Source organism: Triturus cristatus, chromosome 10 (genome assembly GCF_964204655.1).
Source record: "Triturus cristatus chromosome 10, aTriCri1.1, whole genome shotgun sequence".
Taxonomy (NCBI): Eukaryota; Metazoa; Chordata; class Amphibia; order Caudata; family Salamandridae; genus Triturus; species Triturus cristatus.
In genome coordinates, this window is record NC_140593.1 from 290,617,234 (window position 1) to 290,689,322 (window position 72,089).

The 72,089-nt window shown below is 44.5% G+C and overlaps 1 pseudogene; it reads left to right on the forward strand.

Annotated features, from left to right (window-relative positions):
* The first annotated feature begins 29,744 nt into the window (after positions 1-29,744).
* Positions 29,745-32,899, forward strand: LOC146789340 (disintegrin and metalloproteinase domain-containing protein 9 pseudogene; annotated as a pseudogene).
* The last annotated feature ends 39,190 nt before the right edge of the window (positions 32,900-72,089 follow it).

Below are 72,089 nucleotides of genomic sequence, written 5' to 3' on the forward strand. Positions count from 1 at the left end.
GCTTCCAGTACGCAACTTGCCTATTAAATGGATTTGTAATGTTGTTCACAAAGGTCTGCTCAAAATCGTCCATGTACAGGATCGCCAGGTCCGGTGCAAAGCTGGCCCCCATCGCAACACCTTTAGTCTGCATAAAATACTCATTCTGGAAGAGGAAAAAGTTTTGTGTCATCGCTATAGTGAGCAACTGAATTATGAACTCGGATGGAACATATGTGGGTTGTGTTCTTGTGTCCAAATATTTTGACATCACATCTAGAGCATGTTGTTGTGGTATGCTGGTATACAGTGACACAATATCCAGCGTGACAAGAATCTGGGTATCTGGATTGAAAGACATACCATCAATTAAATTGATGACCTGCATCGTGTCTCGCACATATGACCTGGTTTGTTCAGCCAAAGGTTTTAGAAAGAAGTCCACGTATTTACACAATGGTTCAAGAATAGACCCACATCCAGAAACTATGGGGCGCCCAGGCGGTCGTTGTTGATTCTTATGAACTTTAGGTACAGGGTCAGACTGATTTGAATATGGCTATATCTGAACAAGGGGGGGTGGAGTGAGCTAAAGAATGATGATGGATTAAACCCAGATAAGTTGACTGGGGGTGAGTGCATGCAATGTTCAACACTCCGTCCATCATCCCCTTTGGTTTTGCTTTGTTCGCCCTAAGTTGGTAGGGTATGCCCAGACGTGGGTCCCTTGCTCACGTTGCCACTGGATTTAAGCTAGCCTGGCTGATGATGGCGGATTAGCCAGAAACCGGTCCCAGAATGCTTGTTTCCGGTCCAGGGAAGACATGCCTTAGCAGATCGGGCTGGACTGTTCCCATGAGGCACAGGGTCGGACTGATTTGCACATGGCCATGTCTGAACTGGGGTGACGGAGTGAGCTAAAGAATGATGATGGATTAAACCCAGATCAGTTGACTGGGGGTGAGTGCTTGCAATATTCAACACTCCGTCCATCATCCCCTTTGGTTTTGCTTTGTTTGCCGTAAGTTGGCAGGGTATGCCCAGACGTGGGTACCTTGCTCACTTTGCCACTGGATTCAAGCCAGCCTGGCTGATGACGGCTGATTAGCCAGAAACCGGTCCCAGGATGCATGTTTCCGGTCCAGGGAAGACATGGCTTAGCAGTTCGGGCTGGACTGTTCCCATGAGGCACAGGGTCAGACTGATTTGCATATGGCCATGTCTGAACTAGGGTGGTCGGAGTGAGCTAAAGAATGATGATGGATTAATCCCAGATCAGTTGACTGGGGGCAAGTGCTTGTAATGTTCAACACTCAGTCCATCCTCCCCTTTGGTTTTGCTTTGTTCGCCCTAAGTTGGCAGGTTATGCCCAGCCGTGGGTCCCTTGCTCACTTTGCCACTGCATTCAAGCTAGCCTGGCTGATGATGGGTGATTAGCCAGAAACTGGTCCCAGGATGCTTGTTTCCGGTCCAGGGAAGACATGGCTTGGCAGTCCGGACTGGACTGTCCCCATGATGCACAGGGTCTGACTGATTTGCATATGGGCATGTCTGAACTGGGATGGCGGTGTGAGCTGGTTTAAACCCAGATCAGTTGACTGGGGGTGAGTGCTTACAATGTTCAACACTCTGTCCATCATCCCCTTTGGTTTTGCAAAAATTGAATTTTGTACATGGCTCCACCAAGCCCAGGTTATACTATAATGCAATAAGTAAGAAAAAACTTCCCTTTGGGTTGTTTAAGAGCATACCATCATTCATACAAAATAAAAACATATATATCCATCCGCAAAAACAACAGTTGATGGACAGAATGTAGAACAATGTCACACATACACCCCAGTACAGAGATCTGGGCCTAAATCCATTGTTTTTTTGCTGACCATGCCATTCCAGTTTGGACCCAGCCATATGCAAATCAGTCTTTTGACCCTATGCCTCATGGGAACAGTCCAGCCCGAACTGCCAAGCCGGGTCCTCCCTGGACTGGAAACAAGCATCCTAGGACCGGTTTCGGGGTTTCACCCCTCTTCAGCCAGGATAGCTTGATTCCAGTGGCATGGAGAGGACGGGACTCATGTCTGAGCATACCCGTCCAACTCGGGGTGGGCGTTTATGAAAATTCACAACCCCACAGCTTAGGCCCAGATTGTGTGTGGCTCCAAAAAACTACCCGTACATGCTATCCCACCTGCCACATCACCGTGGGATAACGCTGGGCAGTAATCACCTAGAGTCGCAACATGCAACTATACTAAAGTGTCAGGACGAAAGCTAAAGGGAACCTCCCCGTCAGGGTAACGATCCAAAATGGGGGATACGCTTTGTGTATTGAAGGTAGTAAGAGTCATCCCATTAGTCGTTGTAGGTAACACCACAGTGATTAGATGGTTTTTAGAGAGTTACATTCTTTTTCTCGCTCTTTTTTATCATTTATTTTAGGGACTAGTGAGTTTCTCGCCTTTATTTTATATCCACTGTAGAATAGACAAGAAAGAAGATTTACTAAGTTGGAGGAACCATATCCCCGTACTAGTAACTTCTCACTAGTACTACATCACCTTGTTGGTGGGTAATCCTCCATAGTCGTAATATAACTTTCTTTGTGTGAATCTCATAATATTTGAAGTGATAAGGCGGTATGTGTGCATCAGAGCACTTTGTCAATCACCAAGGGTGTAGTCAGAACCTACGTTTAATATAGTGTTTTTGAACAAGTATTTTAATTGTGCATTGTGAATAGACAATATAGTCTTTTTTTTTAAATTCTTTAAAATAAAATCTTTAATGTGATGTATACAACATGTATTGAAATGACAACTTCTGAATCTATGTAATGTTTTAACAATAGATGATTAGTTGGGAGATTTCGAATCATTAAACCTGAAGAAGGTGGTTTGATCAGCTCATACCACCGAAACACGTCGCTACTTATAAACACCCAAATCGATTGGGTTATTTTCTACAAAAACAATAACAGCTTACACTGATGTGTTGAACCTGTAATGATTGTCGGTTTGGTGCTCTTGGTGTGTTTTTTACTAAACAAAATTGAAATTTGAATTGCATTCTCCCATGTTTTGAATGTTATATATCACACATGAACTATTGATTATTGTGACAAATATTGATTTATTGTTTATATTGCATTTTTAATGGTTTTATATTAAACAAAGGATCCATTTAATAAAACACATATATATAAATATTAGCTTTTTGTTTCTGTCACACTTGTTGGTGATACTGGATGGATATATATGGTTGTGTTTTGTATGAATGATGGTATGCTCTTAAACAACCCAAGTTTTTTCTGACTTATTGTCATTTTGGTGTCCTCTCCCTTTGGTGAGGAGGACCCCGCTCTTATTTTCACATACCACAATGCAGCCATCTTGGTAGTCATTAGACTCCAACCCCAAACATGTTCATGTATAACTAGCACAACGTGTCTTACTCAGCTGCACAGCAGAAGACCTTGTTTTAAAATGTGGGCACCGGAGGTTAGGACTCTAGTCAATTTTAAAGATGCTACCAATGAGTAAGACTCAGCTAGTAAAACTAATTTGGCACAGATTCACAAACAGGTGCTTTGAGGGGTTTAAGTGGAACCCACTATTTCATAAAAGGCCTTTAGATCAAGATCAACTGTAAGACATACCCTGGAAGATAAAGATATTTTGAGCAAAGGTATCCAATACATTCACTCTGGAGCCCCCTCGAACCCCTGCCCGCACCACATCTTCAACAATACATCCCCACCACCACCCCCGAACTCTGCTGCACCATTACCTGCTCCCTCAACTCCGCCACCTTCCCAAAAGACTGGAAACACGCAGAGATCAATCCCTTGCTGAAGAAACCCTCTGCCGACCCGACACACCTCAAGAACGTCAGACCCCTCTGTCTTCTCCCCTTCGCAGCCAAGGTCATCGAGAAGGCTATCAATTCCCAACTTTCCAAGTTCATCAAAGTGAACCACATCCTGGACTTCTCCCAATCTGGCTTCTGAAGCAACCACAGCAATGAGACTGCCCTTCTCTCCACCACAGACGACGTCCAGAGCCTCGTCGGCTGAGGCAAAACTGCAGTCCTCACCTTACTGGACCTATCAGCCGCCTTTGATACTCTCTCTCACCACACACTATGCACAAGACTCCACGACGCCTGCATCCATGGCAAAGCCCTGAAAGGGATCCACTCCTTCCTCATTGACCGAACACAGAGAGTCAGACTACCACCGTTCCACTCTGAACCCACAGAGATCAACTGCGGTGTGCCCCAGGGCTCTTCCCTGAGCCCCACTCTCTTCAACATCTACATGGTCCCGCTCACAGCCACCGTCAGGAACCACAGACTCAACATTGTCTCCTATCCCAATGACCCCCAGCTGATTCACTCCCTCACCAATGAACCCACAGTCCCCTAGACCAACTTCCATTGTGGGATGAAGGCTGTCACCACCTAGATGAAGAACAGCTGCCTCAATCTCAACTGTGAGAAGAGCCAAGTCCTCATCATGGGCCCTACCCCTCCACCTGGGACGTCTCCTATTGGCCAGCAGCACTTGGAACCTCCCCTCCAACACCCACACACCACACACAAAACCTAGGCATCATTCTGGACTCCTCACTCACCATGAACCGCCAGATCAATGTCATCTCATCATCCTTCTTCCACACGCTTTGCCTGCGCCAAAAGATATTCAAGTGGTTACCCACAAAGTTCTGAAAGACGGTCATCCACTCACTCATCAGCAGCAGAATCGACTATGACAACGTACTCTACGCCGGCATCACACAGAAACTCTTCCAGAAATTACAAAACATCCAGCACGCCTCTGCCAGACTCATCCTCAACCTCCCTCACTGCAGCCACATCACCAACCTCCACTGGCTCCCAGTCAACAAAAGAACCACTTTCAAGCTCTTCACACACGCCTGCAAAGCTCTACATGACGCGAGACATGCATACCTTAACCACCGCCTCACAATCCACGCACCCACCAGAGGCCTCCGCTCCGCCCAATTGGCCCTGGCTACCATGTCATGTATCTGCAAGACCATGGCCGGAGCGAGATGCTTCTCCTACCTCGCAGCAAAGACCTAGAAAACAATACCTCTCCACCTCAGGCAATCGCTGTCACTGCCTCATTTCAGAAAGGACCCAAAGATCTGGCTATTCAACAGAACCACAGCATCTTTGGTGGACCTTATGGGTGTGTAGTCACCTTTTTGATTGATTGATACATAGACTTCAAGATTTGACAATCACAATTTTTACAGGCCCATTAAAAATATGTTGACGGTGGAGAATCGCTTCAGAGGCAAGTCTAAGTGAGTGGAACAACCCAGCTCATAAACAAGAGCTGATTTGTGCAACAGACAGTGATGCAGAAGCAAAAGGCAGACCTGCGAGTGGCAGTAAATTCAAGATTCCTAACCACAAATTATGCAATTTTGGAATTTAGGCCTGTTGGAGATGGCCCTTTTTGCAGGGTTTTCCCTAAACTTTTTGCTTCTTCCTCCTATTTTTTCCTGACCTGCTGTTGTTGGTTTTAGGACTCTGGGCACTTTACCCCTGCCAATCAGTGCTAAAGCGGATATGCTCTCTATGTAAAATGTGTTATGGATAGGTGTTTCCATGATTGCCCTATTTGATTTATGTGTCAGTCCCTAGTAAAGTGCACTGCGAGTGCCAGGGCCCATAAATCAAATGCTGTTGATGGGTTGCAGCACTGGATTGTGCCACCCACGCAAACAGCACATATAGTGTAACTCTTGCCTGCCATTGCAGAGCCTGTGTGCAGCCTGGGGCTGCCATGTCGACTTGGCAAGTGCACACACTTGCCAGTCCCTAAACCTTTTTTTTTTCTCCATTTTAGTCACCCCTAAGGTAGGCCTAAGGTACCCCCATGGGCAGGGTGCATTGTATGTGAAAGGTAGGACATGCCCTGGTGTGTGTGGCATGTCCTGATAGTGAATTATCACCTATTTCGTTTTTCACTATTGCAAGGCTACCTGTCCCCATAGGCCAGAATGGGCAGTTTGATTATAATATCTTATAATTCTAACTTACCCAGGGAACATGAGAGAAATTCGAGTTTAGTATGCCTGAACTCGGAATGATAAAATACATCTTTTAGTGAAGTTGGTTTTAACATTCTGTGTTTGAAAATACCGCTTTTAGAAAGTAGGTATTTTCTTACCTGATCATCCAGCCTGCCTCTGCTAGCTTGTGTATTGTCTGTTTGGTTTGCGAGTGACAGGGGCTTGGGAGACTCCAGGAGACAGGGTGAGTCAGCACAGGGCTGAATAGACCTATCTACATGTAGAGTGGTGGGAGGAGTAGCACCTGAGCCTGAATAGGGATGTGCCTGCCTTCCACAATGCTGGCTCCACCTCCTGTGGTGCGTCTGATGACCCTGGCCCACTCTGACAAAGGAAGATGGTGCACACTGGCAGAATGCACCCAGAACTGGTTTGAGTTAGGTACAGGACCCTCTACCTTCAGAGGACAAAGGATTTGCTAGTATAAATATTGGGGCCCAGACCCCAAGATTTCAGAACTCTTTTGGATCAAGAAGACAGCCAAGAAGAAGAGCTGGAGAAGCTTGGAGGAGGAACTACTACTTTGCTGTGTGCTTTGCTGTGTTGGCCTGCAGTGGCTGCTTCTGTCTTGGGCAGTGAAAGGACTGGACTGAACTTTCTGCAATCTACTGTTGTGAGTTTCTCCAAGGGCTTGAGGTAGAGCTTGCCCCCTGTTCAAGAAGTCTCAGGTACAGCAAAGACTTCAAGCTCGACGTCGTCTACGACGCCGCTGCTGAATCTGTGTCTTGAAAGCACCGCAGAGGGCACCGCCGCAATGCCGCCACTGAGACCGCGACCTGTGGGTACCGCACTCTGCACCGCCTCGCTTCACGACGCCGCCTTGGTATCCCAGACGACGACGCTCCACGGCGGAATCGACGCCGCTGCCTGCTCTGTGGTTCGAGGGCACCGCTTGTAAAGTTATACAACGCACCACCCTCATCTCGCACAGCAGCCTTGAGCTACCGACGCCGGTGCCATCGACTCCAGTTCGTCAGCCGACGACAGCGCTCCAGCAACGACGATGCCGCTGCTTGCACCGTGACCTGCCAGCACCGTGACAAGCACCGCTTTCATCTCGCACTGCGACCCTGGTCTCACTGACGCCATCTGACTCCACCGCCGAGCCGCTGCTCGCATCGCGACCTGAGGGCACCGCATGTTGAAAATTGAAATAACGATGTGAGTAAGCATTCACTAAAGACATGAATTCCCCTTTTATGACCGAGTTTCTCCCGTTATGTTGACTAAAGTCTGGACTCCATTTTGTATTGTCATGCCTCCACGTGCGTAGCACGAGAAGAGTCCTATCTTCGTGTTAGTTGCTCTTGTAATCTGCCTAGTAACAGTCTATAAATAGCCCCTTTGTCCGTCTGGCGCATGCCCACACTTGACCACATCTGTTATTAGTTAGTCCTTGCTTGACCATGTTTTCGCGGGCTCAGGAAATTAGTTCCTCCGCCCACATATTGATTCTGTATCGAAAATGACCATAAAAGGTAATACTCTTTGCCTCATGTTGTATCCACCCACTTATGAGCCCCTCTGTTGTGTATAAAAGGGGACCGTGTACGCAAGTTCTTTGTGCTACCCTATGCAATACTGAAGAGTGTTGTATGGGTTGTAGGACCACCCTTAAGGGTTAATAAACTTTGTCTTTGTACTTTGCAGTTTCCGTGCCAACTTCCTTGTAGATTCCATTTGCAGGAGAGCGAACCCTTGTGTCCTGCTGGCCTAGCTGGGGCCTATACTCATCAATTGGCGCCCAACGTGGGGCTCATCGGCGACTCGGATGCTCGAAGGACTGGTCGTGACGAAGGTGAGGAATTTGGCCGGGGATGTGATCACTGCCAGAGGCACTTTAGTCCTGGCATCCTGAGGTTTTCTTCCTCCCCTTCCGAGCTGACCATCTGGGTGGCGCCGGTCCTCGACTGAGACCTCTTCTGTCGGTCCTGCCGTGACAGCCGTTTGGGCGAATTTTGGAGCTTGGCAGTTGGAATCTGGACACTCTTGATTGGTAAGAACCGCTGTACGGTACTTGCTCCGAGTTTTTGAAGCCGGGTTTGGCTATTTGCGTTTGATTTGTGATGACCGGTCATATCTTGTATTGATTATTGTGAGAATATATGCGTTGCAACACATATAGGCCGGTAATGTGGAGATATTTCTCCGAGGGTGTGTAAATTTGAACGGCACAACGTTTAAGTGCCATTTTTGATAATACTGCATATTTTGCATTATTTTTGAGCATGCCTGCTTTTAGCGCACTCCGTAAGTGGTGCTGCTGCTTTGGAAACCGGTTAAACCTCGAGGAATCTGCTCCAGCTCCCCCAGAGGGGACTCCTAATAGGGATATGTATGTGAAGCATGGTCTTTCCTCTATAATGTACAGCACAGTATGGAGGAAATACACCAAGAAGGATCCTGAGTTACGATGGCCTTTGTATGGATCATTTGATATGCGTAAGATTGAGTATGTGGAACAGTGTATGTGTAAACGGCGTGCTCGGCAAGACATGTTTGAATGTGTGCGATTATGGGTGAAGGAAGTGCGTGAGCGAGAGAAACGGGAGAAAGCGCTGTTTGATAAAGAGCAACGAAAGAATGATCATGTGCGAGCACAGGAAGCGAAGCGTCGGGAGGAAAGAGAACAGACGGAGAGACAAGAGAAAGAGCGTAGGCTGCAAGTCTCGGGTCAATATGCTGTCCGTCAGCCACTTTATCCTGTCCTTACTAATCTTGACGATGATTTTTATTTATTAGATCGCTCTCCGCCCCCTTATGTTGGCGCGTCTGCCCCGAGGTCACAGGATTCTGGATCGGCTTCGGGTAAGGTAGACACGCGGTCCATGTTATCGGTTGACCGAATGGGTGAGCTTCGGCAAGTTTCCTTTCGTGCACTTAAGGGCAAGTTATCCCTCGCTGAATTGTTGGACTCTTGGGAAAAGTGGCAGGATAGAGAGAAGTTGTATTTTTTGGGACACTTTTCTGATGAAGTGATTTCTGTCTTTCGGAAATATTCGGCAGTTTTTGAGCCTGATGATGTAGTATTAGTTGCTAAAGCATTGCGTAACGGTGTTTTTTCTCCCTCTAAGGCGCCTGATGCGGCTCGACGGCTGTTTGCATTGCGGGACGCGGCGAGTGACCTTAAAGAGAGGGCGCGCCTAAGAGCAGAGGAGGAAAAGCAGTCGGATTTACGTGTCGGTGATGACCAATCATCTACCTCCCACTCAGATAAGAGCGAACTAGTGCATGCTAAACCAATGCGAGAGGCGGCACCTTTGTATGTTCCTCCTAAAGGAGCGGGAACTAGTGCGGATATTACCTCCGCCGATGCTAAGGGATATTTTGTGTACAATTGGGTTTATACTCCCTGGCATAGGGCTGATGTTATGGCATTAAAGAATGCATTGCCTGATCCCCGCAAGAATCCAGCGGCCTTTTACGAAGAAGTCGAGGGGGCCTTGAATTCTTGTACTATGACCTTAGCAGATATAGATCTGTTCTTTGGGCTTATTTTACCACCGGATATGTGGCGATCCGTACGGAAGGTGGACGATGTTGCCACTTTTAAGGCTCGGTGGTCTGAGCTTGAGGATGAGGATAGGGAGAGGAAGCCCGTGCAGAAACCACCTCAGATTATCCTAGATCTCCCCGCTGCTATTTTGACCAAGTTAAAAACAATCATTCCCCCTAAAAAGATTGACTGGAATATGTTAGCTTCGTGTAAACAGAAAGTTGATGAATCAGTTGCAGATTTCTTTACGGGCTTAGAGGAGACATTTCATGATTTTAGTGGTCAGTCACTTACGGATGATACGGGTCGACACCTCTTTGCTGATAAATATGTGGCGAATTTATTACCGGCAATAGCAGCCCGCCTAAAAGTGAGTGAAAGTTCTTGGTCCACCGCGTCTCCGACAGCCCTCCTGACTATAGCTCAGTATTATGAGCGTCAGGAGCAAGAAGCGAAGGTGCAGGAGGAGAAGAAGTCGAAAGATTTAAAAACGAAGGTGATGTTAGCGCAAGTGTACGGTCCGCCTCGTCGGGGTGTCAATAGAGGTAGGGGAGGATTCTATGGTCCTCCTTCGGGCCGATCCGATTTGAATAGGAATCAATGTGCGTATTGTAAGCAATCGGGACACTGGGCCAGAGATTGCCCGGCGTTGTATGCATCGCGTCAGGGGCATAATCAGGGTGGCCCGAGAGGTAGAGGGGGTTCTTCGAATTTTAGAGGGAATTCTAATGATCACGCTCGTTTTGAACCTACCGGGCAGCAACGAGATAGACCTAATGTCTTTGATCGACAAAACCAGTACCAAGTGTCAGGGACTGACCGCTCTGGGTACCATGATTCACAGCATGCATAGGAATGCGTTGGATGGGGGTTGGAATCAGTTGAGGTGCCGGTTGATCAGAAGGGTCCTTATGTATCAGCGAAGGTTTTGGGTTCTACTGATCAGTTCCTAGTGGATACAGGAGCGACTCGTAGCGCGCTGTCTAAACAATTGGTTCCGAGGGCTCCCCCATCTGGCTTAATGGTTACATCGGTAGGGTTTGACGGTACGCTCTCCCGAAGCCCTCTTTCTCGACCCCTCACATTCCAGGTTGATTCCTTTTCTGCACCCTGTCCGTTTTTGCTTGCCCCGAACACGCCGGACAACATTATGGGTCTTGATATGCTCAAGCACTTCAGAGCTACGATCCGCTGCTCCCCCGCTGGAGTGCGTGTGATATTAAATGATAATCATCCTCTGTCTGAACGGATGTGTGTGGTTGCAGAGGATACTGTGTTAGCAACTCTCCCTCGTACTTTGTGGGCCATTTCGGATACCGATGTGGGACAAATGGTGATTCCGCCTGTCCATATTAGTGTCCAGGAGGGGGCGGTGTTACCACGCCTCCCGCAGTATCGTATTTCCCAGGAGGGGGAGGAGGCCCTTATACAGATTGTGCAGGATTTGATTAAGGTGGGAGTAGTGGAGGAAGTTCCCTACAACGTCTGTAACAGCCCAATTTTACCCATCTTGAAGAAGGATACGGATGCCAAAGTTTATCGGTTTATAATTGATTTGAGGGAGGTGAACAAGATCGTGATACCTCAGTATCCAGTGGTTTCTGATATCACGACATTGCTCACTTTGGTCCCGCCAACGGCGACCACGTTTTCGGTTATTGATTTGAAAAATGCTTTCTTTTCGATTCCTATTCATCCCGATAGCCGATACCTTTTTGGTTTCACTCTGAATAACAGGTCTTATCGATTTTGTAGAGTTCCCCAGGGCTACACAGAAAGCCCTAGCATTTACAGTCAAGCCTTGAAAAGACAATTGGACTCCTTTGTTTTGCCCGAGGGAGTCGCCCTCATACAATATGTCGATGACATCTTGTTGGCGGCTGACACTCCGGAGCTGTGTGAGAAAAGCACGTTATCCTTGCTTTTCTTTTTGGCATCTCACAATCACAAAGTGTCGAGGAAAAAATTGCAGTTCTGTAGACCAAAGGTGACTTATCTGGGTCACCTTTTGTCTAAGGAGGGGCGCGCACTCAAACCAGATCGTATTCAAGTAATTTTGGACACGCCAGTGCCTTCCACGCAGAAGGACGTGCGTGCATTTTTGGGTCTTGTTTCTTTTTGTAGGCAATGGATATTAGGGTTTTCACACATAGCCAAGCCATTGTTAGCCCTTTTGACAAAAGACACACCTATTCCCCTTCCTTGGTCAAATGAGTGTGACACTGCCTTCCAGCAATTGCGACAGGCCCTTTGTTCAGCACCAGTGTTAGGGACCCCTGATTATACAAAACCCTTTTCGCTGTATGTGCATGAGAAAGATGGATGTGCATTATCAGTTTTAGTGCAGATGCATGGCGACAAACAGCGCCCTTGTGCGTACTTTTCAGCTGTACTTGATCCTGTTGCCCGAGCATTGCCTGGTTGTTTTCGTTCGGTTGCGGCGACAGCTGTGTCAATACGCCAAAGCGAGGGAATTGTGTTATCTCATAAGCTGTTGGTATTAGTCCCCCATGCTGTTGATGCCCTGCTTAATCAGACAAAGACGCAGCATTTGACCAGTGCCCGTTTAACGGGATATGAGCTGACACTTTTGGCTCCTCATATTACGTTAAAGAGGTGTGTAACGTTAAATCCGGCTACATTGTTGCCGTTCCCGGAAGCTCAGTCTGAGGCACGGAAAGCACATGATTGTATTCTTGTGACTGAGGAACAGACAAAGGGTCATATTGATCTCCAAGATACGCCCTTTCCAGATGTAGATGGAGAATTGTGGGTGGATGGATCATGCCTGAAGCTACCAGATGGTACGACTTCAGCAGCGTATGCAATTACCACACTGCAAACAATAGTGGAGACAGCACGCATACCACAGAAATCAGCTCAAGCAGCGGAACTGATAGCATTAACACGAGCATGTGAGCTCAGCACAGGATTGTGTGTGAATGTTTATACAGATAGCCGCTATGCTTTCGGAGTAGCGCACGATTTCGGCCTACTTTGGAAGGAGAGAGGGTTTCTAACGTCGCATGGAGTACAAATAATGCATGGAGAGTTAGTTCACAACCTTTTGACTGCATTGACATATCCGAGGAAAATTGCTATCATTAAATGTAGTGCCCATAAGAAAGTGGTTGATAAAGTCAGAGAAGGGAATGCTTTGGCAGACCGGGTGGCGCGGGAGACTGCGATGCAGCCCGGTGCTACTGCCATGTATGTAGTAAAGTCGCAGGTAGAAAGATGGCACGATGCGAAAAGAGAGGTGCTGGAAATACAGAGGACCGCTTCTGACAAAGAGCGGGAGCAATGGTCCAATGATGGAGAATTGGATGATGAGGGTTGTTGGAGAAATAAGCAGATGGATAGATGGAAGTTACCCACAGCTTTTGTACAAAATGGCACATGGGCTAGCACATGTTGGAGCTTCCGCAATTGTAAAATTGCTTACTCAAGTCTGGGAGCATCCAGAGATTGCTAGCACGGCAAAGAGGGTAGTGCAGACCTGCATGATTTGCCTAAGGTACAACCCAGGAAAGGGTACTCGAACTCCAGCAGGAGGATTTGCGACACCTACTGCACCCTTTGAGGTTTTGCAGATGGATTACATCCAGCTTGAGCGCTGTAACAATTTGAAGTATGTTCTAGTAGTGGTATGTGCCTTTAGTAAATGGGTTGAGGCATACCCTACGAAAGATAATACTGCAATGACTACCGCCAAGATGCTATTGAAGGAGTTCTTCCCTCGATATGGCGTTTGTAGACTGCTGTGGAGTGATAACGGACCCCACTTTATAGCGGATGTTATAAAGTATGTTCTGAAGGGTCTGGGCATCACCCAGAAGTTCCACGCAGTGTTTCACCCTCAGTCTGCAGGACTGGTCGAGAAGTATAATGGTACACTGAAGCTCAAGATCGCTAACATCCAAGCTTCGACTTCTTTGACTTGGCCAGATGCTTTACCGCTGGCATTATTGTCAATTAGATCGATACCGCACTCTCGAACTGGTCTTACACCGTACGAGATTGTTTTTGGACGCCCAATGAATATTTGGGGTCCACCACGACCTAAGGCTGTGTATGATGTACCTTGTATAATGATGAATGATTATCTGGCACAGTTAACGGATAACTTGGTTTCTATTCATCAACAGGTCCGGGAGGCGCTCCCTGATCGGTCCACCGGCGAAGGTCATAGTCTCCGACCTGGATACTATGTTATGGTGAAGATTTTTGAAAGGACGAACAGCTTGGAGCCGAGATGGATTGGTCCTGAGCAAGTCCTACTTGCAACGAGGACGGCTGTGCGGGTTTCCAACCGAAAGAATTGGATCCATTCCCTGCACTGTCGCAAAGTGCCGCCCGGATTGGTGGAGCCTGCTGTATTGACCGACCATCGAGAAATTCTGACTGCAGAGAAAGGCCGTGCTGTGGAACCGAACGACACTGAGGAGCTCTTTCCGGACCACGTGATTCCTGGAGGAAGGCGATATCATCTCAGACCAAGGAAGTGAATTCTTCAGTATCAGGACACATTGTCAGAACGGCCCTTGGGTTAGTGAAACGGAGAGCCAATGTGGCAAGGGGGGGGGATCAGCCCTGCATTAGTGTAGCGACACCCGTCTTGGCCCGCTGGTGAAGAAATCAACCGCTGCCTAAGGGGAAGAGTTCTGACAACCTTTTAGTTTCAGGAAGATATTGATTTTTCATTCTGACATGGAGAAAAAGAAAATCCTTTGTGCAACAGGTTTTATGTTCACAGTAGCTATTGTTGGGATAACCACATGGTTTGTGGAGGATGTGACTCCTGCTCGAAAGTTACTTGTTTTGACTACTCCAGTGCCTGAGGAGCACTACTTTTATACACTACCGTATCAAGAGTTGAAGCATCGTCAGTCTTATTTGAATAACACTTTCATCCAGATGTTGCATCATACCCATGTTGCCACCAATGCTACGAACTGTTGGATATGTGGCATGATGCCAGCTCACCAGAAGAAAGGAGGAACTCCGTTTATACCCCTTCCTTTCTCTCATAATGGCTCCTGTAGAGCATGGTACACTTTACTTTTTGCCACCCGGAAACCTACAGTGGGACGGTTACTCTTCAGACTTAATAGGGAATGTCACCAAGATAAAGATGGATATCCGCAAGCGAATGGGACAATTTGGGAATGGGAAGAGTATCGACCGGACAATGAATCGATTCCCTAGATTTTCACGAACACCAGAGACACTGTGGGAAAAGACCGATTTGTGATTCAAGTGGCACAAGCTCAAGCGGACCTGTGTGTCCAGAGTGTGGGTTATATTCCTGTTGGTGTTAGTGATTGCATCACTATCTTAAATATCGACGGGTTGAATAATAGTACCTTCTTAGCATCCCATAATACATACTTCGTGTGTGGAAATAAAGGTTATTACCGCTTGCCAGCCGGTTGGTCCGGAGTATGTTATGTAGCATTTCTATTACCTCCTGTATTCCTGGCACCTGCATCTTATCATAAAGATTTGAAGTTGTTGAATAATGTGACTGTAAATAGGTATAAACGTACTCTATCAATTGATGACGTGGACCAAACTGACACTAGTCTGCAGCAGTATATTGATTTTAATTTAGGATTGTTTTTCTTTGTTGGAGCTGCCCTAAATAGTAGGAAAGTTCGAAGGTTAACAAGAGTTGTAGAGGCTGTGACAAATCAAACCGCTGCTGCTCTTGGGAATCTTACGGAAGAATTGCAAATTACTAGAATTGTTGCATTGCAGAATCGTATGGTGTTAGATGTTATGTTAGCTGACCGAGGTGGAGCTTGTAAAATTATCGGAAGTAGTTGTTGCGTGTTTATTCCTGACCACACGCCATCAGTTTATAATGCTATCAATAAACTGCATAAAATTGCAGCTGAAATCCATACAGAAAATGGCGCTTGGACCTTTTCTGGATGGTTTTGGGCATTGATCACCACATGGGGTTGGAAGGTTCTAACTGGTCTCTGTATCATTGTAGCAATTCTGTTCTCCTGTTGCATTTGTATCCAATGTGGTCCTTTACTCTGTTCCCTATGTGTGTCACTCTGCATTCCTGATAAGAAAGCTATTGCCAATATCACTTACCAGAAACATCTGACTAAAGAAATAGAGTAAATGATGAAGATTGATATATACGATGATTATTCTAATAAACCGGATGTCTTCAGTAAATGCTGAAAGGGTCGTCTGTTGAAAATTGAAATAACGATGTGAGTAAGCATTCACTAAAGACATGAATTCCCCTTTTATGACCGAGTTTCTCCCGTTATGTTGACTAAAGTCTGGACTCCATTTTGTATTGTCATGCCTCCACGTGCGTAGCACGAGAAGAGTCCTATCTTCGTGTTAGTTGCTCTTGTAATCTGCCTAGTAACAGTCTATAAATAGCCCCTTTGTCCGTCTGGCGCATGCCCACACTTGACCACATCTGTTATTAGTTAGTCCTTGCTTGACCATGTTTTCGCGGGCTCAGGAAATTAGTTCCTCCGCCCACATATTGATTCTGTATCGAAAATGACCATAAAAGGTAATACTCTTTGCCTCATGTTGTATCCACCCACTTATGAGCCCCTCTGTTGTGTATAAAAGGGGACCGTGTACGCATGTTCTTTGTGCTACCCTATGCAATACTGAAGAGTGTTGTATGGGTTGTAGGACCACCCTTAAGGGTTAATAAACTTTGTCTTTGTACTTTGCAGTTTCCGTGCCAACTTCCTTGTAGATTCCATTTGCAGGAGAGCGAACCCTTGTGTCCTGCTGGCCTAGCTGGGGCCTATACTCATCACGCATGCCGCACCGCTGCACTTTGCACCGCAGCACCCGACGCCTGCCAACGCCAGCGCTTCTGACTTCAACAAAGAGGAGTTCGATCTGCAACGCGTGTGACTTCAAGGGCCCCGACGATTCCTGCACCGACCTCTAGAACCGACGCCTGCGGACGCCGTGTGTTCAGAAGCTCAATGAGAGTTCATCAACGCCCTGCATTTCTGAAAGGTACTGTTTGCGGGTCTTCCTGATGCCGTAGCTGGCCCGCGACGCCGCCGTCAGCCAGAACTGTTTGGATTTGTTTGCTCACGATGCCGTGATAGCCCTTGACGGAGCTATTGACATCAAGGAACTTGTTTTACAAGGTTATTTTGATAACTGAAGATTTTTAAGTACTGTATCGTGGATTTTTATCGTTTTGGTCTTGTCTTAAGTATATAAAAATATTGGATATTTTTCAAAACTAGTGTGGTGTCCGTTTGTAGTGCTTACACTGTATTACGGTTGGTTATGTGCAAATGCTTTACACACTGCCTCTAAGATAAGCTTGACTGCTCGTGCCAAGCTACCAAGGGGGTGAGCAGGGGTTATTTTAGGAGTGTAACTCCCTTACCCTGACTGGGAAGAAGGGTCCCTATTTGGACAAAGGTTCAAGCCCTTGCCAACTAGAGATCCCCATTTCTAACAAGGCCACAGATCGATTCTTACATCCAGCATGCAGATCTAGATCAGGTCTCGAGAGAAAGGTCTAAGTTTATCAGATGCATTAGAGATTCAGTGCTAGTAACCTTCTACTTCTACCACCACAACCGAAGAATCTTCATATTTCAATGAATGGGGCCCCCCCCCTGCAGGAATAGCAAGGCTTTCCTGACAAAAATATGTTAATGTATTTTTAATGTTAAAAGAAAAATAATGTATGTGCAGCAGGTTCGCAGGAAAACAATGTGTGATGAGCGGGCTTACATTTGTGTTTTTTGAAACAGAGCGTTAATCTGAGGTAGGCCACTGTGTTCATATCCTGGCATGTGCCAACAGAACATTGTAATTGCCAAGAAAATGACTTGCAATACCCTTCTTTGATTTCTTTAATTGATAGTGACGTGCAGTAGAAGCCTTTCATAATGCGTTTATTCATGCTTAGTTTTCCTTGAGAATACTGACCTTGAGAATAGCGTATTTAAAGATCCTAGAAACCTTGATTCTTAGAACTATAGCTGGGAAGCATTCACAATAAATATTAACATTTGAGCAGGAAAACATGCATCCGCAGATAAGAGGCGGTTACGGCACATGGAAAAACTCACATATTTTTGGTTCACTGTGAGATTGGAAAGATCACCCCCTTTTTTTAAAAGTTTATTTTTTATTTGTCATTTCAAATTGATTAAATCCTTATGCCATTATGAGCCATATCCATAATCAGAAGAAATTCATAATAACTTTTCCTAAAACAATATTATTCCATATCCTACTAAATTCCCCTATATTTTCTTAGTTCCCCACCTCTTTGAGCATATAACTTTTCTTACCTATGAACCTGTTGCATCTTATGCAACCTTAATTCAAAATTAGGTGCTTTGGGGGATTTCCATAGCTGCAGAATTAGGCAGTGGCTGCTCCTCTGCTAAGGAGGAGGAGCGGCACCCCATTGCTGCTGTGAAGCAGTAAAAGAAAGGAAATTAAAATGATAATAATGCAATGTTATTATCATTTTATTCTTCCCTGCTGCAGCAGCATGAGGGCAGGGCTGCTTTGCTGACAGAGCAGGGGAGGAGTTGTGGGCACACTAAAGTGCACATGATGCTTTGACCGTCTCTCTCGGGCTGGCCAACAGTCATGTGCACTTTAGCATGTTCTCCATGGAGGCTGCATTACAGCCTGCATGGAGAACATGTCCAGGCCCCCAATCCCCGTCTGAGCGCCGAACCACGGCACTCAAACCAATCACAGCACTGCATTGCAGCATTTTGATTGGCTCAGGTGAGCCTGGCTGCTTCCTAGTCGGCAGAGGAGAGATGACCTGGACAGAGCGGCGAAGAGGTAAGTGATTTATTTTTCAATATACCTCCTTACCCCCTCACCCCCGACCCACCATCCCAGATCCGTGCTTGCCCCCACTAGAATTAGGGAGCGGGTGACCAACAAGGCTATGAACAAAAATTGCCTTCTTCCAGGGATGTGGAATTCCTATAGCCCGACACCCATGACATATTGTTTGGGGTCAAGGGCAACAAGTCTTCAAGTGTATTTTGTCCTTGGGACAAGGAGGCCCAACCCCCTGCAACACAAACCCTTTGGCTGCCAGTTTGCAGTAACACATTATGGATCAGGGAAGGGAACTGTCTGCAGTTCAGGCAATATTTTTGTCCATTTGTTAATGCTGTTCAAACTTGTATTTATGGTTCATTCATTGAAAGCCTTTATTAATAGGGTAAGAGCTCTAAGTAAATATTGTAAACTCTGACTGCACTACTGACAGTGGTTCCAGTATAAAAAGGTCTACACACGTTTTAGAATTTTAGCAATATGAGGATGTGTAAAATGCTCCCAGAATGCTCTCTGATTTGATGCAAATATTTGCAGAAGTTTAAAATAAAGTTTGATGATTCTTTGGTTTCAAAATAAAATGTGTAAAGCAGAAATAAAACCATTTCGTTAAACTACTGTAAAATTGTAGGTAGCATGTCTTTGCAGCATCATTTAGTAACGTGTTGATGCATGCTAGCATTCCCCAAAAATATTCATAATGGAAAATCAGTGTAACCTGTTTCAGTAAGATTATGGGAAACAAAAATAAACAAGCAATTGCAAAGCCACTAGGTCTGAAATTGTTGATCAGCTTTTTAGTTTTGTCAATGTGTGACTTTGTTTTGGCATGGATTTTGTAAAACCTTATTGGTGTGGGAGCTGCTGGGTTCTCACCATTATAACAAACACTGGCAAAAGCAAAAATTGTATTGGTCTCACAAAGCACACACTGCCACAGTAGTTACTGGCACTCAACAAAACTACTTTGTGTGCCGATATACTCCTTGTGAAAGAGCAGAATGCTGTCACTCACAGTGAAGCCAGCCGATACAGAGAGAGAGACAGAATTTTAATAAACACAAAAGGTCACGGTCAACCCCAGACTAAATTAGGGGCCCAATTATTAAAGAAAGTCGCAAAAGTGCACCCATGGTATATCTACTTGCATTAAGTGCAGTTATACGGCTTTCATGAATTCCCAAGAATTTACAGAAGTAGGATAAGAAAATGTGTAGATTTGCTCATTTGAAAATCTGAGTGTTAACAAGTTCACTTCCCTCCAACCACTTTTTCCCAACTCCGAAAGGATGTTTACATCTGCCATTGTCAGGAGTAAATTTCCACCATTTCTCAGTATGGGAAAAGATTAGAGAAGAGTTTTTGAAAACCCTTAAAACATGCAAATGAGTATGTTTGCACAGACTCAAACGGGCATTCTACCCCTGGAACTATTGCTCATCACTACCTTCAGCCCCAGTGAGTAGATCTGTGGAAAGGTGACAAACACTACTATGGTATGAGCCCTGGCATAATTAGAGAGGCTATATCAGAGCGCTTACATAATGAGATTGCTGCCATAATTTGTCGCCGCACTACATGGCACCAAAGGGACAAGTAGATTTTGTTACAGGACAAGTAGATTTATGAAGCAACCAGCCCCATGGACAAGTAGATATTGTTTTAAATTCCACACCTGTGCTCTGTCTTACCAAGGCTTGTCTTGTTGGAGATAATATACCAAATAGTGTCTCTAAAGGTCCCGGCCTTACCTGACTCTGCCCTTGCCTACTGAGTGATGAATATTCTACACCAAAAGTTATATAACATGGGCCATGCCCCGGTTCTTGGCCTCACCTAAAACGTTCTGCAAATCTAGCTAGGAACATATTCTTGAGATGGCTGGCAGTGTAATAAAGGTGCTATTTACAGTAAAATGTAATTGTCTTAAAGTTAGCACCCCGAATAGCTTTATGAGCAATGGTGTTATAACAGTCCCAGTAGCCTGTACTGAACTCCTAGCAGGGTAGTCTTAATTTTAGCTAATATTGCAGATACCAGCCGCTGATTTAATTGTTGCTGGGGTAAACAATACTAGTTCCCTACACTTTTAACTCTGCTTATGATGTAAGCGATACTAATTTTGTTCCTAATACAAATCCCTCTCAACCAGATTGCAATTCAAGAAATGTCTAATTTGTAGGTAGGAAAATAATAACACCAGGGGAACAGTGAGAACACTGGAGATTAGGTGATCCCAAGTTTTCATGCCTCTTAACACCAGAAAATCACTGAGTCTAAACACCTCTGCCCTTTCCTATTTCTCGATAACAGCAGTGCCAATACTTGAGCTTAATTCTGTACATTCCCTGATTTTCATCGGAGGATGAAACAATTTGCTCTCTGATCTGCTTGAATCCATATTGTAATATATGTGGGACTTTATAGCGAATCCGCTTGGGTAATTTTGGGATTTGTAGGAAAATGGTTAACTGAATTGAGACTTATTGGAGCAAATGCTGCCGATAAAAACAGAGATACTGTTAGATCCCATGGCCCGGGTCAGCCAGTCAAGAAGAGTGGCATGATAATACACCCGGATATGTGGTAAAGCAGGTAAAGTTAATGCAAGCTTGTTTATCCTTCTACAGAAAGCGTTGAATTGCTTGATCAATCTAAAAAAAACCCTGATATTTAACTTTTATTAATGTATTCGAAAATATTAAAAAAAGAACAACAGCAATATTGCCACTTTAATTAGTTCTACACGGCTGAAGATGGAAAATGGGAGATTATGCCATTTCAATAAAAGTACCCGTGCTTTATTCAGAGTCCCAATATAATTTAAAGAAAAGAGTTCTGAGAAATCATACGAGACATAAATACCCAAGTATCTTGTAAGGCGAGTAGTACAATAATGCTATCATATTTCTGTGGGCAGTATTTGGGTGAAGCAATGAAAAAGTAGCATTTCAGATCTGCTATTATTGACCTTATACACCTCAATGTTGGTAAATGTCTAGAGCTTATCAAATGCGTTACAAATATTTGTTCGGTGGCTGCTAAGTAAAGAATTATAACATCTGGATAAAGTTTACATTTGGATGATCCTGCTAAAGGGGCTGCAATGGATGGATCCTGTCTAATTGCCGCGACTAGAGGCTCGATAAAAAGAGCAAATAGAAGTGGTGACACAGGACAACACTGTCTAGTGCTACCTTTGATTGTAACTCGTCCTGCCACCAGTGAATTATCACTTCTGCCTCAGCATTCCCATATAAATTTTGCAGAAGCGTGAAAAACTTCAGGGATACCCCAAAACGTTTGAGAATGGCAAATATTACCTCCCACTACACTAGGTCAAATGCTTTCAAAGCTTCTAGGGTGATAATCGAGGCTGCTCCATCTGTATGAGTGTAGTAATCTAGTGCCTCAACAAAAAGTTAGTATTGTGTGAAATCGACCTTGTGGATATAAAACCACTTTAGTCATTATTTTTAAAAAACTTAGGCTGCTCCACTGAGGTACAGTTTGACTTGTAAAGCAAAGTTTGGGGTAACGTATTTTCCTAATTGACTTCCACTGAAGTGGAGGCAAATATAGGTTGGTGAAAGACAGAATAAAGACATTTTTGGCTGACTAATTGACCTGCCTGTATCAGGTGTATTGGCATCTATGAATGTTTCATGGGCATGTCACGCATAAGCACCCTGCAAACTTGAAAAGTTCCATATAAGCAAATAAAGATTGCACCAGCTCTGCTCCTCTTGTTACAGATGGAGCATCAACTCGCTTTATCCACCCAACCAAGGTTTACAAAGACCGCACTAAACACTGAGGACTCAACACTGCGCAAGGTCTAACACCTTTGAGGTTCAGGGATGTAGCTTCGAGGTTGGGTATTTGGGGTGTGACTCAGTCCCCCCCCCCCATTAAATAAATTATTGGTTTTGTACCTGGGTCTGGTGGCCCTGAAGACTGCTATGTCTGTATTGGCAAATATGACAGCCAGCAGTCAATCTTTTCCAAAGTTTTTTTTTTGTAAAAACAAACTCCTAAGGCAGGAATATGTTTATTAAAGATTTTTTTTAAACTAATGACACCCACACCAAGGACATTTTCTTCCATGGTTTAAAGGGGATTTTGTACCCTGTCCCTCACCACCAAGATATATACCTTGTGGTGACAGAGAGTTAAAAAAAAAAAGCCATCTGACTATCCACTCTAAACAGGGCTTATGACTTACCCTCAATGGCTTCTACTCATTCGAGCTGTCAGAGGAAGTTTTACACCGACAGAGTAAATTTTACTCAGTCAGGGTACAACTTGAGCTCTGCCGGACTCAAAAATCAGACTGGCGGACCTTGACCCTGGCGGACAGGGTACTCTATCGCCACCTCACAGAGTAATGGTGATGGAGTACCCAGTAAATGTGACGGAGTACCCTCTCTTCAAAACTTTAAATCAGCCTCAGAGGCCCACCTACTGGAAATGAGTAATGGACCCTGCTTCTCATGGGAACAGTCCATCCTGACCCTTGGTCATCTCACCCATGTACCATCCGATTCACACCCTCCTACTCTTACTGGCTAAGATATGACCCTGTTGGTGTTAGAAAAGTGATACAACAAATGCAGTACTTTCTAGAGAGATGTGGATAGAAAGGATTGTGGTGCATGCACCTAGTGACCCACAAAATTATTGCTCCAGGAACGCAGGAACCATGGTATGGTGGTGGTATTTTTCGGTGAAAAAGAAGACATAAATGTACAACATGTCACAATGTAATATAACACAGAAAAAGGGACAGAGCATTTTTGACTGTGCTTGCTGCAAACGCCTTTTACCACCATGTTATGAAAGCTGTGTAGGTGGTGATACGACACTGTTTTGTGCAAATCAGTTGCGGTAATGTGTTTATGTTTGTGTTTCATTAACACATTGTGCTCTTCTTTTGCACTGCAACTCTGTTGTGTTCCAACTTGCCTATTTTATTGTGTAGAGTCGTTATGTTTTTGATCTGGTGTTTATTTTGCTTTTCGTTTTGTTTCTGTATTGTACTGTGCTATTACAGTGGAGACGTCAACAAGTGCTGTTACATTTCCAACCCAGAGCAGCACATTCCTTCAAATGCACGCTTGCTCACTTACCACTAAGACGACACAATTAAAAATTTGCAAACATTCGTGACAAGAATTTTCAATTCTAGTAAGGACATGGAGGCGAGGATTATGTTTCTCATTTTCTTTACTGAAAATCTCAGCAGCCAATCAGAAAGTAGAAAAAACACAATATGTACTACAATACCCATAAACCTAATGGGTATCACGTAACAACCATAGAGTAGTCCCCTATAAATGGAGCACAAGAGAATACTACATCCTCTTTCTTTGTGTGAAAAAAGTTAAGTCAAAATATAGTCACAGTTTGGAATCCGAGAAACAGCTGGAAGAGTCCATTCAACCGAAGGAATCCAAAGGCCAACGGCAGCAACGAGAAAACTTGAAGTCAGCTTCAAAGTAACAGCATGTCCTGGAAGACGACGAAAGATCCTTCCTTAAAGGTGAAAAGGCAGCAAAGTTCACTTGAGATCAGAACCTGAAATAGAAATAGAAAGCCATAATACCACACTCCCAGGAAGAGATAAAGCAAAAAGGGAGGGGAAAAAACATGAGCATAAATATACATTGCATTATAAAACATTTCAAATCAGACAGCACAGTACTGATTATGGGTGGGATAATCCTCGCCTCCGTGTCCTTAATAGGATTAAAAATTCTTGTCACAAATGTTTGCAAATTTTTTATTCTATGTCAGGACCGGAGGCTCCGATTATGCTTGTTCAAAGCTGCGCCACCACAACAGATGCAACATTTACAATAGGTTTATAATAAAAAGTTTTAAATGTAGAGTCAGAGGACCAATCAGCTGCATTCATAATGTCCAATAAACTGACTCCCATAGAAAAGGCCTTGGATGCCATAGCACCACGAGCAGAATGAGCACCAAATTTGGAAACATCAATACCAGCTTCGCTCATGAGCCAACGCACCCATTGTGCCAGTGTAGCTGGGGTCACTGGACGAAGAGGTTTCTGTAGAGCAATCAACAATTGACCTGCCATATCTTGACGAAAACCTGCAGTACTTACCTCATAATCCTGGATACATTGTACCACACACAGTTTTGGATTGTCAGGAAACGCAGGATATGTGACAGACGTGGTGTTACTTTTAGTGCGTCTGGTGACCAAAAAAGTAACACTCTCAGGAGAAAATCTACGACCCGCTAGATCGAGGGAGCGGATATCAGATACGCGTTTACATGATACCAAACAAAGTAGCATCGCTAGATTGGCAGAAAGCTGTTTGCGAGACAAACCCTGATTGACAGGCCATGAATCCAAGAAGCGTAAGATAATGGAGACATCCCAGAGCTTGGAATATTTAGGACACGGAGGTTTTACCAACCGGATACCTCTAAGTAATTTACACTCTAAAGGATGTTCACCAAGTGGTTTGCCCTCAAGGGCCACGTGACCTGCCAAGATGGCTGATCGAAAATTATTAACAGTACGATAAGCAAGACCTGAAGCGGCTAAGGACGCTAAGATGTTCACTACCAAGGAGACATCTGCTGCAGAGGGATCCACATCCCATGAAGAGCACCAATCACACCATCGTTTCCATGCTGTAGCATAACGTTTGTGTGTGTTGGGCGACCAAGCCTCATTGATAAATCTGGTAGCGTCTCCCGAAAGGCCAGGGACTTTCCAACGATCCGCGAAATTCGCCAAGTGACCATCCGTAGTTGACCTGATGTTATCAACGGATGTGAAGATTGGAGAGGGTCTAACAATAGATTCCATCGAAGGGGAAGAAGAACCGGAACCGCACATAACTTTTCTAGAATTACTGGAAACCACGCTTGTGCCCTCCAAAGAGGAGTGATCAGAATCAATTCCGAGCGATAACATTTGGTTCGGGCTAGTACCCTGGGAATCATTACAAACGGAGGGAACGCATAACAAAGCACTGGAGGCCATATTTGCAGAAAAGCATCCGTGGCCAGAGCCTCCGGATCCGGACGCCAGCTGAAGAACTCCGGAATTTGTTTGTTGAGTCGGGAGGCAAACAGATCGATCCGACAAGGGCCCCACAACCTGTTCAACAATCGGAACATTCAAGGGTGAAGCCGCCAATCGCTGAAATCTCGGAGATGTCTGGAATTCCAATCCGCAACTTGGTTGCTGCACCCTGGAAGATACTCCGCCACTACAAAGAGACTGTTCTGAAGGCAAAAGTGCCAAAAGTCCTTGGCAATTTCTGCTAGAAGACGGGACCGAGTCCCCCCCAACTTGTTGACATACCGAACCGCCGACACGTTGTCCATGCGGAGAAGGATGCAACAATTTGTCTGGCGGCGTGAGAGGCAACGAATCGCAAAGGAGCCCACCAAAAGCTCCAGGCAATTTATGTGAAGTTTCAACTCCTCTGGAGACCAACGGCCGCCAGTCGACACTTGACCGCATCGGGCTCCCCAACCCCACCGACTGGCATCGGATTCGATCACTACCTCCGGAGTGGTGCCGAATAGGGCTCGACCGTTCCACGATTCCATATGTTCCAGCCACCACAACATCTTCCACCTCGCCTCCTCTGAAAGAGGAATCTGATCGGAATACCTGAGGCCTTTCTGGAGATGGCGGATTTTGAGGCGTTGAAGCGCTCGGTAATGAAGAGGACCCGGAAAGATCGCTTGTATAGAAGAAGCTAACAACCCTACGACCCGGCCTACAGACCTCAAGGACACAGTCTGCTTGCTCAAAATCAACCTCAACTCTCTCTTGATCGATCTGATCTTCTGCTGGGGTAAGAGGAGTTGACAAGTGAGGGAGTTGACAAGAAAGCCCAGAAACTCCACCGACTGAGATGGAATCAACACTGATTTTTGAGGGTTGATCAAGATTCCCAGATTCTGAAAGAGATCCGTGGTCCTGGCAAGATGTTGTAAAACAAGACGAGGACATTGACCCATGATGAGAATGTCGTCCAGATAAATAATGAGGCGAACGCCCCTGGCACGAAGAAACTCGACCACAGGCCTCAGAAGCTTCGTGAAGCACCAAGGTGCTGACGAGAGGCCAAAAGGAAGGACTTTGTACTAGTACCATATTCCCTGCCATTGGAATTGGAGAAAACGAGGATGAGGTACGTAAATGGGTACTGACAGATAAGCATCTTTCAGATCTAGGCGGACCATTCAGTCCCCTTCCTGAAGTAGATCGCGAAGAAGATGGATCCCCTCCATCTTGAAGTGACGATATACGACCCATCCATTGAACTCCTTGAGATTTAAAACAAGCCTGGATCCAACCCCCTTCTTCTGAACTAGGAAAACGTTGCTGACAAAGCCGCGAGGATGACGAACCGTCCGCTCCATGGTCCCTTTTTGGAGAAGCAAATCTATCTCGTTGGAGATGAAAACCTGATCCAGATGGGAAAAAACCATCGGACGTGGGGCAAGACTCTGAGAGGGAGAATGAAGAAACTCTATTCTGTAACCCTGCACAGTATCCAGGATCCACGCATCCTGCCAGATCTCTTGCCATTTGTGGAGAAAAAACTGGAGACGGCCCCCCAATTGAACCTCTGAGAAGGGGATTAAGCTCACCTGAAGGAGTGGCATCGCGTTGACCTCCTTGGTTGCCTCCATAGCGTCCCTTTTTGTTGGAATTACGGGATCCACGTGTGGGGTAGAAATTGGCGGAGGAAGTGGACTCCTGATATTTTCCACGGTGAGAATCATAGCCTCGCTGGGTGCCTTTTTGGTAACCTCGGCCGAACGACCGCCCCCTATATCGTCCGGCCCGTCCAAAAACTGGGCGAAAAGCCCACTTTAAGGAACCCTGTGCTTTATCAATGCCACTGAAGGTTGCGACAAACTTAGTTAACTCTTTTAAAAAGGGTTGACCAAAGAGGAGACCCTGAGCCAAAGGGCTGGACTCCGAAGAAGACAACTCAGCTAGCTTTGGATCGAGTTTTAAAAGGATAGAGCGGCGGCGCTCACTGGACATGGCAGTTTGCATTGCCTAATAAACATATTGCACGTTGAGCCCAACCAATTATATCATCTGGATTGATAATCTGCCCTGAGGCTTTGGAAATGTAACCCAAATCCAAAATCTTTGTTAGGGGGCCGGACAAATCAAGCAACTTATCTTGGCAGGATCTCCATGCACGATCAAGACCCTTCTTCGGATCCTTCATATATTTTTTAAGATATGTAAACATGGAAGGATCCACATCAGGAGTATCCGCCACCTTGTCCGCTAGGTCTGGGCGTGGGCATTCGGAATGCAAACGCGCTCTAACATCCTTGTCAAAAGGCTGACGTAAGTGGGAATGGACGTAGGTCGCAACTTCAGTTGAGGGGTGCCATGAAGAAGAATTAGGATGGACAATTGTAGAAGGCTCAAAGGTCAATAAAAAGGGATGTGAGGGGGCGTCCACAAACCGCTCCTTACGTGATTTCTTTGAGGGAGGAGGAGAAGGATACGACGAAGTACCAGAGGAGGTATTACCATCATCTCCGGGAGGAGAGCTAGAAGGAGTATCCCTGGACGTAGATCCATAAGAATGGTCTGATGCCATGGTTTTTGCGAGTTTCGCAAAATCTGAAGAGTGTGGGTTTTTGGAACGTTTAACCCCGGAAGAAGTCCGGGACGTTGAGGTTGGAAGCCAGCCTTGCTGTAAGGCATAGTTACATAAATGGCGCTTCAAGGGTTCAATAGCCCTGACCATAGCTTTGTTAACGGAGTGCTGAACTCCCACATCTAGAGCTTCGACGAGCTCATACTCCAAAGACCCAGAGGGGTCCTCCTCAAAATAGTCTGCATCATCATAATAGAATTCAGACATTGTAGGCACTTAAAAGTGACAATATCTACCCACAGGAGGAAATTAACGGAGTAAAATGCACTGTCAGAGATGTACCAAGTTGAAAGATAATGACAGTGATAAATAAGGGGAGTGGCCAAACAACACGGGAATGTAGTAATTCCAAACGTGAAAATATGCAAATATTTAAATGTGGAGGGAGGGCTTGCCAAACAATCCCACTCTAGGCAGAGCCTATGCTAATTATACAGCCCAAGCCCTCTTGTAGACTTGGACGTCACTGGGGAGACTGGCAAGCTTGTGGGTATAGAGCTAAATGCAAACGCTGCTCCTGCGTTCAAATTATGCCGGTAAAAGTTGTGGAGAAATGCCGGTATGCAAATATGGCCGCCGCGCATGTGCGGACGGCCGAAACAAGCCAGAAAGAGGACAGCGCTCTCTAAGCGCGCGTTTCCTCACTCCCCCTGCTCCCGCTCCACTGAAAAGCTAAACGGGCGTGAACTGCCCGTAAGCGGAAGGCGAAACGCGCTCCCAAAGCAAGCGGTGCCCAGGAAACTAAGCGGCATCAACAAATCAGCAAAGCGGCAAGCTCCGACACTTTGCAGGCAGAAAGCGCGAAAGATCACGGGGTCAAGCAAGCGTCACCGCAGAAAAACGCACACAGAGAAAAGACGGCAATGCAAGCAGCGCGCGCCGCAACTCTACAATGCAACAATAAAAGTAAGCAAATAACCTTAAGCATTCATAATGGGAAAAGGTGAAAACACTTAACTGGCTGCGGAGCAGCAAAGAAAGAGGATGTAGTATTCTCTTGTGCTCCATTTATAGGGGACTACTCTCTGGTTATTACGTGATACACACTAGGTTTATGGGTATTGTAGTACATATTGTGTTTTCTCTACTTTCTGATTGGCTGCTGAGATTTTCACTCAAGAAAATGAGAAGCATAATCAGAGCCTCCGGTCCTGACATAGAATTCTGCTGCTCCATATCTTCACCTATGTAACACAAAAGTCAGCTCAAAACTGTGGCAGAGATTTTCTTAAATCTGCATATATTGTATCCACTTTATACGGTACGGCTCTAATTTTCTAAACAGCATGTTAAAGCTAACATCGCATCAGTCTACCATATGATAATCGTTGTGATTCTCGGTCTAAACATGATTTTACAAAGTCGGCGCTGTCCTAATCGCCTATCACGTAACCTTTTGCGGAAAGGAAAACGGCAAACCTTTCTTTTAAGGAACTGTTCTATCCTTCACTTGAATTTCAGATGCCTCAGCTCTACTTGGAGAGGTCACGGGCTCAGCGAATAGCAGTCTTTATTCTCGAAAGTCTTCGAGCGTCAGGAAGGAGCGTGCGAATGACGTCACCCTTCTCACGCTTTTATGGTCTGTGACTGTTGAAGACTATTTTGCTCGAGGGCGCGGTCACAGCCCCGGAAGTGACGTTGATGCAGTGAAACGCCCCCGCGGAGGTTCGTGACTGTAGGTTGGAGAGATAGGGTCTCATGGCTACCTAGATAGGTGCGTCTTCCCTCTTTACAGGAAGGGAGCCGGCCACCGGGAAGAAAACCAACAACAGCTGCATAGTTAGAGGGTGTTTGCCGTACCCGCTCTCTGCAGGTAGAAGTGGTTGCAGAAACCGGTGCGGATACAGAGCTCACCTTCACCAGATTATTCGGGGAGCAGTATAGAAAGCAACTGAGGACTGGAATTGCAGGTCTGGAGCCATGGTCGCTAGCCGGCATTAAATGTGTGCTTCAGGGTGAACTCATGACCACCATGAGCAGCTCTCCCTCACCTCGCTCCTCTGGGCCATTGCGGCGAGTGCTGAGCTTAAGTGTACTCTTCGGTCTTCTTCAGCAAGGAAAGTTCCGCTCTCAAATGCCGTCATCGTTTGAATTTACGGTACCAAGAAAGCTTTCGCCTAAGGACGGTGCCGAACTCACTGTCATTTATGAAATCTCCGCAGATGGGCAGCAATACATAGTACATCTATCTGCCAACCGGGCGTTGCTATCGGCAGATTTTGTTGTTTTTAGTTACAGGGAAAAAGACCACATGATTAAAGAGCCAGTGCTGATTGAATTGCATTGTTATTACCAAGGAGCAGTCGTTGGGATTAAAGCTTCAGTTGTAGCACTCAGCACCTGTTCAGGGCTCACGGGATTTTTACAGATTAAATCGTTAAACTATAGAATTCAACCTGTAGACATATCCTCCACGTTTCAGCATCTGATTTATAAGGTCAAGGATGTTGAACAAAAGCTTGACAGATGCACAGCAAACTTTCTAAACAAAACGCATCCATATGAAATGAAGCATGCACCTCGCAAACCATTGGCTGATTTGGAAAGTACTAGGTATCTGGAAACCTATATAGTTGTAGATAATGCTGGTTACAGAGCGTTTCACTCAAACAGTACCATAGTGACAAATAAAGTAGTTGAAGTTATAAACTTAGCTAATGCAATGTTCGCACCATTAAATTTACAAATAGTGTTGACAGGAATAGAGATCTGGTCAAAAGTGGATTTGGTTACGTTTTCACACAAAACTAAACAAATGGCCCATGAATTTTCCATGTGGAATGAAAAACGTTTTAAACCACAAATTAATTTTGACTCGACATATTTGTTTTCAAGCAAGTTAGAACATGAAGAAGATATGTATGCAAATGTAGGGACAGTATGCAGTGGAGCTGGCCTTGCAACAGGAATTCTTGTGTTCAATGCCCATCATTTAATATCAGATATAGCGTTTTCATTTACTCATGTGGTTGGCCATAACATCGGGATACGTCATGATGTGGAGCGAAATGAAGCTTGTAGATGCCCCAGTGGCCGTTGCATCATGGGTCTTTATAAACCAAGGAAAGTTGTATGGAGTGACTGCAGCATTTCAGATTACGAAGAATTCTTGGCTAATGATGGTGGAGTGTGCCTTCAAAATGTTCCATCAGTTGAATCATTGGTAACTATACCATACTGTGGTAATAAGAAAGTAGAAAAAGGCGAGCAATGTGACTGTGGCTTCCAGCATGAGTGTGCTGCTGATCCCTGCTGTGATTCTACATGCAAATTCAGAAATGGGGCTCAGTGTAGCACTGGTGGATGCTGTAGCAAATGTACCTTGCTTAAGCGTGGAACGCCATGTAGGGAGCCTACTTCTGAGTGTGATCTTGCTGAATATTGCAGTGGAGTATCAAACCTGTGCCCAGAAGATGTACATTCTCAGGATGGAACAGTGTGCAACAATAACAAGTCTTACTGTATTAACAAAAAATGCTACGATTACACTAAGCATTGCAAAGTTCTTTTTGGAGAAAATGCAACCGTTGCTAGACATGAGTGCTTTGTACGAGTGAATAGCCAGGGTAGACGATTTGGGAACTGTGGCTTCAAAACAGAAAGTGCCCTACAAAAATGTGAAGAAGACAATGTTATGTGTGGTAGAGTGCAATATGAAAATATAAGCAAAATGCTTATTTATCCCAAGGATACGATTATTCATCAAATACCAGTTGGGACTAGATGGTGCTGGACTTTAACCACAGATTATGACAATAAAGTACCTGATATTGGAGCAGTTAATGACGGTGCAATTTGTGGTATTGGAAAAGTTTGCATAAACAGAACATGTCTCCCTCTTTCAGCCCTAAGTTTCAATTGTGATGTAAGTACAATGTGCAACGGACATGGAGTATGCAATAGCAATAACAATTGCCATTGCGATAAAGACTGGGCCCCTCCAAATTGTAAATACTTTGGATTTGGAGGCAGTATTGATAGTGGACCGGTAATATATGGTTCTTTTATCAGCTACCTTCCAGCACATGAAAGAATGTATGGCTATGACATAGTGTCTGGTACAAATGTAGGTTTGACAAAGGGAATGCAGTGCATATCATTGTTCCCTCTATTTTTAACATTACTACACCTGGATTGTATTGCAACACATTGAAAAAGCACAGTTATCATACAACTGCAGAAAAGACGGTGAATTGCAAAACATTTCATTTACTAATAATTTCATGTCGATACTCGGAGTGGATTTTATAGGCATCCAAAAAAAAATTCTTTTTTTATACATAATTTGATATCTTCCACATTGAATGTAACGTCCCTAAATGTTCTCCTTATTGTTTTCTTGGGGCTTTCTTTGTTAGCAGCAAAACCCTTACTTGCAACTATATTATATATGTATCGCTGCTTTTTAAAAATATTTTCTTCAATAATCATTTTAAAACTGTCATAGAACTCTTTTTGTAGTTTATTCAATTTTTCTATCTTCGCCTTTTTGGTTGTCAAAACCACTCATGTCTTTAATAGGAACACAGTGTCCATGATCATAATCAAATAAAAAATGTTAAAACGCTAAATTGACTACACCAGTCTAACTAGGGGCATGAGATACTGATGTAGGAGAGCTTTAGTTTTCAAGATTCACATTTAAAGAATGTGTATTTTTAACAATTGCTTTAGGTGGTATGCAGTTGAATAATCTGAAGCTAAACATCCTCAACACAGTCTTCAGTGGTCCTGTTGCTCTTTGTCTCTGGTAGCTTAGTTTTTTTTTCTCACTCTTTCTCTTGGATAGTTAGTGTCACATTACTGAACAAAAGTCAAAGAAGGCTGACTCATGAGTTTATTATAACAATGTTAAGCATGTGGGAGAGCTCAGGGGCTCTATTGTCATTCTGCAGACCCCATGAAACTTGCAAGTTATAGATTTAAATTTAACTCAACCTTTCTTCCTTCAGAGGTAGATTCAATCAGTTTTACTGGATAGTAGTCACATCCTTTATTATGACATATGGCTATTCTAGTTATTAGTAAGCCCATAAGATCCTTTAAAACATGATTGTCATTGGGAGTTGTTTATGGTTCATCAACCCAGGAGTTGTGAAATGTTTTTGAGATGTATGCCGAGCTCCTTCTTCCTATGTGCGGCAAGGCGTTAGTCTGTGGCCAGGGTTTATTGCCGAACCCCTCCCCCCCCCCCCCCCTATTAGAAGGTGCTTCTGACACTCTGGGCCAGCCAGATTTTTCGCTTTTTGAGCACTTATTTGTTGAGCTTTTACTGGGGGAGAGCCTCATAAGTTGGGACTCACACACAGTGAACTCAAGATGGAAGAGACTGCGTGTGGATTTTACTGATGTCCCCCTAGCTTGACTAGGCCACTGCGCAGCAGCTGGAGTAAGGGGCACCGCGCTGGTTACATGCAGACCCGTGTACATGCATGTGCACATGGGTAGGGGCTGCGCAGGGGAGATTCCTGGCATGCGCAGCCAAAGAGAAGGTGCAGATAGACTGATGTTGCAGGACTTATGCAGAATTGGGTGATGACATGGAATAGGCTTTATACACTGGGAAGAAACATGCCAGGGAAAGTCAGTGTGTTTTACTGTTTTCACTTCATTATTCTCCTATGGGGATGTGGAGCCCATGGGCTAGTGACACTTTCCTAAGGCCTACAAATTCCAAACACGCACTAAAGTCCACTGTAACTTGTGTGACAAGAAGTATTCTGCAGAGTCCAAAGTCATATTTGTACTGCTTTTGGGTCATCCAGAAATGTTATATTTCTCTGAGTCGGCTCATAACCAGGGCCTGGCTGGGGGCTAACCCTGCCAGGCTGATTTATTGACCTTCCTCTCCAAGCCGTGGCCTCAGAGGCCCAGCCCAGCACAACAAGCATTCCAAGGGCGAGGGCCTCCACTCCAAGAAGAGAAGATGGGTGGAGCTACAGGTTCATCCATCAGTAGCTGACACCTGGTGCCAGGCACCAGGCCGCTCTGGAGGGAAGGCAGCAAGTGGGGGGAAGGCAGCAAGTAGGGGGGAAGGGGCTGTTATAGACCATGTGGCAGGAGATCCTGTACGACACCATTTTGAACAAACCCAGAGGCCTGGGCAGGAAGGAGGAAGCAGGGGCAGAGCAGTGGTGTGTTGCTGTGTGATAGGGCAATCGGAGACGTCCTGCCAGCCCCCTCCCCAAATCCTTAAAATAACTTGCACCGGAAGAGGAGCTCCCTCTGGGGTGTGGTCTGCTGAGGAAGACTGGTTCTGGAGCCTGGCACAATGGGCAGTTGGAAGGAGGAACCCTTTGACTGTCCCAGGATCCTGAACAGCGCCAGGAGAAGAGACCAGGATCAGTGCGCAGAAGCAGGGGCCTCTGCGCAGGGAGAAGAGGCCTAGGAGGAGAGCCAGGTGAAAGGCTGGTGCAGGGAGCCAGTGAAGGCAGCTCCATGCTGAATCCTCCCTCTGAGACCTAGAGGGCGAAGGAGAGTCCTCCCAGTGGCTGGGGAGCGCCACCAGGAGGAAGAGGCAAAAATGGTGCAGATTGGTACCCTGGGGGCTGAGATATGCCCCCCAGAAGGTAGGCGACCTTTGACTTCCAAAAAGACCGATGAAGCGCGTGGGACGCTGCCACTCTTGACTGTGCCCCCGGGGTGGGTCAGGTCCCAGGGGCTGCCCCCAACAGAAGCTTAGACGGGGAGCGCCATCGCGCTCCCCGTGAAGAAAGTGATAAAGGGGCCTGGGATCCCAACTCTGGGCCCCACTGAAGGAGAGGGGGGGGGACCGTTGCGCCCTCCCGCGAAGATGGAAGTCGGGGAGCGTGAAGATTTCAAAGGGGGAGGGGCCCGGGATCCCAACCCCAGGCCCTGTGGGCGGAGGAGGAGGTGGGGAGTGCCGTTGCGCCCCCCCACGAAGAGGTCTACAGGGGCCCGGGACCCCATCTCCGGGCCCCGAAGCAAAGACTGGGAGCGACTTCATGCTCCCTGTAAAGAGGTTCCCGTGGGGTGTCAGGAGCCCACCCTGGCCCCGCAGAAAAGGCAAGTCGGGGAGCGCCGGCGTGATCCCCCTGAAGCTGGTGACGGGGCCCCGGACCCCATCTCCCGGCCCCGAGTTGATGGAAGGCATGGGGGGAGTGCCATCGCACTCCCCCGAGTTCCAGCGAGGGCAGGAGGAGCTGGCGAAGTCCTGCGCGTCTGCCTGCAGGAGCGGGCAGACAAGAACTGTGTTGCCGGCTCCCGCATCAGCACAAAAAGGTGCTGGCTCCACAAATAATATTCGTGGAGCGCACGGAGAAGCAACCCATAATGCCTTGCAGGCCCCGACCGGCCTGCAAGGAAAAACCGCCTTGTTTCTGCTCGTGGTGGCCAAGGAGCACGGGGTCACCACCAAGTGAGTGGCAGGGTGCAGGGGGAGCTGCAGGTGCGAAGCAGTCTTCCCCCAGCTCAACGAAGAAAAGTCCCTCCCTAAGTCTCATGGGGACGTGAAAAGAATAACCCCTCAAGGGCTCAGCCAGCATTTTAAAACCTCCTGGGCTGGAACTTTTGTTTCAACAGCTGGGGGTGTATTGAGAAGTGCACCAAGGGATGAAGGACTGAGCTGTGGATGTCTGGAGAAGGGCAACCCCTGGAGGTGAAGAGGTGTAATTGCACCAGAAATGCATTTACTAACGTTATTTCTTTTAGAGGGACTGAAAGTCACATGTGTAATGTGAAGTACCTGTGTACATGGCCCATCTAGCGTAATGTGGGCACGCGGTGCGCGTAGCGCACCGCGTGCCCACCGTGCGTGCACGGCACTAACTGCGTAAAGTGGGCGCGCGGTGCGCCAAGCGCACCGCGTGCTCACTGTGCGCGCACGGAACGAACTGCGTTAAGTGGGCGCGCACGCCACGAATGGCGTAAAGTAACTTAGCATTTAAAAAAACGTACAAATTCACTGAAAAAACCATAGGTTTCACACACGTTATAGTTAGGAATTAGCATTTAAAAAACCTTGCAAATTCACTGAAAAAACCATAGGTTTCACACATGTTAGCGGAAATTTTACTGATAAAAAACCAATGAAATTCCCCCGTTATAGTTAGTGCAGGCAACTATATCTCACGCGACCGCAATCTTCTGCTGATGACATATGTGTCTTTATGAAAAAAAAATATTTGTAATATATGTATAGCTAAAAATGTATGGAAGAAGACATGGGCAAATAAGTGTCTAAATACAGTATTAGCATCAGCAGAGGATTGCGGTCGCGTGAGTTATAGTTGCCTGCACTAACTATAACGGGGGAATTTCATTGGTTTTTTATCAGTAAAATTTCCGCTAACTATAACATGTGTGAAACCTATGGTTTTTTCAGTGAATTTATATATAGATATATAGATGTATGTGTAGGTGCGTGTGGATATATATGTGCGGAGATATATATACATATGTGTGTGTGTATTTACAGGTGTGGGGAATTTAATACAATATGTACTTGTCCATTGGGCAAGTTGCTTCATAAATCTACTTGTCCTGTTACAAAACCTACTTGCACCATGGAATGCGGCGACAGATTATGGCAGCAATCTCATTATAAATATATGTAAAGATGTGAGTGTTCATGTGTGTTTACATACGGTGTGTGTATATATATGGTATTTTCACTTTGACCTGATTTTCGTCGATTTTTGTATTTCCTTTTTACTTAGCTTCATGTGCAATGACAGTGGGGCTATGGCCCCGGATACAGTGTATTTGTATTTTGGTGTTAAACTTGAGTTCATCTCAGAGCCAGTATCGGTGCAGTGGCACACTACATTTCTTTGGTCCACAATAATCCAGTATCAGCAGAATGTGACTGATCTGATGTCCTCAGGTCGTTCTCTCTACTACTGTGGACACACTACAACTTATACACATCCAAATTGCTACTGTCTCCATGAGTCTGACGTTCTTTGCCTAGACCTCTGAGCAGAGTCCCTTTCTATGCTTTTGATACTACAGTTAGCATCAGAATTCGCCCACTTGGGCATGATTTGCTTTTACTCAGGGTACGGACCTACATCAGAAATACATGCAAGTACGTATTGTCATTCTGTGTAAACCCATCTCGACAATTGCTAGAATTGATACGTATCCCGCTCAGTATGCTTACTGATAATACTAGTAGCCTTATATCATTTGGAAGACCAATGCTGATTGATACCTCAGCAGAAGTATTTAACTGGGACAACATTAATGTTTGTGTTTATCCTTTTCACATTAATTTACCTGTGGTTCCAGAGTTGACATGCCGTATAACTAATGGCATTGTATGAACAAGTTTATCCAGTTTTGATATTTGCTTTGTATCACTCAACCAATGTTTATACAGTGACATAACGTGGTATGACTGTTGTTAAAACACACAATTCCCTTGGCTAATAGCTTCACGATATAAAACACTCGAGTATATGGAGTGCATAGCACAAGTTATTGGCAATTGTTTACTTGTTTGACGTTGGACAATGCTACAGTCAAGTATATGTATTTCACATTTCCATTGTTATAAGATGGCTGCTAGTTATACCACTATTAATGAGCAAATTTCAACTGTGTTTGTACATGTAAGCTATGTATTGGCATTCTTTACGGGTGCCTTCTTATGGGAACAAGACCACAGTGCAGTCAAAACTTGTTATTAGATATCTGGAATAAACCGACTGATTTGCAAACTACACCGCGTCCTGAGTGTGCTTTACACCCTATGCTGTGCTATTTAGATATAGTATGCACATATGTATATGTATGTGTGTATATCTTTGTGGTGGTGATGTCTAGTGGAATCCCTGCTGATGGATCGCAGTCTAGTCGTGATCCATTCACCAGTTATAGTTAGCAGAGCGGCCTATAACTTGTGCCCCCATGCACTGCTTAGGACCTCACATCACTCATGACCTGTTCTATGACATAATTTATGATATCACTGACATCTCAAATCACATGGCCCATCCCTGTGGCCTGAATTTTAAATAGGTGGGTACCCCGGGGCCCACTCGAGGCACCCACCAAGTACACTTTGGGGGCTGCATAAGGACCCCAGCTGGCTTCCTGCAAGGCGCGGTAGCCGGCATTATTCCCGCCCAGAGGGAACAGCTGCTTTTTTGCATGCGGTGGGAGCAATATATGTTCTGTTTCTCAGCATGCATCCTTGCTGGCATAGAACCATTTTTAACATGCTTCCACAGACGTGAACAAACACATTCCCCTACACGCAATAGTGCGGGATGAAAAAGTAGCATGCATCCTTGCTGGCATAGAACCATTTTTAACATGCTCCCACAGACGTGAACAAACACATTCCCCTACACGCAATAGTGCGGGATGAAAAAGTATTGTGTCGTGAGGGTGGTCTCCCCGGGACACAGTAAGTGAGACGGCCCCAGGGCCCTTAAAGACTCAGGGAGAGGGGCATGTGCCCCCTACCTGAGGGATGGGATCCCCAGGGCTTTTTATTTACCAATCATCCCTAGGGGGTGGGGTCTTCAGGGCCTTTTTATGGCCCCTACTTCTTTCAGAAGATCCCTGGACCTCCCTACACTCATGGAGGGCAGCCACATGCCACCTCCCCATAACAAATACATTGGGCCCCAGGGGATGGGGTCCTTTGGGACGAAAGCAGCTCAAGCAGGGGCCCCTACTGACGCTCCCTCTCCCCATTTATAAATGAAAAAATGGCACCCGCCATTTGTTTGCGACCCTGTGGGATCATGACAAAATAGATAATTATTATGTTTTTGGCCCCTGGGGGTGTCCTTGGGGGGCCCCCCCATAGGGCCTAGGGGGCAGGGTATCCCTAACCTGCCCCCTTATGTTGTTGGTATTATTTTTTTAAACCTCAGGACAGGGGGCTAAATACCAAGTTCTCAAGTCCTGTAATAGCTGCCATCAACATTTTTTTCATGTTGTTGATAGCCAATCAGAGCACTCGCTCCTGTGAGAGTCTCATTTCCATGGGAGCAAATTGGTCAAAGGTAAAAAAAAAAAGCTCCCTGGACCAATCAGAAGTCTGTATTTTTTAACAAGCACGCCGGTATGACTCCCATGAGCCTCTCGCGGACGAAACCGTCCAGATATACAAGCAGATATACACCAAATTACAGAAAGTACAATCTGTTTACCTACGTTCAGCTACCTATGCCTCGTTGAAACAGGTCCCTGCTTATGGATCGCAAATGAACTGCAATCCACAAGCAGGGATTCCACTAGACACTACAGATGCCTTACTTTGTGTAGGGAGTCAGCCCTCAGGCATGGTAGAAACCACCCTTGTATATTTGTTTTCCCTTTTCTGGGGGCCATATTGGCCACCAGGGTGAGACCTAAAGGATGGAGAAAGAAACATTTTGCAACCATTTATTATTTTAAATGTTCTCAGGAATTTTACTGTGCTCCCTGGGCAACAGAAATAGTTGAGGTTACCCCCTTGAATGGTTTAACTCCCCACAGGGTTTTATAAGTTATATATGGTTGTTTTCCCTTCCATAGGAAGCTGATTGAGCCCCCGGATGCTTTTGATAGTTATATGTACCTGGGGGTTTTGGCAGCCAATTCTTTTGTACTGTTGCCTTGGGGTGTTTATGTGCCCCCTCCCCAGGGTCTACCCAGGGGTGACTTATATGTATTAAAAAAGAAGGTTTAGGCCTCTCAAAAGGTTTCTGGTCGAAATTGCAGTTTAAAACTTCACACACAGGCAGCAAAGTCAGAACTGAGACATTTGTAATGGGCTACTTAAGTGGATGGCAAAATAAGTGCTGCAAGCCCACTGGTAGCATTTAATTTACAGGCCATGCAACTTTACTAGGGATGTACAAGTAAACTAACTGTGCCATTTTGGGAATACCAGTGTTGTAATGTTTTAAGAAGTAAGTATATGCCCTTTAGCACTGGTTAGCAGTGGTAAAGTGTGCAGAATCCAAAGGCCTGCAAAAACGAGATCATCAAAAATGGAGGTGGATGGCGAGACGTTAGAGGGAAGACAACCCTAAGGCTGACATGTCTTAATAGCTGAGACATGCAAGCCCCTTGACCACTTCAATGCTTCAATGTGATGATCTTCCAAGGACCCAGTCATTGATTGGGTGATGTGACACACAACAGAAGGCCAAGCTTTAATCTTTGGATGAACCTTATTCTCTACACTGGATAACCCCACCTTGTTCGCTCACACACATAAGCATATGCAGGCAAAGATGTCTTGCCACAACATCTACGCACCACAACCCTTCATCAAAGTGGCTGAAGCGACCCAGTCATGACTGAAGAGTTCACCAACCGAGGCAGAACTATAAGACAAAAAGGAGGAGGGGGTGCAGGCAGTGACATCAAGGGAAGACTGAACAAGGTCAGGAATGTCTTCACAATGTTAAACATATTGTGAAGGTCATCTCAGTACACCACTAACACTAAACTGAGACTTTACCAGAGCTGTCTCCTGTCTGGGCATATGCGGTACACATCATCTGTGTCTTTTACTTTCTTGCCCTAACGGCGCCGGGTATGCCCAGACGTGGGTCCCGGGCTCACTGTGCCACTGGATTCAAGCTAGCCTAGCTGATGAGAAGTGATGCCCCGAAACTGGGCCCAGGATGCCTGTTTCTGGTCCAGGGAGGACCTGGCTTGGCAGTTCGGACTGGACTGTTCCCATGAGGCACAGGGTCAAGACTGATTTGCATATGGCTGGGTCTAAACTGGGGTGACATGGTGAGCAAAAGAACAATGGATTTAACCCAGATCTCTTGACTGGGGGTGAATGTTCGATTTGTTCTGCATTCCGTCTATCATCTATGTGTGTTTTTAACTTTCTAAAAGTTACAATTTCAGGATTGTAATTTGAAATCCGACTTCACCATAAGTTAGAATTTTAAATTTGGATTCCAGAGACACCAAACATGAACCAGAACTTGGAAATTAAATTTTTTAAATGTAATAAGGCAACTCTCATGTTATCCTATGAGAGAGCTAGACCTTGCATAAAAATGATGCATTATTTTTGTTTTAAACACCTCTCGTTTTTCTTTAAGGAAACGGACTGCATTCCGAAAATTTGGTTGCTTTATTGAAAAATCAGACACAGACATGGGGGTTTGCTGTTTCCTGCGGGCCACAATCCCTGTGTTTGCTGGCTGTTCCCAATGGGTTGCCTTTGCTCCCCATGCCGTTCCTGTTTGAACCCAGCTGTATGCAAATCAGTCTTGACCCTGCTCCCTATGGGAACAGTCAAGCCCGAACTTCCAGGCCAAGTCCTCCCTGGACTAAAACCAAGCATCCTGGGAACCGGATGTTCACTAGTTGCCCATAACAATGTCTTCCCCAATTATCTCATGGCATCTTTTCAAGTATGTGAAAAAAAATAGCTTTTGCATCAAAAATACAGAAGCAGACAGGCTAGTATCTTGCAGAAGCAAGCTACGTAGACATGATTTGACAGAGGCTCTATCCGAATAGAAGCACTATACTCTACACAAGTAAATCCCTACTGGCTGGGGCAGTGGCCGACTTTTGCCTCCGCGCTAGGGGATCGCCACGGGGAGAGAAAGTACCTCTGCAAGCACGGTGGGGGAGGAGGGCGCAGCAATCACAACAAGAATCATCCCCGATCAGCACAGCTCCGGTCGGATCACTTGGCTGTACAATAAAGGGGCTGCGGGGAATGGAAGCGGAGCACTGAAGGCACAGGATTTAAAGGCGCAGGCAAATACAAGTGCTTATTAAGAAAATGGAAAAAACAGGGTCAGGGAGGAGGGGAGCAACATGGGGAGAAGGGGATTGACACGGGGATATTAAGGACTTTTAGAGGAACGCAGGCGAGGAGTATGCAGCAGGGGTCTAAGTTGCATTACAAAAAAACACAACCTCAAAAGAACCAAGGAATAGCAGCCAACAATTTGTGAACGAGAAAAATAAAAATAAAAAGTCCATAAAAATGAACAGATCAAGACAAAAGCGGAATGTTAGTGGAAATTGCACACTGCTCCATGGGAGCAAACAAAGGAGGGAGCAAGGAGCACATTAACCAATTGCCGGTTAAGGCTTGGTAAGGGACAAGCATAATAACAAATAAAAAGCCAATGGGTGGGCTGTTAGCCCTCAAACTGTATATAACAGATGGAGAGACAGGTGCAAGCAATGTTGAGGCTCAACCTAAAAAGGATTAGTAATTAGAAATAACGGGAAACGTAATAACAATGCAGGCTGGAAATGATTTAAACTTATATTGTCACATCTTAATTTTTTCCAGATATGTGTAAAGAAGGGGTTTCTTGCCATTCGAGAGGAAGGTTGTTTCATAATATCACCAAATGACACCGTTTTGGTTTTATGGATTCTCAGCAAGAGATGATTGAAGAAGCTAGTTTAGAGATGTGAAGCTGAAATTTGGCATACTTGATTGGGAAGGAGTTTGAGTGGATGGTACAATGGGAAACATCCTTTACCCTGGAGTCTTTACAATGGCCAGCCTTTATAACAAAGCCAGTCCCCTGCATGTGACATTACCACACGTTACTTCACTACGCAAGTCGTTACAGCAACTTGCTGTAGGGGGAACATTGTTGGACTGGTGTTGTATTTTTAACTCCCATCACCTTCCCTACTGTTGCGTAGACTGAAGTCGGAAAATTAATTTATACTATTCCAAAATCCAGCGCCCCTAAAGCAAGTCGTTGCAAAGACTTGCGCGCTAAAGTGACACATCGTAACATCGCAAGCAGGGTAGTGACTGCGTTGTAAAGGAATGCGGGGTAGATGCCTGCAGGGTTCTGTCATACAACCTGGTACGATGTACAAGCACAAAAGATTAGGAAACTAATCCATTCTTAAAAACAAACCAGTGAAGAGATCTTATACTGGCTGTGATGTGATCTTGATGTCTTGCTTCTTTCACAAGTCTCTCCGCAGCATTTTCCAGAAGTCGAAGATGGTTGAGCATTTTCTTGGTCAAACTCAGATTGAGATTCTGTAGTCCAAATGAGATTGTGTCAGAGCCATTATTACCATAATCTGCGTCAAAGTGAGGGAGAAATATGCCCAACCATTTGATGTGACAGAAGTGAAACCTGACAACTTTAGAAATCTCAGTTTCCGAGGATATCTTAGTGTTAATGCAGTTCTGTTCAGAAATTTGGGAATCCCTTTGTTAATAGTCTCTTTAGTTAGAGGGAGCACATGTTTATTGGGATTATGTTTTTAAAATGTATAGCCATTCCATTTATGTATAACCGTATAGACTAAGGGGAGGGAGTTGTTGGCCTCCTTGTTAGTTGATGATGGTATTTTACAGTCTACGAATTCGAAAAGCAGTTACGTATCATCTGCACATGTGTAGAAGTATGCACCTATTGATTGAAGTGATGGGCTAGCAAAGTATATAAACACTAAATAAAAAAGTAGAAAACGTTGATCCCCGAAATACTTCTTATTTGATGTTTTTTTTCCTTTGAATTGAAAGAGCAACTGAAGATAATTTGGAACTGAACAGAGAGAAAAGACTGTAGCCATTTTAGTGCCTGGTTGCCAAGGCCAATGGCCTGTAACACAGTAGGGGATTGTTCATGATGTTGAAAACTACTGAAAGATTTAACTAAATCAGTTCCATGACATCACTGCATCCACCAATCACCAAAGGGTGTCTAGTAAAGAGACCACTACAAGTTCTGTGATGTGGCCTGGCCTGACCACTTAGAAGGTGTGCAGCATGTTACTTGTTTTAACCAAGGTGCGCAGTTGCGTGAAAATCGACGTTTCCAGGATTTTCCCCCGATGTGGCATTTGGAAATGGAGTATACAATGATGTGGTTATCAGGCAGGTAGAGGTTTAGCTGTTTCATAACTTTTGCAGACGAAGCGCTCCTAGGTCTAGTGGTTTCAATGATATTTGGTATACCAGTATACATTACTTCCCTGACACAAATGAGTTTTGTCAGACTGTAATTCTAAGGTAAGAGGCCTTGGAGGTAATAAAGATCCCATAATCTGATACTAAAGTGATATGATCTCTAATATGTTCAGTTTCCGTTGTGAAGATGTTAGCCATCTAACCACATAACTCTTGGGAGGATATAATGGTAACATTATTAGAAGCAAGTGTGAAATTTTCATTGTTCCAACAAACCATGACTGTGAAACGTTGTTAAAGATCAGTGCGCCACTCAACCTTTCTCTCTAGCCCTGTTCCTCTCCGATTAGCTCCTCTTTTAACTGCAGAGGGAAATTACTCTCCAAACAAGCACTTACCCTCCCACAAGGAAAGAGCACCAGGATGCTTCCTTGTGTCTTCTACCCCTCCCCATTTTAGGGGTAATCAACAATATCCTGTGCATCAAATCAGTGTCCAAAAATTCAAATGTCCACCAGACGTTGTAGTTGATATTTCCTCTTTATTTTCGGTCTTCGTATGTATCCAACAGAAGTCCAACATGAACTTGTAGCCAATACGTGTTTCGTCTCAAGGTAGATGTAACATTGCCTTCATCAAGGTTACAAAACAAAAAATTTACCTTAAGGTGTTACTACTTACTCCTAACATACCACCACAGTGATTGTTAGCAACTGTGAAAGACCTAGTGTTCATATTGATTCCTATATATCCAATAAGGTGGTGAAACCCAAAACTGAAACGAGAAAGAAAGCATGGGTGCAAGACGTTAATCCTCAGAATAATGGAAAAATTGTGGGGCATCCCATTCAGCCCACTTCTACTTAAGTAGCTCTAATGTGAACAAAAAGATGTTAAACAGGAGGAGAAGATACAAATAAAGTTATAAATGAGCCAGCCATAGCCTAACCTATGAGTTCACCAGGCTACCCAATATATGGTATTACACTCACTCTTCAGTGCCATCCAGTACCTCAAAGATTCCTCATGTAGCCAGTACTACTCACCCAAAAGCAATTCCAAGTATATCAGCAAGTATATATTGTTCCCATCCTAAACATACTGTATAAGCAAAAAGTATGTCATGAAAATCAGTTCCTGCAGACAACATAGACGTTTCAAAATTATCGAAATAACACCTCCAGTTCTTACCAAATGACTTCATTTAGCCACCAACCAATATACCTGACCAATATCCAACTCCACTTTTTCAAGGTTAAATATAATAAGAGAATATTACTTTCACACCATCATTACTTGACCTAGCCTCCCACATTAACTCTTTCTATTAGTTCAGCCATTAGCAGTAATTTATCTAAGCACAACACCCTCATTTGCACAATATCAGGCGCTACGATAATTCATATATTTGTCAACATGTTCCCATTATCATGGCCAACGTTCATGTCCTTAGTCACATGTAACAAAGTAAAAACACTTTTAAAGAGAATAGTCGTTTTGACTCATTCACGTATATCTAGTTACAACATGGTCACGCCCATGATACCTTGCAGGATCATAAATCTTTTGCAGCCCACACATATATCCAAATATCTGCGTGAATCACCCAATTTTCATAAGTAACCAAACACTCGTATCACATCCCATCTTAGTCCGTTCATATTTGTCACAGTCAAGTCGCAGAAACACGGGGAAGCATGTTGTAAATCACATAAGCCACACACCAATCATTAATCACTCTCTATGCCTACATTAGATTTCCATAGTCCCCAGGGAGGCGGGTATAGCTATGTCTCTGTGGAGGAAGGGCAGATTGAGACAGGGGCATCACACCCCAGCATGTGGGATATACTCCTTGCTACAGAACCTTTAGGAAACATTATGGTCGTATCCTGGCCCGCCTAAATCAGTTCACATGAATTATGATAATGCAGATTTAGTGTACCCGTACATATTGTAGCATATGTGGATTAGACTAGTCATTATATTAATGGTTGCTTGCTTATTGACAAGAATGTTCTTGAGACAGGCATGAATCCCAGGTGGTTGTTTCTCGGTGTCAGAGATACCGCTATAAGGGGCATATCAGCAAGGGCATTATCGCCGCTTTAGCGGCACTTTTTGCCGCTAAAGCGGCGATAATCTTAACACCCTAGCAGCATGGACACATTACAGCGTTTCCATGCATTTTTGCCATTTCCCTGAATGCCCAGCTGAGCATCTCTAATGAGATGCAAAGTGGGCGTTCTTCCCACAAATAACGGGAGAAATGTCGCTAAGCGACATTTCTCCTATTATCTAGCTGTCGAGCGAGAAGAAAAGTAGCGCTAACTGCGGTTATTGCTACTTTTCTTACACCTGCTTTTAATCTGACTTAGCCATTATATCCAATGGAAGGTGGATATAATGGTCAAGTCTGTCCTGCCCTATCACCAATGTTTCGCCAATCATTGTGCGATTATCACTGGATTTCCAGCGATAATCGCACAATATGTAGCTATCGCTGGTATTTCTATCGCTATTTCTCAGCGTTAGAAACCAGCGATAGCCGGCGATAATTATCCTAGTGCGAAGTGCGCTTAGCGATAATTATCGCCGGTTGTTGGTGATATGCCCCTAAACTCTTTGTGCCTGGTATGGCGCTTGCCTGGTAAAGTTGGCATGTATCCTGGTACTCAATGATGGTGTTTGGTAATTGGTTGCTGAATGAGTGAACCTAATAACCCCTTTTTAGGTCTGGTCACATATGCAGCTGTTGCTAGACAATGTGGTATGGCAACTAATTTATCATATGCATCTGTGCCCTAAGAGTTAGTTAGTACAGCTAGACATTCAACACTAGAACATGGGATATTCTGTGTACTGTAAAAATTATGTAATGACATACTAGGACAAGTCATCAGTAATAGAAATAATAGAGAAGAAATCCCACTCGTGGTGAAAAAAACTCTACACTCTGTCCTGTATAGGTTGATATACTAGATAAGGTAGAATAATGTAAATGGGACAGATTTCTGCATGTTTATTCCAGTGTGACCATGGTGTATGAGAAGAGCTTAGTGTGTGTTTCACTGGAGTGATTGGCAAAACATAAAAAGCTTTCGAAGAGAAGCTGTTAGTTACAAGGTACAACAGGGCCACTAGAAAGGAAACTAGCATTGGTAAATGCAATAGGTTTCACCTATGTGATTAATAATAAGCTGTTTATTGTTGTAAGTTGTGGCTTGGTGAGCAGGTGTGCAATGTGAGTTACAAAAAGTCCTTTAACCCCTTGCGTGCGGCTTTATTTCTCCCGCTGTGCGGGAGAAATAAACGGCGTTCGTGATCACGACTGCTCCCGGCCGTCGTGCGCACACGCCCACCGTAATGCACGACGGCCGGGAGCCGTCGTGCGCACACAAGGGGTTATGTTTATGACTTGTTTATTGAGAAAGGCAATATATTGTGCTGTTACTGGTGGTACTATAAAGCGGGAAGAGTAGGTAAAGGGCGAAGGGCAAAAAAAAAGCATGCACCCAACAAGTACACTTAAAATGGGTTGAGGTATGGGGAGAGTAGGTAAAGGGCAGAGGAAAAACTAAAGACGCACAGCGTAAGCGCTGTGAGGACAAAACCTAAAGCCTGGGCCATTGTGACACTGTTTTAAACCAATACACCCTCCTGAGAACACGACAAAAGTTTTAAAAGCTAATTGATATATCTGTGCACATTAGGCAAATCCGATTATGTCACTTGGAATGCAGCACAAAAGGGGCCTGATGGAACTGGAATAGCATATGGAGATATAGGCAGAGATACTTAAGATGTAAAGTGTATCTTTACCAAGGAATGCAGTACTTCACACCAGTGATCAGCACTATCTCCGTTCTTTTTTACTTTTGAGATGCATGCTAACAATTTTAAAGTAAGGGTAACTTCCTTTTCCATGCCTGCACAAAACAAAAAATGATAATTGCATGAAAAAGGGCAAAATGTGTACAGCAGTGATATACATGAACAGGCATAGCGAGAAAGGGGAATGTATTATTCACATATGAAAAACAGGTAAAATGTTATGCAAACTAAAAGAACAGGGAACATATTCTTCAGACAAAATAACAAAAAATTCCGATCAAGGATATTTTTATAAGTGGAAACAAAGAACAAAATATACACAAGTATGAACTATAGAACCATTATTAGAAATCCATACATGTATTTCCATAAATATGTAATCATTAATTTCAGCTATACTGTTGCAAACTCGTCAAGTAATACCGTCGTTAGGAAGCATTAGGAACCAGAAATTCACAATGGAGTGACAACTGTCCCTTTATTAAAGGGCCATTCCTATTCTGTGGCAAAGAAATTAACAATTGGGAAAATGTTGAAAAAACTAAAATACGACCCAATGCATCTTGCTGGCAGGTGTTCAGTGCTATGTTTTACATGCAGAGAATGCGAATGCTCAAAGCAATGAGGCTGTGCAACAAGAAAATCTGGTCCAGGGTCCTACTATTTCAAATAAAATCTAAATAGTAGAAATAATATATTCAGTAATAAAACGTCCCTTGTGGTACTTAAGCTCTGGAAATTCTAGGCAACCAGATGTATAGTTCAAAAACGTAATGCATGTTAACTGAATAAAGTAGAACACATTTGTAACTGGTCAACTGGAATCCACCAGGTGATAGCACGCCAAGGGAGATAGTGCTCCAATCTCGGGCTTTCATTAAGCAAACAATCTTCACTTGTGGCCAGAGCAAAGGGGAAGTCGAGGGCTAGGATCTTATATGCATGCTTCATTCCATGTCCATCACCCTCCTTGCCTTCGTATTGATCTAAACAATCCTTCCAGTGCAGGCATGCATATTCAATATATAAACAATACTGCAAATAACACGCTTTAAGTAGCACTTTGAACAAAATTTTGCAGTTTTGGAGAGCAGTGAATAACAGATATTATTATGAGGAAATTAATTAGCGCTCCTTAGATCAAGCAAGCAAAAGATGGGACAGTGGGAGTAGGAATTTTGTATCCTGTCAGTTTTATCAAGGGTAAAGTTTTGCATCTTCGTAACACATCACTATTAACAGTCACAAAACCCAAGGGCAAAGTTTAAGTTATGCAACATAACTGCTGAGTCACTCATAACCTTTGGAATTCTAAACACTGACCTACAGGTTATACAGATCTCTTCAGGCAGCACATGAACTCCATAGGTGGACGTCTAGGAGCATGGCTATCACATAAGCTCAACACTGCACTTGTAGAGCTCTATGAGAATTAGAGTGGGTCCCTGCTTCCGCCCCAGGGGACTGGTGAGTGCCCTGCTCTGTTTGCAAACGAAACAGAGCACTAGAGTGGGTCCCTGCTGCTGCACACGGGGAACTGGTGAGCTCTCTGCTTGGTTTGCAAGCAAAAGGGAGCACTAGAGTGGGTCCCTGCATCAGCCCCGGGGGGACTGGTGAGTGTGTTGACGATCAGAACATTGGCTTCCCACAAAGCACGCAGAGGAAAACAGTACTGATAAGAGAAACACACACGAGGAACAACAGAAAATAGTATGCTACAGCCAATAGAAGTGGAAGAAAAGTAAGTGGCATGCACAGGAACCATTGAAAAGCAAGGTTTGGATGCAACCCCTTTTTATTTTTTTTTATTTTTTCGTGCAGAGTTTTATATAGCGCGAACTTGACCTGAATCCAATCAGGTATCAGAGCGCTTTACATAGCACCAGTTACGTTACATGAGGACACACATTAATTTTTTGTTTTATTTGTTAAGATTTATATTAAGTACAATAGATTTGAAAAGCACAGTGCAAGTGCTGGGCTGGCGAAACCTAAATAGTGTTCAAAGACCGAGAAAATGGGAAATCAATCTTCAAAGGGTTGATGGCACATCATGGGAAAAGTGTAGCACAGTGGACAGAGCGGCTGACTCCGGAGCATGGGGCTCACGGTTCAATCCCTGGCAGCAGCTCAGCTCAGCACCATGTGACTCTGGGCAATAGCTCACTTAATCTCCCCGACGGCCCCCAGTGCCCTGAAAACTTAAGGGGTGATATGTTCACTCTTTTCAAATACTGATTATGCTTGTGCCTGTCCCTGGAAGAAGTGTCATAAATATGTCACTACTTGCCTCCCTCCCTTGCACCCTATGCTTTGTGGTGTTATAACCTCTTCAAGCGGCTGCTGGAGTATAGGTGGTTTGAAAGATAAAGTTGTATGTGATTGCTTTGTTTCCTGATGAAAAGCTGTTTCCCTTTCTAATGCCATTGCGATGACATTCTCAGGCAATCTGGTCTAAGTTTGTCTCAAAATTGACAAATTTTATCTCACCCTCAGCCTTTTGCACTTCTAAATTTTTCACTCTAGGCGATTTTTGTTAGATATGCCTTCTTCCGCAACCTCCTCTAATTTACTTTCTTTCTGTGGTTCGCTCAGTCTTAAGCAATTAATTTCTAGCCTCCTCACTTGGCAGGATGCATCCTTGACATGGTTTTAGTTTCTGATGCTGTTATTTCCAAAATTATCTCAGCTCCATTTAACTGTTTTAGAGGGTTTGTCTTATATTCTTTAGGAGAATGCCCAGGAAAACAGTAACCAATTTAGCTGGGGGATGTCCTAACTGGGAAATTTTGTATGAGGAAATCATCAGGCCCGTAGGGATAAACTTCACTGCAAGTAAAGTTATGAAACTTCAGCTACTTCATAAAGGGGGGAGTTTCCTAATTCAACCCAAATTCATAAATAGCGTTTTAGTTTATCTTGCCCCTAATTTAAAAACAACTTTACAAAGAGCTTGGAGCGTATCGATCAGGTCTGCAACAATGTTTACAAGTAAATAGTATTTAAGTGTAGTTTCACGGAGGAGCTGGGAAGGTCCCACAATGTATTTCACTATAAAGTTGTGAAAAAAGGTGGATAGTTCAATTACATTTGATCAAAAGCACCAGTCAAAACTCCATGGACTTGAAGCATGCCCTGATATTGGCATACGCCCCTAATTTTTACAGGCAGTGTTATGCTAAAGGTGTGGAACAAGAGGAAGCTTTCCTCAGACATCCACCAGCAAGGAAGGTAGACATGGTAAGGGGGTAGGGGAATGTGTGAACCTGGGATGGGTCAATTCGAGGCCTGTGGCCTGGCTGAGGACAATAGTTCCATCTCTATTTAGAGGATCTGTGGATGAGCCCACAGCAGCACTGCCTTTAAGGTTTAGAGTAGTGGTTTCACAGTTTGCATCTAAGCTCCTGCTCTTTGATGACCTCTCTGTTTGATGCTGATTGCACAGTAACTCCCATTTGGAATCTGCAATGTTCTTCACTTCAAGAATAATGGACATTTTCCTTCTTTTTACATGCAGTACACTCCTTGCTTAGAATGTTCAAGGTGGCACCCCCATCTGCTTAACATTGCTTGGACAAGCATGTGCTTTTCTGAGTGGTGAATGTAGAAAGCATTGAAGCCTGCCAGGTGTACTAGAAATGGAATGGAAATGTACTTGCAGAGGGATGGTTGGTTCAGCATTACTACATGTGCAGATAAACGTCAAGCTATATGCTGTGAAACAGTTAAATAGGCCGCCATATTTAAATTTACACTAGAAAGCTAAATCACCACCATAATAAAAGATAGCTTTTGAGCCAGTCCATTAGGCTGTGCTTTCCAGTGACGGCATCAGCACATCCAGACATGGATGGTATGCATTAAAAGAGAAGGTGTTAGCACTTCAAAAGCAAGTAGTAACAAATAAGAAGGGTGTGCCATCATTAAGCAATTTGCAAAAAGCAATGTGGATAAAGCAACAATGGTTAGTTCTTAATAGGACTGTAAAGAACCCTATGCAAGCTGATATTTAGATCTTACACTAAGATTCTTTTTAGAAATAAGTGCAAAACTATGCATTGAAATCATATTGGGCAAGGCAAATTGGCTAAAACATGTTAAACTGTAAATTCCACTTCCAAACACCTTTTCTCCAATACTTTTATTTTAACTAGTGCCTGTATTTCCCTTCATTCTTTGCTTTCCATGGAGACAGGTGAAATCTGCGCCTAATATTGGCAGAGCTCTGAAAATTATCTTGTTTGCCTACAGGAAGAGTTAACAGAAGCATCATGGACCTGGACTTACTGAAATGCTAGGGATAACTAAAGTGACATCTCTTCCTTTCACCTTAGTGATATTGCAGGGATTATTTGACCTTTGACTGCATACCAACACACAATTTGATGTAATTGTTAAGAACCTCTAATGACTGCACAGTGTGTGTTTTTTGTGTACCACCCATATTTTAACGAGCGTACTGCCACAATATTCCAGTGGCTCATTCTTCACCTTTCCTGGTATAGCCATCATATACCTAACCAAGTTATACAGAAGTACATCTTTAAAAACCTAGGCACAGCCTTCCATTTCTCACCTGTTCTTCCCAGTATTCAATTGCAATGGAGGTGCTACTCTTGCATTGAATGTCCAGTGCAACCTCTCCTCCAGCCTCCAATACCCAAGTCAAGTTTTCAAAGCCTCCTATTCCCTTCCTGGGGACAACTCCAGTCTCCAGTGCCTGGTGGCATCTCCCTGGAAGCAACCTAAGTCATCTGCCACTTAAGGGGTCTATTACAATAGCGGGTGGATCGCCACTGCCCGTATGGCAGTGGCGATCCACACGCCATTCCTCTCCGCCCGACATTCCTCCCCGCCCGCCTACTATTTCCCCCCCCCCGCCATATTACGATGGCGGGGGGACCCCGGCGGACGGAAAGACCGTCTGCCGGTTTTCCGTTCGTCGACAAGTCGACCGGGCGGAAAAGGGGTATAATATGGTGGCGGTATCTGCAAAACACCGCCATCCATATTATAATGCAGGCAGGGATGTGCTTTTCCATGGCGGCTTTGCCATGGAAAGGCATGCGGTGTAAACAATGCTGGATGCGCCCGTCTGTGTGTACGTCGTAAAAGACCCCTAAGTTTGCAGTAAATGCACTGCAGTTTGATGTTCTCAATGAACTCCATTGGCTCTCTTCCTTCAGCACATTTGAAAAGGATTAACTTGCCTGCCTTATTTAATCTCATTACTTCCTTGAATAACATTTGTAATATATTCAGTTTCAGTATGCAGTTGAAGTCAAATAAGTATTCAAATGTTTCTTATAACAATGGACAATGACTAAATTGACAGTTAAACTTTGATAATATTTATGCATGCAATTCGAGCATTGAGAAGCAAAAAGGCCACCTTGGTAATTTATATTTAAAGATCTAATGTTGTCACCCCAAGCGTACTAAAAGCACAGTTCAATTCTGTTGCACAGATTATATTTGGCATTCTAACAATGGAAAGTGCATGTACACCCAGCCAGCTTCTTAGTAAGTTACAGGTGCTTAATATCACCTCACTTAATGGAATAGTTTTATTAATTTTAATTCAGAATTCAAACCTTTGACTATGGGTTCAAACAAAGATAGCTGCAATGCATGCATTGATCCACCAACCCAGGCTTATAATTATGTAGTGTCTGAACATCTGAGCAGAGGTATGTTACTACTAATGGACCATACCAGCACTTATTAAAGGATGACTAATTATTAGAATCTGACATTCATTAATAACACTTAAAATTACCAAAAATATACAGATTTTTCACAACCTCTACATATTTCTTGTTCGACTCATTAGAGTACAAAACATCGGTATTTGTAAAACCACACTATATTTGTTTATTATTGAGGTGTCTTTTATGAAAAATCAGCTCATATAAACAGTGCCAGGCAACCACATGTTTTTAAATTGCCCCCTAAGACTTAATAACCCTCAACTTGACTTGTTGTACCTTCCATTTTATAAGCTAATAAACCTGACAAATCACTGCTGCAAGGATTTTGTAAAATTAAATGATGGGTGGGTATTTAAGGAACCTTCTTAGCAATGTAGTTTAAGACACTGCCTTGAATACCCACCTCTGCTTAATCCTTTATGAAATATGTCAAATTTGAATGATGCCAGCATATCTAAAATAATCTTCATAATGATAAAACCATCATACACTTTTCCTCTCCGGTCAGACTGTATCAACAGCACTATCAGTTCCATGATGTGGCTTGGAGGAAAGTCTACTTGCACGTGATGGAGGAGCCCATGCTGCGTTACACGGTATTGATTTCTGAACAAGGTGTCCACTTTAAAGTTTATGCTGAAAACGGAAGGAGATCAATAGGGCGGTAGTTGCAATGATTTGTAATATCAATGGTCTTTCTTTTCTCATTCATTCCCTCCCCTCTTTAATTGGTGTCCCCCCACTTCCCTAAAATCAGCCCCACTTTTTCCTCTCTTTCACTGTTTATATTTCTCCTTCTATCTCAACTTGTTCTCTGCAATCATCCTGCTAGTCCTTCAGCCCAGCCTCAACCAGATTAATTATGATGCTGTGTTTGAGTGCATAGCTCGAAGTCAAGGGCGGTAGTATAGTGATCACTTGAACACTTGCAAAATGATGCAAACCTGGCAACTAAACAAGGTTTCTCCTACAGTGTGTAGAGCAGCACAATCAGCAGCAATGTAAACTTAACTCATGGAGTACAGATTTTGCACACATAGCAGCATTCCAGGCTTTGTGCACATATAAAACAGGTGGAGCACAGGCCAGACAGCGAGATTTCAGTACACAAAGAAGTGCTATACTTTAGACAGAAGCACTGCAAGCTTTACTTACACCAGAATTAGATGTAAGCACTAAAGTAGCTATGCAAGCTTCCTTCACATGCAGAAACAGGAGCAGATGCAGTGCAAGCTTTCCTCACACAAGGACAAAAAAGACACCACATAGACAGCACCTGTGAAAATCACTCTCAGGCAAAGCAGCTGCACCATGGAAAGTAGCGGGGCAGCTGCAGTTCACGTAGGTACAAGAAGTAGCAGTAGAAACCTTCCTTAACCAATGAGGCTCCCTTTCCTCCAATAGACCCCTCCCTTCCTAAATGAAAATGCCTAGGCCCCCTCCATGCAAAACTCTGCCTAACTCTGGAATTACTCACTGTTTTCTTCTAACCTGGTGTCAGAGTCCCACCACATGCACTAGCAAAACTCTGCCTTCCTCCCTCCAACCCCCCTCCACTCACGTCCATGTAATGCCCAGAGCAAGCCACCCGTCTTCCTCTGCTGGCTGGTTGTCAGCAGTAAACAGTTTTTTCTAAGTGGCCGCACAGCAATGTTATTCCTTCAGTAACACTGCATTTCCAGGCTGAAGTATTAGTTTTACATTGTATGCATTCAAATGTGAATGCAGTTTTCTTAAATAAATGGAGTTCTTGGTAAATACTGTGCCAGCAGCCTGGGCCATTTGGTGGGACCAAAGCTTAATATTTGCTGGCCCGGCCCTCAAATGCCTCCCACCCTCATGGCTATAACCGTTCTGCTCCTAAACGAATTGTTGCCAATTACCATTAGTCTCCATGAACTCTTTGGGTAGTCGGTACTAGCTAGTGCTCAGTTCCTGTTTAAACTATGGGAATGGCGCTAAGGCTTATTGCAGAATTCTGGGCCAATCCTCTTACCATTTGTCCTCTGATGGAACTTTTCTTCACTTTTCTGAGAGGTGAAGGGAGTTAGCATTAATCCAATCCATTTCATTTAACAGTGTAACTCATGTGGCTGCAGAATAAGGACCAGTAATCAGTGACTATAGCTAGGAAGGTTTATTACTAGTTAGCAGTCAAGTTAAGATAAACAAATCTCAGCACCATGCTGTAAAGGTACAGAATAACAACTAGGAAATCCAGCCTCCTAAAGAGGTTTAAGTGCACCAGTTTAAGACAACAACGAGTTCAGTCACAGCAATACAAAAGATCGGCAACAGGATTTGGTGCTCACAGAAATATTTCTGCTTCTCTTGTCTATATATGAGCAAAATCTAAAATTCTCTGAGTAGAATCTAAGCTAAGGAGGATGGTTTGAAAACTCAAAAGATATCAAACTAATGGAAATGCAGAAAAATAGAAAAATGCAGGAAAGTGCAGGAAGGTGTAAGCGTTTCAGAAGCTCAATCAAGAATCTTCTTGGGACAGTGGAATGAGTAGTAGCCTAAGCCACACTCAGCAAAGAATCAAAGGATAGTCATAGAGGTCTAAAAAAACTCTCAAAGTCAAAAGGAAATGACCCGTAGCTCTAACAGTATGAACTCTAGTTATTCGCACCAGAATATCCTAGGTAACATCCCTCTGTCCATATCATTAGGGACTTAATTGTCCTTTCCACTCTTATGTAGTGATCTGATACATTAGCAAAATATCCCAAGCTGAACATGGGAGCAACCTCGTCCTTGGGTATCTGTGACTCCTCAATTCATTGAGGACTAGAGTCAGTCAATTAACGCTCTGGCTCTCCATGTTCCTCGTAAAGGTCTTCTTCTCAGGCTCTCTATCTACCACTAGTAAAGTGTTGTATCTATTCTCAAACTAGGAAACCATGTGAACGTACCTGCAAGAAAAAAGACATTCAAATGAAATAGAAATCAGTATTTTATGCAGAATGAAAAACAGGCATAGTCAGGACAAATCAAAGTATTACACTGATGGTGCACATTTAATATGCATGTGCTCATTCAAACACAAATTAATAAAACTGTCACTACATTAGATTCATATTACATGTAATATACAGTCAAATCTTGAATACGGGTGTTTAAGTATGACTAAGAACTACATTTAAAATAAAATATGAAACATTTGTGCACACATTACATAAATCATTGTAGTTTTGAAAGTAAACATACTTTTAATAGGTGAAGATAACCATCTTCATCAACTCTCTAGATAGTAGATACTTTAATATGGTTAAGGCACACAATGTATGTATGAATCTCTAATCCTACAGTAAATGCACTTCAATAATGATGTCAAGGGCAACACTTTACAATAATATTGTTAAGGCACACAGAGAACTTTAGGAGAAGAGCACGTTTATGTTATATATTTGTGACGTATAAGGGTGGAGCCAAAATTATGCTGTTCCAGACTTTTCAGCGCTGGAAAAAAATCAAATATGAAGTAGCACTGTAGCATTATAGAGAACAATAAAACATGCTCACTCTGATTAATAAATAATAATAATAAACAAGTTTATAAAGCGCCTGGTTACACTAGGCTAGTGTGTCCCCGCACTAGTGTGTCCCCACTATACCAATCCTGTCCTTTATAGTAGCTATGCATGTCAGGATATGTTTAACATCATGAAAGAATTTGCAAATCCTTGTTCTATGCATTATGTGTTACCACTTTCTTTTGAGCTATGTGATTTTTGTCAAGATTCTTTAGCAAAATGATTCAGACAATTTATGGCTCATTCTCCGCTTCTGTGTCTAATTCTTTTAAATCTTTAATTACTACTTCAGAACCTGAACAGGCTCTATTTGAATATAGCTCTTTCCCCATGCATACAGCATTACCAATTTTAAAAGCTACTACAATAGGGTCACAGATGAGCCTTGTCCTGCTCCTATTTTATAACATATTGCTCTCATCCTTAACCCATCCACTTTACAGCTAATCAATTATTTTCCCAGATCTGACTCATTATCCTCTTAGTGGAGAAAGGCATGCATTGTTCCTTACTTAAAAAGGTTCCTTGGTCCTCATTAATTTTACTCCCAACTCATTGCTCCCCTTCTGTGCCAAAGTATCCGAACAGTGGGTTAATAAGTAGCTTTAACACTTTAGAATTGCTAATTCTCTCCTCGGTCCTGCTCAGACAGGGTTTTCAGTTCTTTCAAATCACAGAGGTAGCATTAGTTGCAGTGCATAAAGAATGGGGTATGATACTGGGTTATGGTGGTGTAGCTGCCGTTACTCACCTCAATCTCTATACAGTCTTTGATACCGATACAGTGTGCCTAACCATACTGGCAAACAGGTTTGATAAAGTAGGGACGAGAGATCAGGCTATGAACCTATAAATCCTTTCTTATTGGCTGCAGTCAGAAAGATTCCTTGCCTCAATTAAGATCTTCCTCCAAGCCTCAGCTGTCTGGTGTCCTGAAGGGTCATCTCTGAGTCCCACTATGTTTAATATTTATGTGGCCCTTTCAGTTAGCCTGTTCAAGAAATCTCAGTTATCATGTGTGAGCAACACAGACAACACAAAACTAATCCTGAAACTGGATGGAAAAAGTGGTGGTGTTCTTTCTAATGTCCTTAACGAGCAGACATCCATTGCAATTTGATATCTAATTGTCTATAGTTAAATTCGGACAAAACAGAGGTGCTGATATTGGGAGGTTCCTCTTCTTTTTGCACTCTTGACTAGTAGCTTGATGTTCTTGGACAACGTCCAACTCCAGGATCTACGGTGTAAAATTAAGAAGGCATATTTGATGATTCCTTCCTCCCTCAAATGAAAATGTTTCTTCTACATGTTTTCAGCGTTTGAAGATCCTACACACACTTCTTCCATTTCTCCATCATCAAAACTGCAGTTAATGCCTGTCTTGACTGCCATAATGCCCGTTATCTCAAATTTCCAGCATATTTTATTCAAAGTCTCCAGTTGGTTCAGAACAGTGCTGAGCATCTGCTTCATAATTTACTGCATCATGTTTTGATTTCAAACTGTACATAGAAGAACAAAGCGCCTCTTGCATTCATCTCATCATGCTGGACCTGTTCAGGCCAACCACAATTGAGTGCAGGTCAGATAGAGGGACAAGGAAGGTTCCACTGAAAAAGTTACCTACTCAAAATTTGACACAAAGAATTTAGTTTGAGGTGGAGGAGTCCAAGAGGAGCATCATGGATGGTTGTCACAGTAGCGTGAAGAACAGGTCTCACTGGAGCTTCTCCTTGGCGGTTATCTTGGACGGCAGAGTCTTGGCATGAACAGGCCCATTTATGACCAAAAAGAGTCCAAACGTCAGAATTTTACCTTTTCTTTCTTTTTAGGAGCTCAAACTGATGGCAATTAAAGGTCCATGTCATGGGGGGCAACTCTAGGGGGACATTAACTCAGTCCAGCAGACATCATCAGGGCTCAGACAGATCTAGTTGCAGCAGGTCAGCAGGTCAGTGGCAGAGAATCCTCTGGAGTTTGTTGTGCTCCTATAGCTCAAGCAGGAGGTCAGGCAACTCACCCTTGGAGTCACTCAGGGATGAAGGTAAGAAGGGCCAGACTTCATTCTCAGACAGCAAGGCAGGCTGCAAGCAGGAGGGTAACTCTCTGGAAACAAACCACTTCTTCTTTAATGTCCACAGGTTCAGGAGAGTTCTAGTGAGGTGGTCTGAAGGCCTACTATTTATACTTGTGGCAGCCAAATTGTTGCGGGGGACACCTGTCCTAACCCCGCATCTTGTTCGGCAAAGTTCTTCCCTTCCCCGTTAATGCCCCAAGACATCTAGGGTGATAAAACGTTGGTGTCAAGCTTCTTTCTGTCTGCTGGAGGCAAGCCCTTTTGAAATACATGTGCAGCAGGATGCAGCTTCACCCCTACCCATCCTGGCAGGATGGCCCTTAATGCCCACATCTAGTCCGCTTTGTGCCACTGTCTGGGAGGAATACACAAACCCCAATAGCAGAGCCAGTCACAGTCATGTGATCCCGTACACAGGAAGAATGCACAAATGGTTAGTACAAGAGAATGCCAGCTTTGTAAAAGTGCCATTTTTAGAATTACTTAAAATCCCACTTTACCATAAAGAGGATTTAAAATCACAATTAATTTGAGTCCAAACAGCACATCGTCATCTGCTCCCAACCCAAGGTTAGCACTTGACTGGGTGGCACAATGAGTACAGCAGATCCACTAGTAGCATTTAATAACACCCTGGGTACCTGTAAAACTATATTCTAGGGACATACAAATGAAATGTGCCAATCATGTGTAAGCCAATTAATTCATGTTTTAGAGAAAAGCCACTAGCACTTTAGCACTGGTTTGCAGTGGTAAAGTGCACAGAGTAATAAAGCCAACAAAAATAAATCGAGCTAAACAGGAGAAGTGAAGGCAAACCGTTTGTGGGAATACTACACCAAAAATTCCAGTTGCAGTTATAACATGTGTCCTCCACTAGCCGAAAGCAGGGAGAACTACCCATCCTCATGGGATTTCTCATCGCTAAGGTGGAAGAACCTGGAAAGACCATCAACATTGGTGTGGCCAGTACTAGAACAATGTTCCACAGTAAAGTCCATTCCCTGTAGGGTGATGGCTACCTCAACAGTTTAGGATTTTCTCCCCTCCTCTGCATTAGCCATCTGGGGGATCTGTGGATGGTCTAGACCCAGAAGTGATCCCAAACAAGTATGGTCTCAACTTCTTCAGTGCTCAGACCACTGCAAAGGCATCCTTGTCTATAGCACTCCACCTCTGTTGCCTGGGAAGTAACCCACTACTGATAAGGTGCCAGGTTGGTCTAGGTGTTCTTCATTCAGCTGTAAAATCAAAGCCCTTTGCCATGTTCCAAGTAGTCCATCTGGACACTTAACTGTTTAGAGAAGTCAGGGGTCCTGAACATGGGTGCTCTGCTCTTCAGTGTGTCAAACGCATTGTGGCACATCTCTGTTCAGATCTCCTTTCTGGGATGCTTCTTCAAAATCAGGTTGGGCAAGGGGGCAACAATGATGACATACCCTTTGATAAATATCCTGTAGTATCCGGTGAGGCGTAAGAAGGCTTTCACCTCATTCTGGATTTTGGGGTGGTTCTCAAGCCAAGATGGTCTGAATTTGCCCCTACCAACTTTGTGTCCCAAGTAGACCATAGATCCCTGCCCTATCTAGCATTTACTGGCCTTGATAGTCAGGCCTGACTTCTTCAAGGCCTGAGGTACTTACAGGAAGTGAAACTGGTGGTCCTCTCAGCTGAGCTGAAGACAGCAATGTCATCCGGGTTAGTAGCACTGAAAGCCTCCATTCTAGCCGAGACCCAGTAAACCAACCAATGGAAGGTGGCAGGAGCAATATTTAACCTGTAAGAGCCCCCTTGGATAGAGAATGCAGACTTCTCCTTAGCCCCCTCAGTTAAGGCAATCTGCCAATACCCACATGTAAATCCAAACATACTCAGGAACTCAGCAGCTCCCAAACATCAATCAGCTGATAAGCTTAGGGGATGGGGTAACTATCAGTCTTAGTGACTGAGTTGAGTCCTCTGTTATTAAAACAGAACCAGAGTTTTCGGATGGCACCTGGTGGGGCGGTCTTGGATACCAGAACCACTGGACTGGACCAAGGGCTGTTGGAGGGCACAATCAAACCTAACTCCAGCATTTTGTACACACCATCCTTATTGCTGGCTGTCACTTTGCTAGACAGCTTATAAATGTTGTTTTTGACAGGCATTCTGTCCCCTGTGTCAATCATGTGGGTGCATCAAGTGGTAGGCTCTGTGGTAAGTGACAAAAGGGAGGCAAACTGACCCAGCAAGTGATAACATTCCCTCTGTTGCCCTGAGGACAGGATAGGGCAATACCTTCCACTGACCCATCCGGCTCCTTGTAAGGTAGGCGGCCAGGGAGCTGTTCACTCTTCTCATCTACCCCATCCTCCGTTACCAGAAGCATGGTTAGTTTGGATGTATTAACTAGGGTTTGAGGTGACTGGCATTCAGGACCCTTAAGGGGTTCCTGGAGGTCTTGAAATCAACCAGGTAGGTGACCTTTGCCTTGCATACCTTCACCTAATAGAGCCCGGTCCACCGGTCCTGTAAGGCCTAGGGTTCCAGTGGCTCCATCACCCAAACTTTTTGGCTAGACTGAAACTCAACCAGAGTGACCTTTCGTTCATGCTAGAGTTTCATGACTTCTAGGCTGGCCTCGGGTTCTTCCAAAAGCCCTTCATCTGATGAGAGCCAACATGTAGCTAAATACAGACCGGGGGGCTTTCATGGGAGCTTTCTCCCACCCCTCCTTCACAAGGCTGAGATGCCCTCTTACAAGGTGGTGATGCAGAAGCTCAAAGAGACTGAACTGTACACCCTTTTGCAGCACTTCTGTGTAAGCAAACACCAGGCATGGTAAGAAGATGTCCCACTTCTGCCTCAAGGACTCTGAAAGGCCTGTGATCTTGCCTTTGAGGCTCGTGTTGAACTGTTCAACTAGCCCATTGGTCTGGGGATCGTAGAGAATGGATATATTTTAGGTTATTCCACACTCATCCTACATTGGCTTCATGTAATGCTGAGATGAGATTTGTGCCCCAGTCATACATCACCGGGTTGGAAAAACCCATGCATGTAATGATCCCCATTAGTGTTCTGACCACTGTGAGGGCAGTCACTGTCCTCAAAGGTACAGCTTCCAGGTAGCATGTTTACCAAGATCAGGATGACCCTGCTGCCTAGAGTAGTCTTGGTGTCCACGGGCCCCATATTGTCGATGCCCACCCTCTCAAAAGTGGTTCCTATGACAGGAAGGGGAACCATAGGAGCCTTCCTCTTTCCTCCTGACCTCGATTGGCCTGGCAGCTATGACAAGACCAGCAGAAAGCGTCTGAGGTTACGCTTATCCACGATCAGTAACAGTGGGTGACAAGCCTGCTACCGACTCGGTAGGCAGGCACTATAGAACTGGGGGCTGACCAACACATGTGTTGCACCAGGCTTTGGAGCCCTAGTCTCACTATACAGGAGATCATTCTCCCAGTAAATCAGGTGATCACCAGAGATAACACCAGCTGCCTGGGTCTCAGCCTGCCGCCATAGGCCCTCAAGAGTAGGCAACTCTTTCTGTGTTTTGCAGAATTACTCCATGGACGACTCCATTCCAGCTTGCCACCCGGCTGGCTTAAGTAGTTCTCCAAGGGCAGCAGTATCCTTCCCTGTAGGCTCCATGGCATCACCTTCAGGCTCAACCTTCTCCTGGACTGTGGGTTTCCCATGCTCCATGCCCCCTGCCCTTCCACTTTTTGGCAGATACAAAGGCTGTTTTGCCAGGAGCCAGGTCCTCTTGACATCCCTCTCAGGCTGCAATGCACTGTTGTTGCAGGGATTCTACTCAGGAACAGAACTATGTTAAGGACCATAGAACATCTGTAGTTAGGCACTGTGTCACCATACCATCTTAGTACCATGAGGCAGAGTCTGACTAGCTAATGCATCTCACTTGCTGTCCTACTCATATCCAGAGGAACAAATGAATTGACAGCCTAGAACACAACACTCCGGACCAACTCAGGGATTGCTGTGTCAGGATACTCCCTTTTACTTGCATTCACCCAAAGTACGATATGAAAGAGACACAAAGGAAGTTTGAAATATTTATTTAAACTATCAGGCTCTGAAATACGGTATACACGCCACAATTATAATAAAACAACTGCCCAGCAAGAATACCATCAGCATTGTCAATAAACCGTAGATTATAAAAAACCCTGTCATATTATAAGACAAAATATCCTAACCTTCATCCCCTTCTACAGAAGCAAAACTGATTATGCAGCAAAGATCTCTAGGTTTAGCAGCGAACCCCATACCTTAGCATACACAGATCAATGTATTACATCTCAGATACAGACGTGATCTTCTCTCAGGAAAATGTTGATCTCTCTCTGTGTGTTACAGTGATTTGCATATCTATATGACAAGGTTCACATGTTCATAAACAACAGCTGCATTTCTGTGCTGTGTCTAGGTGCGAGTGCCTGACCAGAACATAATAACAAGGGACATTGTTGTTTAACCTTGTCTGCTGATCAGACTAAATTCCAGGAAAGAACAGAACGAGAAAACAACTGCAGGATCTGTGTGAAAATAAAATGTGGCACAAAAGCAAACCTGATTATGTAGTAACATGTACAAAGCTAATGTGACCTGTGTTATGCTCAGTCAGGCTAACATAGGGAATACTACAATAGGCCCTGTAGGGAACACATGACACTGTGTGGTCAGGCACACCCACTAAGGTAACTCTAACATGTCCATGTGAGACCAGAGCTCCTCCTCCTTCCAGATGATATGCTCTGTGTTGTTACCAGACAATTCACAGGCATAGATGGTCTCAAAGCTACCCTTAGTGAATCTGTGACCACTCCCCTCCCGTCAAAGGGAACGAGAGCTACAGGATAGTGGCTGTTGCAGTTGTCAGATATGAACCTGGTGGAATTTATTAGGATTTACCAGCCCTGAGGACACCAGAAGACACCTAAAAGTACTCATACTGGCTCTGTGTCTCTCGGAGCCTCCATCTGCTGTGCATAGCTAGTGACCCACTGCCTGTAGTTAAGGTATTGTTAAGCACTTGGGTCTTTGGCACATCTCTATGTCACCCATGGACACTAAAGTAACCTTTGCCTTTCCCCCCATGAAAACCAGGGCAACCTCACTCCCAAGCACTGCACCTGTCATCCCCAGTGTCATCCCACTAGTGGGGATCTGGGGCCTCTTTGTGTGGCCCAGCGTCCGCACTCTAGTGGGGATCTGGGACCTCTTGGTGCGCACATACCTGTTGTACTCATAGCATTCGAGAGAAAACATCCCTGCAGATTTCTTCTCAGGGAAAACACTCTTCTTTTGGTCTGGTTGGGACTGGGATTACTTCCCCTGAGAACTGTTTTGTGAGGCATTTGGAAAACTCCTTGTTTTTTGTGTCCTCAGTCTTCCTTCTGGTGGGGCTTGTCCACCCTTTAATGATGCCCCCATATACCTTCTCGGACACTGTGGTGATGACTCAAAAGTCCACCTCCTGGCAAGCTCTCTAGGTGAAGTAAGCTAGCTATCAATCAGGTGTTTTCACAATTCTGTAAAGCAAGTACTGAGCATGTGCTCTCTTAGAATCAGATAATTCAGTCTATTCCTTTTACTGCACCTCACTGTCCCTAAATCTCATGTGTGCAAGCCCAAATTTGGTGGAAAGGATGGCTCTCATGAGAGCATACTTCATCTGGTCATCTACCTCTAGTGTCAGCAGTGTATTCCTCCCCACCATAGGCATAATACTTGCCACCAATCCTCCCCTGGGACCCTATGCTTCAGGGTTTCCTCATAGGTTGCCTGGCTGTCAGGCCCAGCTTTAATCTCCTCTGTAGCCAATTTCAATTTGGCCAGCTGCAGGTGAAGCGCCCATGAGACCCTTATGTCCTCCAGTTCCTCAGGGAACAGGATGTGGGAGGACACAATAAGTATATGCTAGAAATGGGGGTCTCTAGTTCACAGAGGTAGGTACCTTTGTCCAAATAGGGACTCTTCTTACTAAAGGGGATACACTTCTAAAATAACTCCAGCTCACCCCCTTTGTAACTTGGCACGAGCAGACAGGCTTATCTCAGAGGCGGTGTTTGAAGCATTTGTGAACATGTACAGTAATACAGTGAAAACATTACAAATGGACCCCACAAAGTAATCTTTCTCTAAACCAAAACAAGACCAAAATGACAAAAATCCACAATACAGTAATAAAAATATGAATTTCAAATGGTAGAAATAGTTCATTTCAAAGAAAATTGCAGATGCAACACTTTTCACACAAAGTACCTTGGATGCGTCGCACACACAAACAAAAAGGGTCGCAGGGAAGGTTATGCATTGGTTCCTTACACTCAGGCAGGGTGATGCGTCCGTTCCTTGCTCCGGGGGAGGTGATGCATTGGTTCCTTACTGCTGCGAAGTGGAAGTGATGTGTCGATTCATTACCAGAGAGGAGATGATGCGTCGGTTTCTTACTGCATGGTGAGGTGATGCATTGGTTTCTTACTGCATCCCCCAACAATGCAACAGACTTGGTGCCTCGATGCGACGTGACAATCCGGGACGATGCGTGGATTCTTGGCAGGAAGTAGCCACTGCAGGCCAACCCCAGACAGCAAACAACACAGGGGCAGTAATCCTCCTCAGTTTCTCAAGCTCTTCTCCTTGGCAAAGATTCCTCTTGATTTCCCTGAAGTGATCTAAAAGTCTGGGGTCAGGGCCCCTCTTTTTATAGTACAAAATCCTTTGTTCTCTGTGGCAGAGAAGCTCTTTGCCCAGCGAAAACCAGTTATGTCCTCTCTGGTGCAGCTTCCTGGCAGGAGGTGGAGACAGCATTGTCCGTGGCAGACCAGGCCCATTCAGGTGTGAAGGAAATCTGCTCCCCCCTACTCTGAATGCAGCCCAGGTCTATTCAGCCCAGCCCTGACCCACCCTGGAAAGGCGGGACACACCTCAACCCCCCAAGTAGCTGTCTGAACAGAATACACATCCCCAGGCCCTGTCACTCCAAAGCCAGACAGTCATACACAACCCTAGCAAAGGCACACTGGATGGTTAGGGAAGAAAATACCTATTTTCTAAAAGTGGTATTTTCAAACCCAGAATGTAAAAATCATCCTCACTAAAAGATGCATCTTAACATTCTGAGTTTAGCCATATCAAATTTTATTTTCCTATCTTGTTCCCATGGGCAGTAATACTCATAACATGGTATGAGTAAACTCCCCATTCTATCCTATGGGGACAGATAGCCTTACAATATTGAACATAGAAATTGGCAGTATTTCGCAATCAGGACATGTCACACACATCAGGGCATGACCTACCTTTCACATACACTGGACCCTGCCCACAGGGGTACCTTGGGCCTACCTTAGGGGTGACTAACATGTAAGAAAAGGGAAGGTTAGGGCCTGGTAAGTGGATGCACTTGCCAGGTCGACCTGGCAGTACTAGACTGCACAGTGGCACCGCAATGGCAGGCCTGAGACCTAGTTGCAAGGCTGCTTGTGTGGTTGGCAAAAATCAGTGCTGCAAGCTTACTAGCAAAATTTGGGTTACAGGCCCTGGGCACACACAGTGCACTTTACTAGGGACTTAACAGTGAACCAAATAAACCAATCATGGAAACACCAATCCATAACAACAATTGACAAAGGGAGCACTTGCACTTTGGCACTGAACAGAAGTGGCAAAATGTCTAAAGCATCTAGACCAGCAAAATGAAGTCCAACACACAGCAAAAACACAGGAGGCAAAGGCAAAATTACAGGGGAAACCCACACCAATGATGCCAGGTCTATCACTATAGAAAACAGTGATGGATGGAATGCCTGAATTAATCTCAGCCACTGGTAATCACTCAGGCCGCGTCCCAATCCATCATTATTTTGCACACCATGCCACCTCAGTTTGGACCCAGCTATATACAAATCAGTCTTGATCCTGCTACAATATGAACATTCCAGCCAGAACTATCAAGCCAGGTCCTCCCTGAACCGAAACACAAGCAATTCAGGGCCGGTTTTGCTCTAGTTATGGACTCCTCAGCCAGGTACATTTTGGTTCCAGTGACTCAGTGTGCACGTGACCCATGTCTAGGAATACCCACCCCACTTAGGGCAACACAATAAGTATACAAACCATTGATGGACGAAATGCTTGAGTTAATCTCATCCACTGGTAATCACCCGGGTCGCATCCCTATCCATCGTTATTTTGCACCTAGTGCCACATCGGTTTGGACCCAGCTATATGCAAATCAGTCTCGACCCTGCGCTCCAATAGGAACAGTCCAGCCCGAACTGCCAAGCAAAGGTCCTCCCTGAACCGGAACGCAAGCAACCCAGAACATGTTTCGCTCTGATTATGGGCTCATCAGCCAGGGTACAGTTTGGCTCCAAAGAGAGTGTGCACGGGACCCATAACTGGGCATACCCGACCCACTTAGGGTGACACAATAAGTATACAAAACATTGATAGATGGAATGCTTGAATTAATCTCAGCCACTGATATTCACTAGGGCTACATCCTAATCATTATTTTGCAAGCCACTCCACTTCAATTTGGACCCAGTTATATGCAAATCAGTCTTGACCCTGTTCCAATAGGAACAGTCCAGCCTGAACTGCCATGCCCTGTCCTCCCTGAACCGGAACACAAGCCACTCAGGACTGGTTTTGCTGTAGTTTTGGGCTCATCAGCCGGGTACAGCTTGGTTCTAATGAGACTGTGTGCATGGGACCCATGTCTTGGCATACCCATCTGACTTTGGGCAAAGCAATAAGTATACAAAACAGTGACGGATGGAATCCTTGAATTAATCTCAGCCACTGGTAATGCGGCATCCCAATCCATCGTAATTTTGCACACCCATGCCACTTCAGTTTGGAGCAAGCTTTATTCAATTCAGCCTTGACCGAGTCCAATAGGAACAGTCCAGCCCAAACTGCTAAGCCAGGTACCCCCTGAACCAAAGGCACAAGCATCCCATAACCGGGTTCTCCCTAGTTATGGGCTCACCTATGTCTGGACTCTGTGCCAAGTTACCAGTAGGTGAGCACAGGGTAATTCAGTGTTAGCCTGCTTCTTACCCTGACTAAGATTGTGTTTGCTGCTTCATGGGGCTCATCCCCCCGACAACCAACAACCCAATTTCTAATAAACACCAGCTCTTCAAAAATTCAACCTTTGGACCACCTCAGATGAAGGTCCTTGAAAGCATCTGGCTTATGGGTCTTTTAGTCTTAATCTTGGGAAAACACTTGTCTTAATTGGCTCACACACATTTCAATCAGCTGCCATCTCAACAATCCGGCTTTCACTGATTTCATCTGTCAAACACTAAGTGATTATTAGGGGTGGGCAGAATTTGCGGATCCGCGCTACGCAAAGCTCCGCAAAATGGTAAAAAATCTCCACGAGCACGCACAGTTCCGCAAACATGCGGAATTGCTTGTTCTGCCCGTTCACAATGCTTTTTTCCTGTGTGTGAACGCTGTTTGCGTTCTGGGGGCGAAATATCTCGCGAACACATATTTTGAAAGCGCAAACAAGCAAAAAATTCCACGAAGCCGCGGATGGCAGAATTTATGGCAATTCCGCGTTCTCCGCGGAACGCAAAATTACCCAAATTCCGCAAGCGGAACTGAATTTACCGCCCAGGCCTAGTGATTATGTGGGACTAAACTTTTAACAACTGGAAAATCACCTTAAAAAATAATTTTTGTAAGAATATTTCAGAGCTGTTTGCCTCAGTCTATGGAAAATGAAACATATCAACACGACAGTATGCGTGACCGTGGTGGACATACAAAGAACAAAATAAAGGAATATACCGATGCTCGTCGAGATGCGAAGAATTCCGATATCAGACCATGCGAAGGGGGACTAAAAACCCAGCCACTAGTAAGGAAACCCGTTGCCCCTTCCAGGACAACCCCATCTGAGCCACTTAGCCAAAAGGCAACAGGGCATCTGCAGCTGATTTAGTGAAGTGTGTAGCAAGGATTTTAAGGGACTGCTAGGAGCAAGCAGCCCTCACCAGCCAAAAGAAACTGAAATATGTTCTTCAGAGAATGATGCTGTTGCGTCTGAAATGATCCTGAAGCTATGCAGGAACATGTGAGTGGTTAGAGCTCAGTGAGCGGTGAATTGTCTTCACAAGAACATTTTGGAGCACTGCTTGGAAGATCTCTGAGAGCTGTAAGGAGACCCCAAGGACTACTTTAACAAATGTGGGTAAGAAAGCATGTATATTACTTGATGCAGGTATTTATTTATTGATATTTTGTGCATTGATGCTAGTTTTTATTTTATTTTATTATTTCTATGTGGTGTCCATATCGTTATTTAAAAAGGGGAAGATGTAATGTTGTTGTATCTTTAACCAGAATATTGTGATTGTCATGATTATGACTATGATTAGTGTTTTATTGTACCTAGTTTCTGGAATATTTGTGTTTTCATTAGTAAGTGGTTGTGAAGTAGATAGGTTCCTCCACCTCGGCTCTGCTTTGTTAACAAATAAATTAATCTTCAGCAATTCTCCTACCCATTTTACAGTGCAACACCAAGGAGTCAAACTTATCTAAAGAGGAAATGTGTAAAGTTTTTGTGCAACGCATACACACAGTAACACAATGAATACACCACAAAAAGACTCAACAAAGGTTTAAAAAAGAGAATATTTATCTGAGTAAAAGAAGATCAAATGAACAAAACTCCAATTAGTAGAAGTCGAGATATTCATTTTTCAAGATTAAATGCAAAAACAATGCTTAGAAGACACTAGCGGTCAAAAGGTTACTTGCAGCATGAAGGACTAGTGCAAATCCAAAGTTTAGGCCGACCGTGATGGAGGGAAGGCGGACTACAGGACCCACTCAGGGCCTGCTAAGAAAGTACCTTGGATTGAGCAAAGAGTTGATGCTGGTGGCACGATCCGTCTATCTTGTCCACGCAGTCCGATCGCTGCATCGTCATTGAGCTTCAGTGATGTGAAGGCAATGCTTCGTCGTCGAGCCGCACAGAGCGTCGTAATCGGACCACATAGAACAGCTGTTGTCAAACAGCCTCTGCATCAGCGTCAAAGGGGCATTCGTCGGTTCTGATCAGTGCAAAGGTGATGATGCCTCGATTTTGTAGCAAAACAGCTGCAGAACCCACTTCTGAGGCCCAGAACGTAGAGAGGGCACCTCAGGCAAGGGTGGGACAAACAGAGGGCAGAGTCCAGCAGCACCAGCAGAATTGCAGGAGGTCGTTTGTGTCCCTGAGACTTCAGAAAACAGAAGGCAACTGCAAGCCAGCAAGCCTTTGGAGACCTCTTGGAGGGAAGGCAGAGTCTAGCTCTCTTTCAGCAGAGTCAGGGAGCAGCAGGCAGCAGGACAACAAGCAGAAAACGAGTCCTTCCAGAAAAGAAGTTCCGTTGAGTCCTTTAAGCAGCACAGCAGTCCTTCTGACAGAGGTTCAGTTCAAGATCCAGGAGTGTCTGATTTCAGGGGCTGAGAGACCCAATACTTATACCCAAAAGTGCCTTTGATGTAGAGGGTAACTTCAAAGCAGCTCTCTGAAGTGCACAAGGATCCATTTCAACCCAGTCCGGTCTGTCAGGCTATCTGTGGTAGGTACATCTGTGCTTTGTGTGTGGAGATTACACTACCTTTTAAAGTGTAAGTGTCATCTCCTTCCATTCTGCCCTGCCCAGGAAGACCCATCAGAATGCAGATGAATGCAGGTGAGTGCTCAGAATGCAGATGAGCCTCACCTTGCTGCATTTGTTTCTGTCTAAAGCCAAGGCACAAAGTGTAGCTGTGGCCCACCCCAGACTGGTATTGGAGACAGACTGTCAGGCACATAGAGCAGTAGGTGCAGAGAAATGTTCACTTTCCCAAACTGGCACTTCTAAAACAGTAATGTTAAATCTAACTTAACCAGTAAGGAGGATTTATCAATACCATTCCAAGGATATGAAACATTGAAAATCTACTCCTTTCTGCTCATGAGTTACAGTTTAAAAGAGTATTAAGGAATTTCCAATGTTGTCCTACGAAAGGGGTATGCCTCACAGTAGTGGAAAATGGATTAGGCTGTAATAGGCTGTTTGTCACTACCAGGACATGCAAAACATAAAAGTACATGTCCTACCTTTTAATCACATGGCATCCTGCCCTTAGAGCCTACCTTACGGGTGACATATGTAATAAAAGGGGAGTTTAAGACCTGGCAAGTAGTTTTAAATGCCAAATGAAAGTGGCAGCAAACGGCACACACAGGCACTGCAGTGGCAGGCCTGAGACAGGTTTAAAAGGCTACTTCTATGGGTGACACAATCACTGCTGCAGCCTGAAGGAAGTCGCCCTTAGGGGCCACCCGGGTTATCTACAACCATCTACTCGCCTTCTACCAAATGAAGAGTCGGTCAGACAGTAAAGAATATAAACAGTTGTTTATAAGCAATACTCTGCAGAGGAGTCCAATCTGACCTACACCCTAATATGTCTGCAGAGGGACTGGGCCCCCAACAGTCAGCAACGCATAACCATTCCTCCCAAGAATGTCCAACCATCCCCACATTGGAAAGTTACCAACTTAGGCTGAACATGAACAAAGGAGGCACAGAAGGATGGGCTACTACCTGCTAGATGGGTACACACTATCACAGTCTCAAGGTTGCCATGCTGGGTATCAGCGTCTCCTAACATGGGAGCAGAGCTACACACACGGATAGGTATGCAAGGGCAGAATTGCCTATTCATTAGCACTTCAGAAGGCAGCCTTGAACAGAAAAGGAAATAATTAACTAAATACAGTGTTCTGCTGATGCAAGCAAGACGAATAACGGGGCCTAGTTCAGACACAGCCTAATAGGGATTGCGTAATAGAAAATGGAGTCACACTCGCTAACTGAAGCTCACATATTGCAGGGATAACTCAGAGGGTTGCATAACGTGGATACGAATGGTGTATAATTTAGCCGC